The sequence below is a fragment of the Syzygium oleosum genome, unplaced genomic scaffold, assembly GCF_021117445.2.
Source record: "Syzygium oleosum isolate NSW1041296 unplaced genomic scaffold, Sole_v2.1 Sole_v2.13, whole genome shotgun sequence".
Classification (NCBI taxonomy): Eukaryota; Viridiplantae; Streptophyta; class Magnoliopsida; order Myrtales; family Myrtaceae; genus Syzygium; species Syzygium oleosum.
In genome coordinates this window covers 2,529,192-2,587,287 of record NW_026607497.1, presented here as the reverse complement: position 1 = coordinate 2,587,287, position 58,096 = coordinate 2,529,192, and the positions used below count along the sequence as shown (strand labels likewise).

General features: G+C 41.1%; 8 protein-coding genes and 1 long non-coding RNA gene across 11 annotated transcripts; 5 read left to right on the top strand and 4 right to left on the bottom strand.

Annotated features, from left to right (window-relative positions):
* Positions 1-608: 608 nt before the first annotated feature.
* Positions 609-7,305, top strand: LOC115687715 (COP1-interacting protein 7). Its single transcript, XM_030613354.2, has 9 exons — positions 609-1,157; positions 1,379-1,546; positions 1,858-1,982; positions 2,255-2,307; positions 2,397-2,455; positions 2,550-2,702; positions 3,160-3,392; positions 3,842-5,547; positions 5,853-7,305. Exons 1-9 carry the CDS (start codon positions 1,093-1,095, stop codon positions 6,879-6,881), a joined length of 3,591 nt encoding a protein of 1,196 aa, XP_030469214.1. The 5' UTR covers positions 609-1,092; the 3' UTR covers positions 6,882-7,305.
* Positions 3,402-6,155, bottom strand: LOC130139600 (uncharacterized). The gene is made up of 2 exons (XR_008817698.1): positions 6,023-6,155; positions 3,402-4,066 (listed from the first exon to the last, which is right to left on the bottom strand). It is a non-coding gene; the product is annotated as an uncharacterized LOC130139600 (long non-coding RNA).
* A 5,933-nt stretch (positions 7,306-13,238) lies between the features above and the next one.
* LOC115687716 (uncharacterized) lies at positions 13,239-18,444 on the top strand. Its single transcript, XM_030613357.2, has 8 exons — positions 13,239-13,590; positions 13,711-15,433; positions 15,762-15,852; positions 16,264-16,421; positions 16,531-16,582; positions 16,722-16,804; positions 16,878-16,971; positions 17,301-18,444. Exons 2-8 carry the CDS (start codon positions 13,826-13,828, stop codon positions 17,897-17,899), a joined length of 2,685 nt encoding a protein of 894 aa, XP_030469217.1. The 5' UTR covers positions 13,239-13,590; positions 13,711-13,825; the 3' UTR covers positions 17,900-18,444.
* A 1,110-nt stretch (positions 18,445-19,554) lies between these two features.
* On the top strand, positions 19,555-21,746 carry LOC115687680 (protochlorophyllide reductase, chloroplastic). Of its 2 annotated transcripts, none has more exons than XM_030613312.2 (5): positions 19,555-19,729; positions 19,860-19,958; positions 20,204-20,732; positions 20,925-21,283; positions 21,395-21,746. In XM_030613312.2, exons 1-5 carry the CDS (start codon positions 19,676-19,678, stop codon positions 21,548-21,550), a joined length of 1,197 nt encoding a protein of 398 aa, XP_030469172.1. In that variant the 5' UTR covers positions 19,555-19,675; the 3' UTR covers positions 21,551-21,746. The 2 variants fall into 2 exon arrangements, with proteins under 2 accessions (XP_030469172.1, XP_056173001.1); XM_056317026.1 differs by having other exon boundaries at positions 19,556-19,729; positions 19,860-19,967.
* Positions 21,747-23,399: 1,653 nt separating this feature from the next.
* Positions 23,400-26,315, top strand: LOC115687658 (ribosome biogenesis protein BRX1 homolog 1). Its single transcript, XM_056317027.1, has 8 exons — positions 23,400-23,739; positions 23,826-23,967; positions 24,052-24,130; positions 24,280-24,404; positions 24,685-24,786; positions 25,384-25,452; positions 25,595-25,693; positions 26,011-26,315. Exons 1-8 carry the CDS (start codon positions 23,504-23,506, stop codon positions 26,140-26,142), a joined length of 984 nt encoding a protein of 327 aa, XP_056173002.1. The 5' UTR covers positions 23,400-23,503; the 3' UTR covers positions 26,143-26,315.
* A 430-nt stretch (positions 26,316-26,745) lies between these two features.
* On the bottom strand, positions 26,746-28,421 carry LOC115687660 (stem-specific protein TSJT1). Its single transcript, XM_030613299.2, has 4 exons — positions 27,970-28,421; positions 27,635-27,875; positions 27,162-27,282; positions 26,746-27,069 (listed from the first exon to the last, which is right to left on the bottom strand). The coding sequence occupies exons 1-4, from the start codon at positions 28,179-28,181 to the stop codon at positions 26,879-26,881; spliced, it is 765 nt and encodes a 254-aa protein (XP_030469159.1). The 5' UTR covers positions 28,182-28,421; the 3' UTR covers positions 26,746-26,878.
* A 12,431-nt stretch (positions 28,422-40,852) lies between these two features.
* On the top strand, positions 40,853-42,918 carry LOC115687657 (CBS domain-containing protein CBSX5-like). The gene is made up of 2 exons (XM_030613297.2): positions 40,853-41,317; positions 41,794-42,918. The coding sequence occupies exons 1-2, from the start codon at positions 40,962-40,964 to the stop codon at positions 42,644-42,646; spliced, it is 1,209 nt and encodes a 402-aa protein (XP_030469157.2). The 5' UTR covers positions 40,853-40,961; the 3' UTR covers positions 42,647-42,918.
* A 2,067-nt stretch (positions 42,919-44,985) lies between these two features.
* LOC115687651 (uncharacterized) lies at positions 44,986-49,965 on the bottom strand. Of its 2 annotated transcripts, none has more exons than XM_030613285.2 (7): positions 49,601-49,965; positions 48,794-49,451; positions 47,901-48,113; positions 47,407-47,517; positions 46,275-46,643; positions 46,004-46,111; positions 44,986-45,559 (listed from the first exon to the last, which is right to left on the bottom strand). In XM_030613285.2, exons 2-7 carry the CDS (start codon positions 49,130-49,132, stop codon positions 45,218-45,220), a joined length of 1,482 nt encoding a protein of 493 aa, XP_030469145.1. In that variant the 5' UTR covers positions 49,133-49,451; positions 49,601-49,965; the 3' UTR covers positions 44,986-45,217. The 2 variants fall into 2 exon arrangements, with proteins under 2 accessions (XP_030469145.1, XP_030469147.1); XM_030613287.2 differs by having other exon boundaries at positions 47,901-48,110; positions 49,601-49,963.
* Positions 49,966-50,913: 948 nt separating this feature from the next.
* LOC115687650 (choline transporter protein 1) lies at positions 50,914-57,230 on the bottom strand. The gene is made up of 10 exons (XM_030613283.2): positions 56,885-57,230; positions 55,944-56,302; positions 55,676-55,821; positions 54,915-55,098; positions 54,394-54,467; positions 54,204-54,317; positions 53,081-53,437; positions 52,388-52,648; positions 52,057-52,284; positions 50,914-51,590 (listed from the first exon to the last, which is right to left on the bottom strand). Exons 1-10 carry the CDS (start codon positions 57,067-57,069, stop codon positions 51,396-51,398), a joined length of 2,103 nt encoding a protein of 700 aa, XP_030469143.1. The 5' UTR covers positions 57,070-57,230; the 3' UTR covers positions 50,914-51,395.
* Between the last annotated feature and the right edge of the window lie 866 nt (positions 57,231-58,096).

The window sequence follows — 58,096 nt, the reverse complement described above, 5'->3', positions numbered from 1 at the left end:
AGTGACTTCGACCATTTTTGCATAAGTTGGTTGGCAAGTCGCATAAGGGGATTATCCAACACACTTTAGGTAAGGACAGACAAGCGTTTTGGGCCTTAAATTATTGCTCCATCTGCTTTGAAACTTGGAAGAAAGTACAGAGCTTGAGATCAAGAACAATGATTGAAGCTTCTCAACAGAGGGTAGACCCCTCTCATTGTCTTATCCGAAAGCTATGTACTAACCAGAAATTAAGCGAAGATGCTCAAGGTTATGGTTAGTAATGACTTCATTGTTTTTCTGCTAGACAGTCGATAATTGCATCATTATTGATGCTATTTAGTAAGCTAAAATTGACCATTCTTTTTCCGTAATATACTTTTTGAACCAAAAAAGTTAAAAAGATTCACTTTTACTCTTATACTCAGGAAAGATTACATCCTTACCATGGGATAACTGCAAGAATGAAGTTGGATATATCAAATTAAGTAATATAACAAACTGCAGATAGCAATATACATAAGTCACCGTACTAACACCCTATAAGAGTTTGTTGCATCATCTGGTAATCGATCTAAGGTGCTGTGATAACAATAAATTTAGGAACTTTAGCGGTTACCCATGTAGAAATAAAGCTCCTGCCGATTGGAAGTTGGCAAATGCACCTTGTGATTCTTCTCCCACCCGCACACTCCATTACAAATTCACAGAGAGAGAGAGAGAGAGAGAGAGAGAGAGAGAGAGAGAGAGAGAGAGAGAGATTGTTTTACTTGGATCAGAAGTGACTTCTCAACCACACCAGAACACTCCCCCACACAACTCCTCATCACTGGGACACCCATCTCCTTCCAGCATTTCTTTCGTTTGAACAGTTCTCTCTTGTTTCTATACCTTAGATTCATCCCAACAGTTGTGAGAGACGTCGGCATATTTTTCAGGGGTCCCGCACTCCAAACGCATCAAATCCCCTCGCTTGCTTCTCATTCTTCCTTGTTCTCTCACACTTCGTCACCATTCCACTCTGCTTGTCGGAGTTCGCTGCAAAATTGTGCAGTCGAAGTGAAATGCTGTGATTCTTTGAGCTCTTTCAGGATAGTAAATAGTGCCTCTCTAATGTCTATGGACTCCAGAACTCATCTGGACTATGTCCTGTTTCAGCTCACTCCTACAAGAACCAGGTAATTTTGCCTACCCATTGGTCTGATGTTCATGGATGCTGAACCTTTAAACGAATTGAATCTTTTGCAGTTCAACGATGTCGAAAATGAGCAATCTTTGATGGTGGGCTTTTGTCTGCATTGCGATTGCATGCATGAGTTTCATCTGGGTAGTGAAATTATGGTCCCTTTTCGTATTTGATTGACTCTGTCGTGTGCTTTTATGTGTATACGAATGGAAGGTGTGATCTGGTGATTTATGCCGGTAAGGTGAATGAGAAGTTGGCATCGGGATTACTTGAACCATTCCTTTCGCATCTTAAATCCGCGAAAGATCAGATATCTAAAGGTGGCTACTCCATCACTCTAAGATCAGATGCTTCCTGGTTCACTAAAGCCACTCTGGAGAGGTAATCTAGCAAGTATCCACACTTTCGATGGCTTCAAGTAAACTGTGCCTGCATTGAATTGCATTTGATTTCCTTACTATTTGCAAAATCTAGAAGTTTTTTCTAAGAATGCTATACACTGTGGAATGTGTCTAGGAGATCAATCGAAAGGGCAAAAAAGGATTAATATGTGAATGCCGTTACACCTGATCGTTGATTATGGATTAGTTTACCTATTGATTAGATACTATATAGGAAAACATGCTCTGGTTGTAATCAATGTCTAATGTACTGCATTTTCTCTCTGTTTTTCTTTTCCTGGCTTCCTCCAGCTTTGTAAGGTTTGTTACCACCCCTGAAGTTCTAGAGAGATTTGTCACATTAGAGAGGGAGATTGCCCAGATACAAGAATCAATCCAATCCAATGAAGCTCAGAACATTGATATGGCAATGGAAGGTAGGGTCAGTATTACATGCTTGAGCGACTTGGCTGTGGGTAGGACTTTCCGAAGTTACATAGAAAATTTAGTTGACCTGCTTGGTGCTGACTGCGAGCTGGTTTTTCAGAAAAAAAAAGAGCAATTTAATTGCCTTGCATTGAACTTTTTTGTGGAAAGCACACAAAGTTTTCTTAATTAAACTTCGCCTTAATGAACTGTATATTGATTTTGGCATTTAATTTATTCTTAGACACTAATAAGCTGAAAGCTCTGTACTCTCTTTTGACAGGAAATGCATCAGTTTCTGAGGGAAATTTCACAAAGTCATCCATGTCCTATAAGGTATGTGAACGTTCATGCAAATAATGGGATATCGCGCAGTAACATCAGATTATGATGGTGGACATCTGTGTTGTGATGTTGCTTCTCAGTCCAAAGCTAAATATGATGGAGCTGATGATGCCGTCACTGCCTTGGAAGAAAATTCCAAGTAAACTACCTTGTCAATAGTATTTGATCAAAGTGTAGTCCAATTAGAGATGCATCTCCGAGCTCATTGCCTTTTTTACTCTGGATGGTGACAGGGTCCATCTTCAGCGAGTTCTGGAGACTCGAAAGGCAGTGCTTCGGAAGGAGCAAGCAATGGCTTATGCTCGTGCTCTGGTTGCTGGGTTTGAATTGGAGCATATAGATAATCTTATATATTTTGCCGATGCCTTTGGAGCTTTGCGTTTGAGGTATGGGTGAAAAGAGGAGTCTGTTATCTGCAAAAAGTAAATGAAGATGTCAATTTTACCCTAGTGATTCGATTGAAGAAGGCATTTTATCTGAGATATGGGGACATTAAAATCACTGCGGTGCAATGTGGTGCCAAATTATGAAAACTAGAGACTGCTTTTCTTTCAGTGCTTTTGTCGGAAGTTATATTGCTTGCAACAAGGTATGGCATCATTGAGATTAAGTCTGTTGAACTTGAATTTCACAAATAATTCTTCCTTTTTTCCAGAATTACATTAATAGAATAAAATGAGGAACACATGACTTCTTTATCAGTAAATTGATCACCTTATTGTTTCCATAAAAAAGGAGGTTACATATGTTGCAGCCTGTAATTGTTCAAACAGCACATTCCACTCTCATTCTCCAATTTGAGTATGTTCTGTCTTTGTGATGTTAATCTAGATTCCTTTTTAGGGAGGCATGCATAAATTTCATGCATTTATGCAAGGAAAAGAATGAAGATAGGCTTTGGATGGATGAGATAGCAGCAATGCAGGCACTATCCAGGCCAGATTTGCCTTACTTGGCAACTTCTGGAATCGTTCTTGCCGGCGAGGAGAACGGCCCTGGTAGCGTTCAGGATAATGGTCCATTTAGTGGGAAAACCAATGGCCACACAGAATTCAATGTTACAGAGTCGAGTGCAGGTAGACAAGTTAGGGAATATAAACATGATATTCGACTTCAGATGTTTCACTTGTCATGATACGTTTCACCTGCCATGTGATGCACAAGAAATTTGTCAAAAAAATTTAAGAGTCAGTGACATGCATGTTCTTTCACTGTCTGCTGTTGTGCTTTTGCTGCATAGAATATCTTGAAGAAAATGATTGCAACTTTTGAGCTTGTTCTGATGACAAACATGTTCTTTAGTGGTTCAACTTCTCCTCTTCTGGTCACCTTCTCCCTTTCATGCAACACACGGATGGAAGTGCACACACAAGGTTTAATACCTTAGTGCTTTCTTGGCAGATATCTCCAAAAAATCTAAGAACAGATCACTTGTCATAGTCTCGGTTTCATGGATTCTGCATTTCTCTTGATCTTTGTTTGGAAAAAAATTTTGCATCCTAATGCTGATTAATGTTTGGTGCAGATACTAGGTTGCCGACGACAGCACCAATGCCATTCCCGGATGGAATGGGGCAAGTTCCAATGCCATGGCACAATCACATTTCACAGTATATGCAAAATTTTCAAGGTCCTTTCTTCCCACAGATGCATCCGTTTCCCAGTTACCTCTACCCTGGAATGCAGGTTCCCCCTTCATATTACCAGGGAAATAAAAGCTGGCCTCCAAATGAAGACTCCAGTATTTTCTCTGGTAAAGATACAGATGACCGGGCCCGTAAGTCATCGTCAAGAAATAAAAAGAAACATTCACATGAAAATATATCTGAAGATGAATCCAGCGAAGCCAGTGACACTGGCAGTGAGAGAGAATTGGACGGACATCACAGTGGCAAAAAGTACTCTTCGACAGATCAGCTGCCAAGGAAAGGACACGGAAAGAAGTCTTCGAAGAAAGTCGTCATTCGCAACATTAACTACATTACTTCCGAGAGAGATGGTAGAAGGAGTGACATATCGGAAAGTAGTTCATCTAATGAGGATGAATTTGTTAGTGAGGAGTCCCTCAGGCAGCAGGTGGAAAAGGCCGTTGGATCATTACAAAGAAGAAACAGTTCAGCATCACGTCGTCACAAGAAACGAGATTCGATGCACCACCTCAACACGAATGAACTGAACGATGCAGATCATGGAAAGAATAAGAGTGAAGAGGCAAATAACTCTGAGGGAGAGAGAAGATACGAGAGCTGGGGTGCTTTTCAGAACATCTTGATGGAGAGCAGGGAAGCTGCTGTTTCAGGTTTGGAAACACAAGCAGCACAGATTCATGAGGAAGACCTAGCAAGTAAGAAATCTTTGAAGGGGACATCATTTACATATGAACTGGAATCAGGAAGCACAAGACGACAATTTGTTGCCGCCGATCCCTTTGTAATTACTGAGAAGAATCATGTAGCTGAGGGTACGACTCACTTTGAGGAATTTGAAGCTGGTGAGAGTGTCCGGACAGTTGTGAACAGAAGGGACAGCCCATATGAGGATTTACTATATGCTAAGAAGGCTGAAGAGTCAGGGAGTTATCTCAATCAATCACTACCGGAGTCATCTGCCCTGTCCTCTATCAAGAAAATTCACGAGGAAGGAGATTGGTTTATCGGCAATCAACAGAATGGGGCGATAAATCAGCAAGATAGCATTGACCTCAAGATGGTTGAAATTGAGTCTGCTTCATCATTTGGTGCAGAGTGTTTGCACACTGAGATAAAGAAGAGGGATGTCCTAATTGACGACTCTTTCATGATTGAAGGTCGACCAGTAGTCAATGATCAATCTGAGTCTAGGCTGATGATGGATATAAACATGGTTCCTGACACTATCAATGCTAAGAACAGCACACCTGAAATTTCACAGGAGAAATTTTGTGAACCAGATGACCTTTACATGGTTCTCAATCATGATCCTGTTGCAGAGCAGGCTGTAGCATTGTGGACACCAGAACTGGATTATGGAAGTCATAGCTCGTTGGCAGAGATCATCCAAAAGCACACCGAGAATGAGTTGAATGATTCCGGTGAAAATGAACCATCATCCAATTTTACAAAGAATAAAAATGCAGAAGCAAGGTCCAGGCTTATAAATGGTTCTCTCGCGAAGAATAGGCTTGATACAATTGCAAAGGGCCGGCCAACTCCTGGAAGCAGGACAGCTGCTTCAAAGAGCAAAGCTGTGAAGGTACTTGGATCACTATGAAATTTTACGAAGCATAAAAACTTCGTATATGAACGTTTTATTTAGTCGAAACGTATATGAATGTTTACTTTGTGCATAATGATGCTAGTTTGTTGAACTGTAGCTTTTCCTCTCTGATATAGGAGTGACTCTCACTTACGAGTGAGATCACTTAAAACATTTGCTTTGCCTATAGTATTGTTCGTCTTTCACAAAAATACAACCCATATATGGATATTAGCTGGGCGTCCATGCAGATCCAGTTGAATCCTGTTCCTATTTTAACGAGATTTTTTTTTCTGGACTAGGAAGAAGAAAGTAGGAAGAGAAAGGAGGAGTTACTTGCTCAGCGTCAGAAGAGAATTGCTGAGAGAAGTGCCAACCGTGGATCTACACCAGTTGCTTCTAAGAAGAGTTCGATCGAGACTAAAGCAACCACCACACCTACCCAGCCAAGTAAGATCCGAAGTCAATCTACCCGGTCCCAATCTCAGGAGACTCCAAAGTCAAACAAGCCAGTCCTCAGGAATTCCACCATAGAGCGTCTTGCGGCTGCGCGAGCAACTCAAGAGGTTCAACCTGTGAATTCAAAACCAAGTCAACCCATCAAAGCCTCCTCGAAGATAAATAAGTCAACTCCGGCTGCCTTGTCAAAGAAACCCGCTCCTCCTGAAACTAAGAAAGCAGGTCTAAAGAAACCTGAACATTTAAACAAAAAAAATACTGTGAAAAGTTCAAATGGACAACTTCTGCCCAATTCCGACACCCAACAGAAGAAGGAAACTGCAGAAGCCAGAACGGGGTCATTGGAGTTAGTGGAAGCCGAAACGGCTCAACCTGCTCCAGCGGATGATGATTTTAAGGACATTCAGGTCGAAAACAGCAGAGAAAAATCAGTTTCTCCTAAAGGCGCATCGGATGATAGAAGTGATAATGGGAATGTGGACAGCAATAACCTGTCGGTGCCTCCTGAGCCCGACTCTGCAAAACCAAATCATTTCAAAAGTGATCATGGGCTTTCTTATGTATCATCTCCAGTTCCTGGCGAAGACATAACTGTACCTGAAGTGACTCTCCACCCCTTTCATTCTCCATCTATCGCAAGATCATTGGACAGCTCTACTAACTATACTGGCTCTGAAGCTGATGATTCCACAGTGTCCGAAAAGGCTCCAGTTTCTCACACCCCTCGGGTACATTTCGCAACCCCTCCGCGTATTAATGAGTTCACCCCCGAACCGGTACACTCGAGGAAGAAATGGAGTAGTGATGAGCATTCTCCTAAAGCTGCCAAAGGGTTCAGAAAGCTTCTATTCTTCGGACGAAAAAAAGCTTGAACTCCCCAAAACCTTTTGTGCACGGTCAAGCTTACACATTTAGTACTGCAATTCAAGGTACATGACATGTCATATTGGATTGTAAATTCTTGTGTGATCATTATTAGTCGTTGCAGGGTGGTGATTTTGGGATTCAAAGTTAGATAATTCGCATGCATAATAAGGTTGTGGCTGTTGTCCAGTTGCTTCGGAGACGAGGATTGCACATTGTAATTTATACACGTACGATATCCTTACTCAGCGAGGGATGTGAGTGGCTTATTTGCGCGTGGTGATATACAGTGAGAAGTTGTTTTATTGTCTTGTTTGTAAGTTGTGTTCTGAAACGGGGATGAAAGAAAAGAAGAAAAAAGTATGTATTCATTCTTTTATGACTTGTAATAATTATGTGGTGAAATGCATTTTGGGTTCTCTTTCAAGTAAATTTCTCATTGCCAATGATGAGTCTCTCCTGAAAGGATGCTGTCAACTTTTTTTTTTTTTTTTTGATAACCGAGGTGTCCGCCGGTTGCCATACAACTCGACTATTCTTCTAGACTAAGACAAAGAACTCCACCGCCATGGCCCCACTTAAATCACAAGTGCTTAGCTGGGGAATCGAACCTGGGACCAGTGCGCCTAACCACACAATTCTAAGTACGCCCTAACCAACTGAGCTACTCGTGGGTGGGTGGATGGATGCCGTCAACTTTATGTCCTCCAATAACTGGAAAAACCACACTTTGATCTTGGGATGCTGTACACTAATCCTCGAAGATGCATGCGAACTGTTTTATCTATATGCATCGGGTACCCTTCACTCGGTGATGAATATGTTCGATGGATATCTGAATTGCTCTCGTAGTAATGCAGATTACTTCACTTTGAATCAAATGAAAAGCAAATTTTGCAACAAAAAAAAAAAAACTAATAACTACTAGTTTTATATCTTGGGCAATCTTTTCAAGAACGATCCCGATTTTTCATAAAATGATTTTTTTCCCTCGTAACTGGTAGTTTTTGAAAGAGTTGGTAAGTAAGGTGGTCCGGCAATCTACCGATGCCTTTCTGAAATTGCAAAGTCAATTTTGACAGCTTGCAAATATATTTTGAATGCGAATATTTCTGCATGAATAATTGTTAAAGAGGTTTTGACCAAAAAAAAAAAAATTTGTTAAAGAGGTCGATCATAATGTCTATAATAAATTTGTGGAACCGGGCTCAAATGTCTTAACCATCTTGCAATGGACCAACCAAAAGGGCTTTCCGAAAAGCCCTCTCTCTTTCTTCTGTACAATGTCTTCAAGTTCCAAATCCAGACTTCAAGCCAAAAAAACACAAGTTCCAAATTCAAGCAAAGTTTGATCTCACTAATTCAGCTCCTGCGTGAAAACTAGACTTTTTGACGTCTCCTGATATTAGTTCCCTGACATGAATATCTTTCGTACTTTCTCTAAGTTCTGGTTTTTTTACGGACCCTCGACCGATCGGTCCCCGTCGTGTCCACGTTAATGGATATGGTCGTTTCCCCAATTCATCATTGGCAAATAATCTACTAAAAAGAAAGGAAAAAAAAAAAAAGACAACCTGCTCGGGATTGTGATAGTGCTGCTGTTTCCTTCACTAGTCCACTTGCTTAATTAAAACGAACATGCTCAGCATTGTTCCTCGGTGATCCTCGTGGGATTGTTAATGGTTTGGCATTATTTAACTCGATGCACAGCATGTTTTCATAGGTCATAATTCATCCTCGACCTCGCTTTAGTACACGCCGAAACAGGCTGTTCGAGAATATATCCAGGTGGCCTGTCTTCGTTGATTAATCTTACTTAAAAATGCTCTTATGGGTTCGATCTTTGCACCGATAACGAGAGCTTTTATCCCAAATGGTGAAGCTGTAAACCACATAACAGCAGATCAAGACAAGCTTAGAGCAGGTAGAGGCAAGGGAGCTATTCGGCCATGATTACCAACTTCGACCGTGTTGTGTCCCTGCCTTTGCTGGTGGGATAGCTTGTGATTATCAGCACTTCAAAGGGAATATGAAAAAGCACCTTGTGCAGAATACATAAATCTCACCGACAGAGGAAACGTATTGGCATGAACATAACATCAGATTCGAGTATATCTTAGTTGGAACAACGTGCGTGTATCATGGCTTAGAAGGTTGATAATGGGTCTGTCTCTCACACGAGGCGTGCTGACCATGCAAACGTATATAGGAGAGTATAAAACCTGCACGAGCATGGATTTAAATACTGTGTATATACTATGAGGTGCACATGAACCAAGTTTAGGTTGATGTAAGGCCCTATTTATTTAAGACAAATAGGTTAATAATTCAAGAAAGTGGTCCATTATTTTGGAGACTAAAGATATGATGAGGATCATGAGTTGCATTTCCTGTTTTGGTTCATTGGATTCTCTCTCGTCTTCTTTTCAATTGACAGAGATGATGCTGGATTCTCGTGGCCATCTTCTTGTGATGATCAAGAGATTATTTTTGTTTCTTTGTTTTTCTTGTATTGGTTAATTTAAGCACGAACTTGCTCAGATGGTTTTTTAATTCCATTACAAGGTCAACCAAAGCTACATCCCATTGACGACGCATTCACATTGAGACGTTCAATAGGAGGGAGAATCTCCAAGCCCCTAAACTAAGTTTCACTTCTTTCTGACCCTTGTACTCAGTATTGCACAAAGAAAAAATGTATCCTAAATGATGATGTTATCATTGCTTCAGTTCATCACTAATACTCGACCTCAAACTTTAATCACCTAAGCAATAATTAAAGAGGGGGCCGCGCGGTCAGAATGACAAATTTGATCGAGGAAATGAAGTTCAATAAAGACAATTGAATAATGAATGCGAGGATGATCTGAATGCCTCAACTGAATTACCGTGTCACTCATCTAACCTACATGCAAAGACTATTCTTGCTTTCGATACTTGAATGATTATAGTCTAAAGGGAGATTTCTAGTCACAATCAAAAGAAACCATAACGGTCACCTATTGCTTAGCGTTACTCGACAAGATTTCCAGTACAAAAACAATCGCTAGCCCTTTTAGACAACACATAGTACGCCGAAGGTCACCACACTTTCTTTCATCTCGTTCCTGTGTTTCTTTGATCGACAAGTACCAAATCTTCATGTGCAAGTAGGGTCAAAACCCTCGTTTCTTTTGATGGGTAACACCTCCATCTCAAGATTTCAACAACGCGTAATGAACTGGAAAGCAAATCAAGATTAACAACAATAGAAAACCTTGGCATGTTTGACTAGAAAAGTGCTCGTAAATCAAGGCCATGACTGTCCCTCCTCGATATGAATTTATCATTTCCTAACTTAGCCTAAAGTCACCTAGGTCCCCAGCAAAATTCCAACTGGCATGCCTATCTATTTTCTTGGGATACCATCAAGTCATATCAAGTAGCAACCAATCTCCTTCATCAACCTAATGGTTTAACCATATTGTATAGTCCAATCCTCCACCAATTCCATGTCATCCTTTGAGTTCAACAGGGACTTGCAGTATCTTATGCAATCGTTTATCAAACATACTTATAAAAAAAATGATTGTTGTGTGGTCCGATTGTCCAAATGGTAGCAACCACGCACGGACGCCCATAAAAATTGGTGAAGAGTTTTCTTTGTCATTATGGGAGTTAGGGCTTAGGAGAGAGTAGAGTAGGCAATTCTTTTTGTTGCAATTGGCAATTCTGCAATGTGGACTTTTGACTTTCTTTTTTTTGCCCATTTATTCTTGGTGTTGACCCCTAAAACATTTAGCTCTAGAGCACCTAGATTCTTTTATCTTTTTCTATCATAAAGTTGCTAATTACGTCTCCCAACACATGTGACCCCCAAAGGATAGTCCACATTTGGGGTACTTCTCTTGCTCTACGGTTTCTAGGCGAAAAAAGGAAAAAGAAAAAAACCCAAAAAGAAAAAAATGGAAATAATCTGATTTTTACCTAAATGATGGGGATGCTCATTCAAGTTAATTAGTCAGTCCATTTAAGTATTAAATAAGAATCCGTCATATCATTCGGTAAACTCATTTACCAAATGAGTCTTGGTATCTTCAACATTACTCTTTTTCCTAATCCTTCTCGTTGCATTCCTTATTCATTATGGGAGAGTTCTAATGGAGCATTTGTACGTGTCCTTGAGGGATCAGTTCCCGTTGTAATCACGTGTATTATATCGTAATAATTAATTTCGATACTCATGCCTAATATTCAAAATTTTTTAAAAAGAAATGTTCAATCAACATCAGAGAATCACCCGTTTGGTTCTAATGGGGGCCAAGGTCATCCCTACCTTTCTCGAGAGTCGAACTCATTAATGATGAAATTCAAAGAACAATAGAGAAGCAGTTAAAGAAGAGTGGGAAGAGGCGAGGGACATGATGAGTGCGGTTCGGTGGAAATGGTCCCCAAAAATGCAGCTGAAAGGTATAAATTGGGGAGGTGGGGTTGTCACCTTTCACTTGGCAGAACTGGGCTGGATAACAAGGGGGAACAGTAATTGAGTTTGATGTATCTTTTGTACCTTGTTTTGGCATCAGTCTTCTTGGGCTTGCTTGCTTGTGACTAGTGACTCGGTAAAAGCCCGCTTCGATTCTTACCCGACTCCTTTTTTTTTTTGGTTGAAACTTACCCGATTCGTCACTCTCTTGATGATACATCTCTTAGGGCCTATTTGGCAAATAGTAAAATTTTTTATTCTTTTGTTCTCATAATCAGTTTGGAAGCAGAAATCCGTTTGTTAAATTTTTTGTGTCCGGGCATAATTTTGCAAAAAATTGTTCCCAAAATCAGTTTTAGAACATAATCAAGAAGCAAAAAAAAGTAGTTTCTTGATTCTGGAACAATTTTTCCGTTTCTAATTCTTCTTCATTTTCTTCTTTTTTTTTTTATTTGTTGTTGTTCTTTGGCCTACCACCCGCCACCCGCCGGCCACCGGCCGCCGGCAACCGGCAGCAGGCTAGGGCCGGCGAGGGCGGCCCGCGACTGCGACGGCGAGGCCTTGCCCAGCCAAGGTGAGGCCGACCTTGCCGTCGCCACCCAAGCGACGGACCTGGGTGGCGACGGCGAGGCCGGCCTCGCCTTGGTTGGGCGAGGTCGGCCTCGCCAGATCTGGGCGAGGTCGAGTCTCGCCGGCGCCACCCAGGTTCGTCGCCTGGCGGGGGCTGCGACGCCCTCACCGGCCCTAGCCTGTGGCCGGTCACCGGCGTCGGTGATCGACCTTTGCCAAGGAAGAGAAGAAATATTAAAAAATTCAAAAATATTATTAATAAAATGAAATTTTGTGTAGTTACCAAACGCATTTCTGTTCTTTTTCTATTCTAAGAATAGAAATTTTAGGCAGTTACCAAATGCCTTCAAATGCTTAGAAATTGTTTCCGGGTACAGAATAAAAAAGAATCATTTCTGAGCAGAATCTGTTCCCGGGCACAGAATGGTTGCCATGCGCAGCCTTAGGGACCGTTTATTTGAAGAAAAATTGTTTTTGGGAAATTATTTTCCGGCTATGCGGCATTTGGACGGCGGAAAACTAATCAATCTACGGAAAACGTTTTTTATGGACTAAAAACAACAAGTTTAGATTGGAAGAAAACGACTTCCTCTTCTAACAAGAAGGGATTTACTTTCCCTAAACCACCAAATAAATGAAAATTAATTATTTTTCTTCATAAAGATTTCCATGGAAGATATTTTCCTTTATCATGAAATTTTTCAGTAAGATAAACGCGCCCTTAATCACTCGCTATCTTTCTGGTTAATTTCCAATGCCAATAGCTTGTTTGAATTCATTATAATACTTAGTTACTTTTGTACTTTGATAATTTAGTTTCTAGTGTACCTTTTATGACTAGAGATACGTTAAGGTAATGGTGTATTTATACTCGCAACATTTCATGCTCCATTTAAATTACGTTTATGTATGACAATCCGCAGACAAACGTCAAGTATACTCACTCGGTAAGAGTGTGTTCATCACTTGCTCAATAACTCTGAGAAATGTAGGTTTTTCAGAAAGATGATACGATACATCGCTTGACTCGATTCGGTGTTGTTTGTGCTGTGGATATGGCCAGTGGCCATGCTTGGAGAAATGCAAGTTTTTGTAGAATGACGATCTGATACGTCGCTCGACTCGACTCGGTGTTGTTTGTGCTGTGGATATGGACAGTGGCCGTGCTTGGTGTATCCTACACCCAATGGCAGAGACTAAAATTGATCATCTCGAGAAATCCTAGGCAAATGTCCGTTCCTCTATTCCTTTCACACCATGAACCAACAAGAGTCATGGTTAATGGTCCATAGCACATGGCCGTGGGCGCTTTGAAGCAAACGTGAGACCTCCCATCATCTTCCCAATTAGCACAATACCACCAATTTCCCACGGATGGTCCCCCTCTCCCTCTCTCTCCAAATCTCAAAATAAGAAAGAAATTCACAATCCAAATCAATAAAGAAAACGAAGAGAAAATTCCACTCAAAATCTCCAATCCCCACCTCCCTCCCCCCCTTCCATTCTTCACACACACTTCACAAAAAAACTGACCAAAAAAAAAAAAAACATTGCCAAACCCAACAACAACATCAGTTTCGGTAGAAGTCCCTCCCCCCCGTCCCACCAGCAGGCTTCGTTCCCTCCAACGCGCACACACCCATCTCTGTTCCGCGCATCAATCATCATCTGGATCTGCATTCCCGGTATTGTCAACTTAAATTTCGTCCGATCTCATCTCTCGCTCCAAACCAGCCTTGCCCACTTGCGAAAAGGAAGAAAAAAACGAATCTTTACGTCTGAATTTCTCTTTTTGATCGTTGTAGCCACTACCCATTGGATCCCTTTGGATGACGGGGCGGTTTCGTTCTTGATTTCGTGTCCTTTTAAGGTGAAACGAGGCTGGCGATGGGAGGGAGCGATGTTTAGCGGTACGAAACGATGACGAGGACGGCCGACACGAGCGAGGGGGACGAGGAAGAGCATTTCTACGAGTCCCTCGATCGAATCAACTCCTCGGCATCTTGCTCTTGCTCCAACTCCGATGACGAGCCGGAGGACCCGGCATCCGATTCCAATTTCGCATCTTTGAAGTCGTTGCGGGTACCCAAATTCCCCAAGAGCGTGGCCAAGTACGACGTTTGGATCTCCGAACCGTCGTCTGTGCTCGAGCGTCGGTCGCGGCTTCTTCGGGAAATGGGTCTCGGCGCCGACCCGTCTCTTTCGCGGGCAGGAACCGAGAAAGACGCGGGTCAAGTCGACTTTGCGAGGTCAGTGTCGTCGTATTGCTTGAGGGGTCAAGAGAACGGCGGCAATTCCGTGTTCTGTCGGTCGAAGTCGGACGCTTCCTCGGACCGCAACGCAGCGGCGTCGGGTGATCAGTGTAATGTGAATCCTACGCACCACCGTGTTGGTTCTGATTCTTTTGTTACGGTCGATGATTTTAGTTCGTTTGTAAACATTGATCATAATGTTGTCCAACCACGCCCCGGCAAGGGAACTGGATCTCCAGTTGCCAGCGCCATTTCGCCAAACAAGCCACCAATAGCGAAATATTGTAGGAAGATGGATGAGCTTAAGAGCGATTCTGTGAGCTCTGTTGTTGGGTTGACCGGTAACTCAATGCTTGCTTTTAGGGGTGGTGTTGTGCCGTGTAATGGTAATGCTTGTGATGGAAGTGTTTGCACAATCAAGAACCTTGACAATGGGGAAGAATTCGTGGTGAATGAATTAAGAGAGGACGGCTCGTGGAATAAGCTAAAGGAAGTCGGGACTGGGCGGCAGTTGACCCTAGAGGAGTTCGAAATGACCGTCGGCCATTCCCCCATTGTTCAAGAACTGATGAGGAGACAGAATGTGGAAGAGGGCAACAAAGATATCTCAGATTCGAGCTCGAATGGGGGTAATGGTGTTAGGTCAAAGTTGAAGAAGAAAGGTAATTGGCTTAAAAGTATAAGGACTGTCGCAAGCACGGTGGCAGGGGGTCAGAAAGAGAGGCGAAGTAGTGATGAGAAGGATACTGCATCGGAGAAAGGTGGGCGGAGGTCCAGCTCAGCAACAGATGATAGCCAGGATGCTTCATTTCACGGGCCGGAGAGGGTTAGGGTTAGGCAGTATGGAAAATCTTGTAAAGAGCTCACGGCCCTTTACAAGAGCCAGGAGATACACGCTCATAACGGGTCGATTTGGAGTATAAAATTCAGTTTGGATGGGCGGTATCTTGCGAGTGCTGGTGAGGACCGTGTAATTCATATCTGGCAGGTATCGGAGTCAGAGAGGAAGGGGGAGTTGTTGGTTGAAAAACCAGAAGAGGGGAATTTCAGTCTTTTATTTACTGCTACTGGTTCGCCAGAACGAACCACACCGTCTCCTACTGTGGATAATTACCTGGAAAGGAAGAGAAGGGGGAGATCATCAGTAAGCCGGAAATCAGTAAACTTGGACCATGTGCTGGTTCCAGAGACTGTGTTTTCACTCGCGGAAAAACCTATTTGTTCATTTCAAGGACATTTGGATGACGTGCTTGACCTGTCGTGGTCGAAGTCCCAGGTCTGTCACTGATCCGTTTTGATGCTGGGTATGTTCTGTAGTAATCATCTTCTCAGATGTGATGTATATGATTTGAATATTGAATGCTTAGTTCTTGTTATTAATGTACTAACAGTCCAGTATTAGGAATATATAGTTATAGCCAAACCTTTTGCTGCTCGGACTGGTGACTTAGATGCTTGACGACTATACCATCAATAGTTTCTGACTGTTGCACGTAACGTTATCCGACACTGTGATGCACCATGCCTTATATTTTCTTTTAAACAGTAGTTCATGCTGAGAATAAGTTTGCATGTGATCTCATGAAAATCTGGTTTCTCCTCAGCACTTGCTCTCTTCGTCGATGGATAAGACAGTTCGGTTGTGGCACTTATCTAGCAAGTCTTGCTTGAAAGTCTTTTCGCATAGTGACTACGGTGAGTGCAGTTAAAGTGCTAGTTTTATTGGTTTAATTTCTCATGTTGTTTGTTTAACTATCATTGATCTTCTTCAGGATAGACTAGAACATCGATGAACTGCAAGGTGGACTTCGAAGTATTGTCGCATGATCTTATTGTTCATACGTTAGTTTGATAGATGATTACCTCTTTCATTGGAAAAGACCATTTACATCCTACATAGCCTCTTTTTGCCTGCGCATAATCTTGAATGTGGTTTGTTTGCGATAAGGACGACACTCCGATTTTTGTGTATGCAATTTTGACTTAGTATTAAGGGCAGGGCTAGTTCTCAAGACCTGTAAACATTTCTTATTTTCCTAATTTCCTCTGCAAAGTTGTCAGATTTAGCTCATCGTGTGAATTTTAACACTATGTAATTTCCTGCAGTAACTTGCATCCAGTTTAATCCTGTTGATGATAGATACTTCATTAGCGGATCCCTAGATGCTAAGGTTCGGATATGGAGCATTCCGGATCGCCAAGTCGTTGATTGGAACGATCTTCATGAGATGGTTACTGCGGCTTGCTACACACCAGATGGTCAGGTTAGCTTAAGAACCTCTCCATCAGGATTGCGGCAGCATAGGTGTGCCTAGTCCATGTGAATTGCACATTGCCTTCCACAGCTAAAGCTGGTTCTACCGTTTTTCGTAGGGTGCATTAATTGGCTCATACAAAGGAAGCTGCCATTTGTATGATACTTCTGGTACGAGTTGAATCCTTCCTGTCTTACTTGCAACAAGTTGCTTGTTCAACTACGCCTAATGAAATGGGTAGAGCTGTTTTTTCAATTAGTTTTGCATTTGCTGTGGTTTTACTGATTACAATGTGTATTTTCTTTTTAGATAACAAACTGCAACAAAGGGGTCATATCAATCTGCAGAATAAGAAGAAGAAGTCTCAATACAAGAAAATCACTGGTTTTCAGGTAAATGAGTGGCTGTATAATCAAGATATCTCTGCCATTGCCATATTAACATAGTTGCTTCTAATATTGACAGTTTGCACCGGGAAGTTCGTCTGAAGTGCTTATCACATCTGCAGATTCACGAATCCGGGTGGTAGATGGCGTTGATTTGGTTCATAAGTTCAAGGGTAGGCATATCACACTGTTCATTGTTCCTTAATTACCTACAAGGAGCCAAATTTTTTGTATCTCATGATCATATTGATGCAATAATGCTATCAATGGTATATTTTTTCTGGTTCCTACTGAACCAACTTAAACCCAGAGCTCTGGACGTTATATGTTATGTATTTCCTTAGCAGATAATCGTGTTCTCTGATCATATGTATCTGGGTCTGATGAGCTCTTATGCTTTCCGGACATGGTCTCCTTGATGTAAAATTGCTGGGTTTGATGCTTATCGGTCTGTTTCCTTCTCTCCATTGGCCTATTAATCTGTGTGTTGGTCCTGTGACAGGATTTCGTAATACCAACAGCCAAATTTCAGCCTTCCTCACAGCTAACGGAAAATACGTCGTCTCGGCCAGCGAGGATTCTTATGTGTATGTGTGGAAACATGAAGCTGACTCCAGACCCAGCAAAAGCAAGGGTATCACTGTCACACTGTCACACGAGCACTTCCATTGTCGAGATGTGTCGGTGGCTATACCTTGGCCCGGCATGGGTGATGCATGGGGATTGAGTCACACTTGGTCACTAGAACAAGATACGCCTCTAACTAATACTGCCGAGGCATCAACCGTCAATCATCCTCCTACACCCGTTGAGGAGATTCATGGTAACGAGGCCTCAAATTTGGCATCTGGATGCAGCAACAGTGCACTCCATGGAACCCTATCAAGTGCAACCAACAATTACTTCCTCCATCGGATGTCGGGCTCTTGTTCAGGGGAAAGACTTACTTTAGCCGCTAGGAGCCACAGCCCTCGTGTCAGCATGGATTTCTCCAATGGGATGAATGAAAGCATGTCGGCATGGGGCCTCGTGATTGTGACCGCTAGCCTTAGGGGTGAACTCAGGACATTTCAGAACTTCGGGTTCCCGCTCGGTATTTAAGGTATGAAAGGAATAAGAGGATGAGGAATTGAGGATGGTCTGAGAAATATGGATTTGATAAATTGCCGATGCATTTTGTTTTTCCCTTATCTGTTGGTGTGAATAGGGGGGATAGAGGGTGAGATTTGTAATATTTTTGCCAAGGTTATTTTTTCCCCTTGTGCTCATGCTCATCAGATACGGAATGCAGACTGCTAATATTCTGATTGGGCATTGAGGAATGAAATGTAGATTTGATCAGAAGTGGGGAAGGAAAGAAAAGCAAAAAAAATAAAAGATACACAGGAAAATAGAAACCACTGAGTTTCTGCATTCAAGAAATGTAGAGTCAGGAGCATCGAAGACGCATATTGAATTTGTCAATGAAAATTTCTTTTGTCGCATTTTGCCCAGACCTTGTGCAGAATTCGACTCAGTTGATCCATTCTTTTGTTCATGTAACATGATGCTTAGTCCTTATCCGATCTTCAGGGTGAGGTAATTTGTGAATGATTGAGTGCTGGATGTAATGATTGAGCAGATGTCATGGTTGCTGATTCTGGATCTTCTCCTATCGAACAGTGATGAGTTTTTGAACAAAGTTCTCGAGGAAGATGGAAATGAAAAGGCGTGTGCGTGCACTCTGTTTCTCATTGTCTTTTCATATGTATTCTGCAACATGAAAGAGCTGTGACAACAAGTATTGCTTTTCTTCTTTTGCCATGCTGCGATAACGTTTTGCATGATACTGTAGGAGCTAAAACTACTATGATATGAAGTCATACAGTTTGATTCAAGGTCGATAGCTAAAAGAAGTAAAATTTATTAATGTCCTTTTCCTTTCAAATGTGCAAGTAATTCATTTGCACTTGAGAGTCGAATCCGATTCAAAATCTTTCTTGCGGTACTAAGAGCTATTATTTTGGCCTTTCAAATTCAACTTCTTTCCTGAGGTAGTGATACCATTTGTCCCCATGGCCATCTAGCAGGAATTCCTAAAAGGTTATCTGCCCGGAAAACCATCCGCTTGAAATTTCATCATCTCTTCATCGATTGTCTCACTCTTCAAAAAGCAATGCCTGAATCATCTATCAGTTGAAATACTATTGAACTGCCGATTAAAGGCAAACAGACCATGGTTGCGAAAGAGTGATAAGAGGGTTTTATGATCCATTGAGAGATCGATCCATTATGGTAGCTGATCATGATTGAGTGCTTTTTATCGGGATTTCTATATCAAATGTTAAAATACACAAACACTTTGAAAAAGTTTCAATTATAACGGCTGACATCTACTGCAGTAATCTAATCCACTGGCAGGAGCTGCATCTGCACCTCCATTCCTCATCCCTTTCGACAACTTCATCGTTGAGCCCATGACTATGGAGAGTGGGAGAAATTTTAGGTGACTGACCAAAATATCCCTTTCTTAGGCCCACTAAGAGCACGAGATCTTTCCAAAAAGGGCATATAAAATGAAAAATATCAGAGGAAATCCAAACCTCAAATTCTCATTGGCTGCTTGAGCTGATGTGGCACTTACCTCCAAAATGTACTTATCTTATCTATTGTTGCCCTCCCCATCCAATGACAGAAAGACCTCACTCTTTTCTCTTTTCAGTTATCTGATCCTATGGATTCTATATATATATATATAGCCCTTCACTAATATCTCTTCCAGTGCGCTCTTCTTCCAGTGCTTTGTTCACTCTTTTTGTTGCACCTTTAGTTTACAAGAGAGGATTTTTACGCATCCATTTCAGATAAATTTTGGAACTTTCAATTTGCAAGAACCAAATGGCTCTTCAGGCTGCTGCATTGCTCCCATCCGTTTTCACCATTCCCAAAGAGGTTTGTCACTGTCAACTCATTGCTCTCTGTACTTTCCTACACTTGTCCCTGATAAAAATGAGCTGGACTAAGGACTACGAATTATGGGCATCTGAAAAGTTTAGAGAATTTTTCAAATTTTTTTTGGCAGGGCAAATCTAGTGCATCCTTCAAAGATTCGAGCTTGTTTGGGGTTTCATTCTCTGAGCATGTCAAAGCTGACTTCAGCTCCTCTGCGTTGAGGTGCAAGGTAATTTGGGTATCCTACATTGGTTCCTTTCACTACCCTGAAAATGAGCTACATGCAATGAACGATGGTAGATCATTACATTATCGCTCTACGACTTGGAAAAGAAGGAGACATAATCTCAAGGATCTGAATTTTAGGAAATCATTATCCTCTAGCATACAAGCTGCTTACTGATGTGTCAAGCTGAAAATTTAGTAGCATTGGATGTGAAACTTGTGTTAACAGTATCAGAGTATTTAATGCAGAGGGAATACAACCAAAGAAATGGAGCTGTCAGAGCCCAAACAATAGCTTCAGCTCCCTCGGTGACCCGGGCCGCCCCTGAGGGCAAGAAAACCTTGAGAAAGGGCAGTGTTATAGTCACTGGTGCCTCGTCAGGATTGGGTCTGGCCACTGCCAAGGCTCTTGCTGAGACTGGAAAATGGCACGTGATCATGGCCTGCAGGGACTTCCTCAAGGCCGAAAGAGCGGCCAAATCAGCCGGGATCGCCAAAGAGAACTACACGATCATGCACTTGGACCTTGCCTCACTTGACAGCGTGAGGCAATTCGTCGACAATTTCAGGAGATCGGAACGGCCGCTCGATGTTCTTGTTTGCAATGCTGCTGTTTATCTGCCAACTGCTAAGGAACCCACTTTCACAGCTGAAGGATTCGAGCTCAGCGTTGGGACTAACCACCTCGGGCATTTCCTCCTTTCAAGGCTGTTGCTTGAGGACCTGAACAAATCTGATTACCCATTGAGGCGACTCATCATAGTCGGCTCAATCACGGGTACTGATTATAACCTTATTGATTGGACTTGCTACATGCAATGATGTGCTTTAGATATCAAATGCGTTTTCTCGTAGTACTTTGCAAAGGATAGGCATTCATTGTCAATGTACATGATCATGAGTTCACTCAATCAATACATGGTTGAATTCTTGACTTAATGTTGCTAATGAAGTTGATTCTTACAATCAGGGAACACAAACACCTTGGCTGGGAATGTACCTCCGAAGGCCAGCCTTGGTGACTTGAGAGGACTGGCAGGAGGGCTGAATGGGCTGAACAGCTCGGCCATGGTTGACGGTGGAGATTTCGATGGCGCCAAGGCCTACAAGGACAGCAAGGTGTGCAACATGCTTACAATGCAGGAGTTCCACAGGCGCTACCATGAGGAAACTGGAATCACGTTCGCGTCCCTATACCCAGGATGCATCGCCACGACCGGCTTGTTCAGGGAACACATCCCGCTCTTCAGGTTGCTCTTCCCGCCTTTCCAGAAGTACATCACCAAGGGCTTTGTCTCCGAAGATGAAGCCGGAAAAAGGCTTGCTCAGGTAGAAAAAATAAAGACAGAACTAGATCTTCTTCAGGGATCTTCTTTAGGTTGTTATGAGGCAATTAAGTTTGCGATTGGATGCTAAGTTTATTTGCTTTCTGTGACTCAGGTTGTGAGTGAACCGAGCTTGACAAAGTCTGGGGTGTACTGGAGCTGGAACAAGGATTCAGCATCGTTCGAGAACCAGCTGTCCCAGGAAGCTAGCGATGTCGAAAAGGCGCGTAAAGTTTGGGAAGTCAGCGAGAAACTCGTCGGTTTGGCCTAAATGAGCTCTTTGGATTGTACCCAAACGGATCCTTGGAGAAAGAGGATGTTCATCAGGAAGAGAGTAGAGTTGATTCCTTTTAACCAAGTGCGGAGCTTAGAACTGGAGCATGAGCGATTGTAAACAATTCATCGTTTGCAGGTGCAGGTGACTTGTAAGTTGGGATTGGCAATAAAACAGCTCATGTCTTCTCGCATAGTTTAATTCCAAGTAGCAGCAAAATAACGAGGCAATGAATGAACTTTGGAGTACTTGAGACAGTGTCCTTATGTTACATTGGCTCACATTTGTCATACACATGCATCAATGGCATGCGAAATTGTGCCAAAATTCTTCCCTTACAGCAAAGTGCAGAAGAATTGCAGATCGACTATGAAGCACGGGGCTTAGCCGATAAGATGCAAAACTGAGGTGAAAATTAGTGAGGGATGGATCAAAATCCACTCGCACGCCGCGACATTCGGAAGCTAAAAGAAACCTTTCTCATATCTAGGACCCCTGAGAGAATTCGCAATGCTCGGGTTCATTCTCCTTCCTATTTTTTTGCGTATAATTAACTAATGTTCTTGCAAAATCTCGGGCGCGCGCTCTTAACACGACATCACCAAGAAAGAAAGCGCCTTACTTAAAAGTCCGTCATACCTGTCACCGGAGCTAACAACTACGAAACAGGTCGTGTTCTTGACAGCAACCATAGGAACTAGGAAGTACAGTAACCATTTCTGTGTGTTGATCGGGTACTGTTAAATACTAATCGCGTCGTTCAAATTACATGAACATAAGCTTGACGTATGGTGCCACATCCTCATTTTGTGCTTGCATAATAATCCGCTTAATATTAAATCAAATCATAAACTATAGTGTAAACTATACTAATATACCTAAAACACGTAATAAATATAAATACTAAATTAAATATATATTCTATATATAGAAAATAGATATTCTAGAATAGAAAGAAATTCAAATATATACCACCCGCCTGGGTGGCGCTGCTGGAAAGGGCACTCTTCCTCTCGCAAAAAGTTTTCCCCCAGGGTTTACCTCCCGGCTGTCGGCCGTGCGGGGGTTCCCTGGGTTACCAAAAAAATAAAAATAAAAATTCAAATATATAAATAAAAAAACAAAACTCGTTATTTTTGTGCTGTTATTTTGAATTTTCTTTTTTTTATTAGAATTTAAATATTATTTAAAGTATTGTTTTAACTTTTCTTAATTTAAGAAGTTTGTTATTCATGTGGCCTCATCATTAGTTTTTTTTTTCTTTCGAAAAGACTTTTTTTTCCTATGGGCCTTTGGCAACCCAATCCGTGGCTATTAGGTTTGAAGTAACACGCTAGAGTTTCTGTTCGGACAGCTTCACGTTTTGTAGGGTCTTGTATTACTTGTCCCCGTGTTCGTCACTCGTTTTGTAGGGTCTTGTATTACTTGTCCCCGTGTCCGTCACTATTTTATGCGAATCTAGTCGAGTGATCGGTCTATCGGTATATTCTTTTTCTTTTTTTATCTGTCCTATCTCCTAACTCTCCTCACTTTCTGACTTTTGATCTGCCTTTTGTAAAGCGAGGGAGTCGGACCCCACATCTATGATACTGGCGTCCCCACCCCCTCCCCCGATCCCTTTACCAGCAGGGCCGCATGCCTACCGGCGTATATTCGTCTTTTGATTTGGTTTAGTTTTGTCCAATTGAATAAACCATGTCCTTGAGGTACGTATCGTGTGATTCGGACACTGGACTGGGCCGGATCGTTTGGCATCAGGCCCATTAACTGCAAGGCCCAAGATTTCGACACAAATCGGCCCTCACCTTCTGCGCTCTTTCCCTCCTTCTTCGCCTTCTTCTTCTTCCTTTGGTCCTCCTCGTCTAGGGTTTTGCGAGGGGGTTTTTTCTGATCAGTCCCTTCGCTTTGTCCTGCGATTAGGCTACGTTCAATCGAAGCGTTCGAGGATCAATGGGGAAGAAGCGGAAGCAAAGAGAAGCTGAGAACAACGGCCCAGAGGAGGCGGCGGCGGCGGCGGCGAAAGAAGATGCCGCGTCGGAGGAGAGGCCTAAGCGGACGCTGCTCGGCTGGAAGGAGAAGCCGCAGGAGAACGTGGATGCCGCCGCCGCCGCCGCCGCCGTCGCTGCTCCGGGTTTCAGGAACAAGGAGAAGGTCCTCGTCACTTGCTCCCGTCGCATCAATTTCAGGTTCGAATCGCTTCTGGGTTCTTTGTTGTTTTTTTGGGAATGGGTTTGGTTTGTTCCGGTATTGAGCTTTTTCCGTCGATGGGCAGGTATCGGCACTTGATGTTGAATGTGGTGTCGCTTCTGCCGCATTGCAAGAAGGACAACAAGGTCGAGTCCAAGGAAACTAAAGGCGCCACTCTCAACGAGCTCGTTGAGCTCAGGAATTGCTCCTCTTGCCTGTTTTTCGAGGTAGAATCGCATCCCAGTTTCGATGACGAGTGCGGATTCGGAAAAGTCGACGACTTGATGCATTCTCTGTTTCTTCCACTTCAGTGCAGGAAACATTTGGACCTCTATCTGTGGATGGCAAAGTGCCCGAATGGTCCATCTGTGAAGTTTTTAGTAAATGCTGGTAATTTCTCTTTGGAGAATCTCCTCGGTGGAGCTGTTGTATTAGTGTCGCGATGCGGATTTGACTTGTTTGTGATCCGTGTGGCATTTTTCGGTTGGGGACTCCGATGAACAAAGATTGATCTAATCTCTCTTGTTCTGATATTTTAGTGCACACTATGGAAGAACTGAAGCTTACTGGAAACCATTTGAGAGGTTCGCGGCCCCTTTTAACTTTCTCGGCCAATTTCGATAAGGATGCCCATTGGATGCTTCTGAAGGAGATGCTCATTCAGGTATATACACAGGCCTCTCTAGCATATTCAGATGATATCCTGTGTAACACTCATTATTATCTCTGTCCATTTTGTGTGGTTACCATTATAGCTTCCTTGTGATCATCTACTTGTTTTTAAATTTTTTGTTTTTGTTTTGGTTCTTTCAAAGTCTCTAAGCTCTTGAAGCTGAGTATATATGTATCTGCTTGTCAGCAGTGCCAGATGATGCTTTTGCATAAACTTTGTGGAGATTGTACAATTTAGCAGCTGATGTTTTTAACTGAATTTTCTTGGCCAGATTTTTGGAACTCCAAAGGGACATCAGAAATCTAAGCCATATCACGATCATGTCTTTGCCTTCTCAATTGTCGATGATCATATATGGTTCCGAAACTACCAGGTTGGTTCAAATCCCACTCAATTGTTGGACCATTCTTTTGCATTCTTAGACATCTTGCTGTCAGACCACAAAAATGGATATTTGCCTATGAAGTAGAATGCATAACTTCTTAATTTGGAGCTCTTAAGCTCAAAAAAACTTGGAAGGAATATTTTACCTGGTCTAAGGCATTTCGAATTAGAATTTGACTCTTTATGTGGATGTCTAGTCTTTTCTGGTTATAGATCATACATGTATAGTATGTATTCATTCAGGTAGAGGAATTAAGTCTTCTGGAGATTTCTATATGCAGTCTCAGAATGCATGTTATGACTGTATATTCCTTGGTTGTGATATTATTGGGACAGAGTGCAACAATTGCTAAAGTTTATGTGAACATGATGCAACACTGGCAATTGAAGTTTGAGCTGTTAATTCAGCTTGGGATTATATTCTTCAGAAAATTCATTATGAATTATATTCTGTTTCCTTTATATTGACATTTTGTCTTTCATAAACCAGATAGCCGTTCCACACTTGGGATTATATTCATCAGAAAATCGATTATGAATTATATTCTGTTTCCTTTATATTGACATTTTGTCTTTCATAAATCAGATAGCTGTTCCACACAACGAATCGGATAAGGTGGCTCGAGGGAGCTTGGACAAAATGACTCTTGTCGAGGTAGGCTGCCATAAAAATGACATGAATGGTGTATGCTTCGATATGTGCATGAGCATGATTAGATTTTCTGATATGGTTCACATGACTGTAAAATATTGTGGAAAATTGGAGTCTCAAGTCGCTCACCTTTTTACTCCATTAGGTTGGCCCAAGATTTTGTTTGAATCCGATCAAGATATTCGGTGGTAGCTTTGGAGGCCCTACGCTGTACGAAAATCCATTTTATGTATCGCCAAACCAGGTAAAGCATTTGGAGTAGCCTTTAATTGCAAATAAGGATAGGCAGTGACATGACATGCAAAATGCATATGGTTTACAATACGGACATGTTTTTGGACATTTACTGGATGGATTGAAACTGCTGATTTGCCTCCGGGTGGTACTTGTATGAAGCAGCCCTTGGTTTTGTTTAATATTTCTTCTTCTTTTCGCCAAAGGATTCTTCCTGTCATTGTGTCTTTTTCCCTTTTACATTTTTAAATGTGTAAAAGCATGCATTAGTACCATGGCCTTTCCATCTTGACACGTTAATAATGTTTTGTGCTCCTTTTATTTCAGATTCGAGCGTTGCAGAAAAAGCAGAAGACAGGCAAGTATGCGAAGAAGGTCAAGGCGAAAACAAGAAGAAGGATGCATGAATTATCAAATCCACTGGAGCCTGATGAATTTGCTGAAATGTGGAAAGAGTAAACTATACGCTCCTTGCGCTTTGAAGCCAAGGGAAAACGAGAGAACCTATTACCTTGTAGTCATCATGAAGTTACGGAATCTTATCTATCTTGATTTTGTATGAATTCTATATCGTGATAATTTGGCAGTTCAGTTTTGGGAAAGCTATATCAAGTAGAGTTTATTCTTTTCAACGCGAGTTGCATTGTAACTGTAGCAAATCGATTCAAAGCGTTAACATGTGGAATGAGGGGAGTTTCGTGCCTTATTGTCGATTCTTGGTGGATTTGGTGATTTACTGGGAGTATAAATTGTTCCATTTCTTGGCCAGAGGTAGAAAAATTTCCTTGCATCTGTATCTGTTGTTCCGTTTGTTCATGGTATGCCAAAGATGAAAGCCGATGCGGAATGTATTTAGCAGCAATTGCGACGCACCGATGCTTTGTCGCTGGTTCGGTTTAAATAAATTCTGAAGAATCAAGTCTCTCTCTCTCCCTCTTCCCTTAGCTTTTCATTCATCTGAACAAAATTTCTTCTTACTTCTTCCATAGGCTGGTATCCAATATCATGATCAAGAAAATTTAAGAACAGAGAACGAGTAAAAGTTCAGCTTTCTTGGAGGCATTTTGAAAAGATGAGCTCTCATTTATCATCACTAACATACAGAGAGTGCACCGGCTTAGGAAGAACAAGGACAAGGAAAGGACAAGGATTTTGTAACTAGCGATCGATGAGCGAGGGTGAGATCTTGAGTCAATTAATGTGAATCCCACTCCATCCAGTTCGATTCGCTACCTCGGCGAGGAATGCTGTTGACCCTCGTGAACTTATCAACATTAAAGTTGGCCCCACACATCACGCCCTCACTGTCCACCCTCGGCATCGCCTTCATCTTGTTCATCGGATGCTCGAAGCTCATCAATCCTCCTTCGCTGTGGAACATGCACCCTGCAAATGAAACCCATTGCGGATTCATCACCTCTCATTTATCACGAAGTAAATTAAACAAACGATGCCAACCATTGTGTGCCTTCACATACCTTTGGGGAAGGGAGCATAAGACTTGGCACACCCTGCCTTTATGACTTCCTTGTCATCACATATCACAACAGAGCCATCACCTGCAATCCCCCAGTACAGCTTCTCTCCTCCATCAGAACCCTAAAACCGACCATCCACATAAACCCAACAATTTAAAGAACAAGAACTCCATAGTATTTACTTCGTCAATCTGTATTTCCAAAATTCAGAAAGTATTACTGCTCTGTAGTTCAATTAACTCATATTTCACATGAACTCATGATCTTATGCAGCCAAAATAAAGGTTGAAGTTGAACTACTATAGCTATACCTTAAGAAAACAAAGGTCAGTACATCATGCTATTGTACAGGGTAGAGTTGGACACAGACCCTAACCCTTTTGCACAGTGAGTGATTGGCCATAACCAACTAAACCCAGATGATAACTTCTGATTTATCAGGATAGAAAGAGAGGAGAGAAGTTTCATGATACCAGTGCAGTGAAGACGGTCCCAATCTTGCTGTCATAGACAACGAAGGCAAAGCTACCATCGAGATCCTTCACCACCTGATCAGCCGGGTATGGACCCCTGTCCCTGAGCGTCCTGTATGCCTCTATCACAAACTGGGCCTCGTTGCTTCCCTTGGCCAGCCCGTACTGCTTGTTCAGCTGATTCAGGTTGTTCAGGCTCCCCATGAACAGGCAGTATATATCATCAAATCCACAAAACAACCTAGCAACAAATGAACTCAAAACAAAGTAAGAACTTGGGTTCATAAATCAAACTACAGAAGACCACTCAGATCAAGCACAGTCCCAGAGCCAACCTCTGGCGGAGGGAAAAGGGGTTGTCAGGCCTGACATAGGCAAGAGCAGCAGCGTCCCCAAAGGTCATAGAGAAGGTGTTGTTCGGATGGTGCGAGACGAACTCTCTGAGGGTCTCATCTGGGAGCTTGGGCTTCCTAGAGCCACTGTGAGAGGCGGGGCTGTTCAGCTCCTCCGGTGGGTGTGCAAATGCCTTGTGAAATATTGCCAACATTGTTATCCTACTTTCTTGTTGTCTTCTCGAAGACTCGCACAAAGATGATACCTGATCAAAGTGACTAACTTCTTTTTTTTATCGGTCGGACAAAGTAAACTGACATGAGAGGTGGGTTCTGTGCTAGGACTGAAAATAGAGAGTTGGTAAAGCAAGAATCATTGGAATTTATAGCGTCATTTTCGGGTCCAGAAGGAGGGGCGAGAGACGAGCCTATTCTGGTATTATTATGATATTGTGGGCTACGGAACTTTAGCAGTGTGACGGATAAGGCTTCCCGAACGCCAATGGGTTCTTATCTTTAATATTTGTTTATTCATTTCTGTAGTTTTTTTCTTTCTTCTCATTTTGCAGTATTTGAGTTGGAATTGAGACCTGTCAGCCGAAATTTCTTGTCCTCATATTCCCCTTTTCTTTTTTGCCATTTCTTCTCAGTCAGTTTCCCCCTTTTTCCGCCTCTTCGGTCACCATTCACCACATTACAAAATGGGATTATTTTTGGGGAGTTGCGAGGAGATGACGAAAAAGACAAATCAAAACGCACTTTTATCTTGCAGACATATATAATTCATGAGATAATTCAAAGTCACTTTGAAGTTCCCTTGTTGGCAGGTTCATCTGAGTTTTCCTAATGCAGTGAAGTGATAAAGATAAAGCTGTGCCGAGGGAAAGATATGGTTAGGTGGGGGTGCAGGGAATCTTGCTGGTTCATCTTTATCCAAAAGTGGTGTGAGCAAGGTGTGACAATTACACCGAAGAAGAGTCAAGCCGGCGATCTTGCCATCTGTTTCTGGTTCATGAGTCGAGAGTTTCTGTGGGTGCATGTGGGCTTACCATGGAAAAAAAGCTGCATTTCATTTTCATCATGTTCGGGCCTACTTGTTGGCTTGTGGTGGCCATTGGTCCCCGCTTATCATGATTCCTAGTGAATGACGTCAAGGGAAGCTATTGCTTAAGGGGAAGTATAGTCAAATCCAGTCTCCATCAATCCCCAGCTTTTACTATAAATTATTAAGAGATGGTGATGAGTGCTTGTGCAGCCCCAATCATTTCTTTTTTTTTTTTTTTGGTCTAGACAGCCCTAATCATTTCGAAAGCTGGAACTTTTTTCTCTGTCCATTGATATTTGCTAACTGAAAATCTTGAACAAGAGTATAGCTAAATATAAGTTGGGGATACCAACGTGTGAGTTGTTTAGAAAAGCCCACGTCAGAGTTATCGGTATGATGTAGAGTTATTGTATATTTTCGTTGACTCATAACTCATTAATTTAAGTTTTTGAGTAAATATTAATATAACTAAATATATTGACGAGTTTGGATTTGCTCCCTTCCTTTGTGATACCTCAGATGAAGGCTTCTACTGTGCATTCCCAATAATTTATAACAGAGTCGATGGTTGATTGGTGCCCCACTTCCATTGTGGATTGGTGCTTAGTGAAATATCTTAAAAAAGGAATCTAACCTATGCGGTTTGAGGGCAGAATGGTTCGGTGTAGCGGAAGAGACCTAGAGTTGAAGTGAGTGACGTGGTATAATAATGCGAGCTCAATGATAGCCATCGTGGTTTGGTTTAGTGAAAGGTATCAAGGATGAAGGTAAGCATTGGAGAGTCAAGTCTAGACATGTTATGATACCTGAATCAAGGGAAGCAGATTTAACACTGTGTTTAAACGTGATGGGGAGATTGCTGAGATACACATATAAATTTGTTAGAATAGTCCGATATTGGCAAATTGGTTCGATGGTAACATTCATGGTCTGGTTTGGAGAAAAGCTAAGAATGAAGATGGGTGTTGGAAATTTAAGTCTCGACATGTTGATACATAATAATACCTAAATTAAGGGGGGAGGATTTAACATTTAGACTAAAGGTGCGTTTGTTTGAAGGAAAGTATTTTCCGGGTTATTTTCCGAATTTTCACCCATTTGATTCGTCGAAAATGATAAATCAACGGAAAATACTTTCCGGTCAAGGAAAATATCATGTATAATATAAGGAAAGTGAATTCCTTAATCTGAGGAGGTGAAAACACTTTCCGAAATTGCTTACATTAACTTTTTTAATATTTTATTCTTTTCTTTTCTTTGTTCTTTTTTCTTTTTTTGCTTTTCTTTTCTTTTTCTTTTTTTCTTTCATTTTTTTTTCTTTTTTCTTCCCTGCGCCGGTCACATGAAATCATTTTCTAATGAAGTCCAAATATCATAAAACAATTTCAATCATATATCACCAAACAAAAGAAAACTAATCAATTTTCCTGAAAAATACTTTTCGATATCATTGAGCTTTCCGCGAAACAAACTCACTCTAATGTAAGAGGGAGATTGTTGATATGCACGTGTGAATTGTGTTAGAAAAGTATTGCGTCAAAGAATTGGTGGGTGGAGAGTAGTTAATATATCATGGTTGGCTCATAACTAATTAATGTAAACTTTTGAATGAAAATAGGTTCAACTAAATATATTGATATATTCGAACAACCCCTCGACAATCTCCTTGAATGAAAGTATCGAGTTTTTGCCGTGCGCTCCCAACATAAGCAACCATGTGTAGCAATGTTGTCTCGATGGATCTGATCCTAAGCTCAAACGTTAGGGGTAGATTGGATGGATCTAAATCGATAGATTGTCGAGGTACACGTTTAAATTGAGTTAGAAAAACTCTGCATCAGAGTATTTGTGTGGTGTAGAGCAATTAATTTATATCCTAACTAGCTCATAATTCATTGGTTTAGGCTTTTTGAGTGAAGGTGTGAATATTGATAGGCTCGGACTCTCACTTGGTGATCTCCTCGGATGAAGGTATTGAGCTTTTACCACGCGCTCCCAACACAAGCAGCTAATAGCTATGCGTTACACTATCGTGGTTATCGTGAAAAAGACTTAATCGACCGTTGTTTTCGATCACTCGAGCACTCAACACTCGCGATAATCCATCGCCATCGCGACCGTAGTATTGGCCAAATGATTTTTCGCGAAGATAAGTGGGGCGGCCTTCGGTTTCCTTTCAATTATTTTGGTGAGACAAAGTGAATATTTGGTAGGGCATGTCAAATATTGATTGAAATATGAATGTATTCATTAGCTTCAACTCATTAATGGACGGACCACTTAGTCCCCCGATCGAAACCCAACGTGACATATAGGCCGCGGACGGTGTAATGAAGCTTTTGACTTCGTGCCGCACAAGAGACGAGACGGAGCCCCGTCTCGGCTCGGCCCACTAGATGTTTATAGTGGAGTTTCATGGTTGAATGATCCTCGTTGTTCTCGAAAAAAGAATTAGATCAGGCCCATAATATTGTTGGGCTGCAGAGCAACCTGTATAATGATGGTAGTCTTGGGCCTACCTCTAAAAGCACCCGTATAATGATGGTGAGAAATTGGTTTTTACCTAAGTTGGTGCGTCAATACCACTCATACATCTCTCTCTCTCTCTCTCTCTCTCTCTCTCTCTCTCTCTCTCTCTCTCTCTCTCTCTCTCTCTCTCTCTCTCTCTCTCTCTCTCTCCATGTCGTTCGCCAAATATTCGCCAGCGGAAATATTACCAGACAAATCTTAAATCTACTGTATGAATGTCAATTAAGTTAAAAAACTTTTATTTTAGCCAATTTAGTCATAAACATTTTGACAATTTGCCAACACAGTCATTCCAGCCAATTTTGGTTGGCAATTGCTAATGTCGATAATTTTTTGCATTTTTTTAAAAAAAATTAAAAAAATTTATAATTTTTTCATTTTCTTTCAGTTTTTTCCTTCTTTCTCCAATTGTCGGCCCGGCCACACGCGAGGTCCAACCTCACCAGCCTCAAGCAACGCTCGTTGACCTCGCTGGATCTGGCGAGGGTGAACCTTTCTCGCCTGTGGCTGGTTTCCAACCATTGCAACCCGTTGAAGAAAGGAAACAAAGAAAGAAAGAAAAGAAAAAATTCACAAAAAAATTTAAAAAATTGTTCATGTCAGCAACAATCGTGCACGTAGAACTACAGGCATCCATGATAGTGATTGCCGGGCAAAATTGATCGGAAGAGTTATATTGACAAATTGTCAAAAGGTTTAAAACTGAATTGGTATCCGTACAATATGTTTAGGGCTTTTTTTGGTATTTGTCTCATTCGCCAACGAGCGAATACGAATCTCACGACTGAATTGGCTTGCCATGTCAGCGGAAGGGGCCGAATTTGTTCAAATCCAAGATTGTAATGTCTAATTTGATCAAAAGCAAAGTTCAAATACCAAATTGAATGTTGACTAACCATTCAGAATTCAATTTTGACATTGTCCCTCTCCCTAGAGGCTTTTAAGATTCTCGTGTTACGCATACTTTGATGCTTTTCTTCTTTCCTCTCGAAAGAGAGAGGTGATCCATCAAAGGCGCGCAAGTTGAGGCACGCCGAAAGAGAAGATAAGCGACATGTCGTTGAATGCCTCTTATACGAATGTCGTATAGCGCAATCAGTGACACTGCCTATCATAATGCTTCCAAGGTCCCATCACGTTCTTGTACCTATCCCTCACATGCGAAACGCAACGGAGGCTCTCGCAGCTTATACTTACACTAACTTCATCTGGTGCCCACTGCCTTGTTTCCTTCCCTACTTTACCCTCTCTCTACTTTGAATTCACCTATTAATTGATCGTCGAAGTCGTGGATTGCTGATGAATAACGGATTCTAGACCTCTTCGTAGCAAGTGATTTCATATTCGAGCCACTCGTTGGAATTTCTTTCTCCGTGACTTACACGATTCATGAAATAAGTGCATGCTATGATAGGATTGATTACATACTTGAGGTGGGGTTTTGTTTTCTCACCGTAAAAGAACATATGTACGAAAATCCATTGCATGCGACGGACCAATTGATATGCATCATTGCCTGGTGTGGTATAGTAGTTTCAAGATCATTGTTCAGACAAAAAAGGGGTGTTCGTGGAGGTACAACTGATCGGCAAATGGGAAAGCTTGTAAATTACACGATTGATGGCAGATATTGCTCGTCTCTTACTCCTACTCCATGAGCAGACGGACATCTTTCATGGAGAGGGAGACGACAAACTTTGTTTGGTCGAAAACACGAAAGAAAAACCTTCCTACATGTGGGCCGTATAAAGCCAAGCTAGGACCCAAAAAGCAAATAATGTTTATGAGGAATCTTGTTGGTCTTATATTTGTCTAGCTGCCGATGATAAGCAACACCGATCTTTGCTCCATTATCGTTCTTCCTGTACCAATTTGTCTACAGGACAAGGAAACAGTACAACGACGGATAAAACAAAGAGAAAAAAAAGAAGAAAAAGGCGGTGCAACGATCGTCGTATATGACCGGACATCGGCCTGGAGTCATTCTTAAAACTGCAAAAGAGTAATTGGAGTTGCCGTTTCGTTAGGCATGAGATGTGGGTTGGTGGTCAGTCCAACATTAACAGAGCAAGCGAATGCATCAATAATACAACATTGATAGCCTCCTAATCGTCAAAGTGTACCCTAAGTTTAATAACTTTTGCGACTTGTTTTGTAATCTCTTTAGGGTTGGCACAGTTAGTAAGGGAATCGGAGGGTTTTTAGCTTGGCACTTGGAGTCACCCATTCGTATCTCGCTACCCACCAAACACCTCAAGTCTTGCCGAGTTGGGGTCATTTGCATAAAACAAATGCCCGGACTTGACCCATTTTGTTTTTTTGGTCGATTGACTTAACGGGTTTACGAGGCCATAAAATAGTGGTCCTTTTCCACGACATAGCCGTCCACTACCATAACACGGTGGATGTAGGGTCCTTGCACATGCATGCCCACCACGGACGATAAGCTGCCGCTCCTTTCATCACTTTCCAATGTATATAAAAGGATAAGTGCATTCAAAATCCTAAAATTTATCACGAAAGTGTAATTGAGTCCTAAAACTTTCAAAAAGTGCAAACAAGTCTTAAAACTTGCCACGAAAGTGCACTTGAGTCCTAAAACTTTAAAAAAGTACAAACAAATCCCAAAATTTGTCAAATTGATTCAATCAAGTCCTTCCATTGATTGTACTTTTTGAAAGTTTTAGGACTTGTTTGTACTTTTGTGACAAGTTTTAGGACTTGTTTGCACTTTCGTGACAAGTTTTAGGACTTGTTTGCACTTTTTGAAAGTTTTAGGACTCAAGTGTACTTTCATGACAAGTTTTAGGACTTGTTTGTATTTTTTTAAAGTTTTATGATTCAATTGCACTTTCGTGACAAGTTTTAGGATTTCTAGTGTACTTATCCCTATATAAAAAGGTCTACGCTGATGGTGGAAAATCCTGTTAATTTGAGCATCGGATTTCGATTGTATTTGGTTTGAGCGGAGTAGTTCGTGTGCTCGCTGATCGGAAAGAAACTAATAGTGGAGACTAAACAAGTAGTTCCTTCGATGGCCGGGAATAAGACCGATATCGAGAGATAGCGTACCTGCTAAATCTTTACCTTAGATCCTTCGTGATAATTCATTATGCAAAAAGGGAGTCTAGGCCACATAGCAATTAAAATTCTTTTCGTGGTCATTTGTATCTTTTCACCGTATAAGCATAACAAATCATAATTAATAAATCAGGGTTTTTGCCTTTCACGAGACATCTTGCAAGTCTCGAATCTTTTTTCCTCGTTCAGAATCGGAAGAACGAAAAAGCTTGTAGTTTGTTTCACGGCGTCTTGTACATCAATGTCGAGACGACGTTCGTGCGCTACGCTCATAACTGAACATCATTGTCACTGAAAACTACGGCGTCGCTATAAGGTCAGCTTTAGTTGTCCATACCCATCGTTGCTAAAAACTATGGTCCCCACAAATTGACCCTTTTTTCCCTTTGATTGGCAGACTTAATTAGCCTAGTTGTCCAATCTATTACTATCTTGAGACATTGATTGACGCAAAAAAAAAGGGGTTAATTAGCATAAGTGGGTGGTGACGAGCGTCTTAGGTAATATAACAAGTGTGACCGTCGACTCATTTCATCCCTCAATGACATTTCACCTCCCGTTCAATGGCCGCGGCCAACATGCACACAATGGCAGCACTTGCCACTCATTGGGTTCTTCTCATAAGGAGATGATAACCCATGTTTAATCTCGGGTTAAGGAAGAGGTCGACATATATATAGTTGTGGATGTAACCCCAATGTTGCAAACACTTGCTATTTCCTTTTTCAGTGCTAAAAATGTATGTTATATACATATAATCTTTGACTTATTTTTCTAAATGTTTAAATTTTTTGGGAATACGGTATCAGAGCACAAGTCACGAGCTTAAATCCCGTCGCTCCTTTTCATCTTTTTCCCGCCTAGTAATTCATCTTATTTTCCTTGTTTTCTTGTCTCCGTTTGTCTGTTTAATATGGTCTAGTCGCAGGCCGTTTGGATGATACTAAATAAAACACAAATTATAGAGAGAATGTCGGAATGGAGTCTTAAGTAATTTATGCACACATTTCACACACTTCAAACATTGGGTTGTTTTTTAACAGTTTAAGCTTTAAATACAATTGATTTATTTAACATAGAGAATTCTCATTTAATTTGAAAGAGAAAATATCTGTGAACAGGGTTGGACAATAAACTGCAGGTCGTTTCATCATTTTCCAACATAAATGGAAAGCTCCATGCATAGATGGTGGTGGCGAATCTGGTTGATTTTGATGGCATCGGATTTAGATTGCATTTGATCTGAGCAGAATCGTTTTGGTGTTGCTCACTGAGTTGGGAAATAAATGTCAGCGTTTGGAAATTGACAGACAATTCCTTGGAATGGCCGAGAGTAGAGGTGTTTTCGGTTCGGCGGTTTGGTTTTTCTGAAAATCCGAACCAAACCATTTGGGTCTGCATCAATTTCGAATCGAACTGCGACCCGAACCAAAGACCCGGTTTAACTCGGTTTTTTGATTTTCTTTTTTGTAATGTTAAAAAGTGGTTTAGTGAAAATGGTGAGAGATTGTGTAAATTATAATTTTAGAAATATGAGCGATTTTCAATTTGGTTCGGTTAGCCGAAACTATCCGAATTAGAATAAAAAACAGTTATTTTCTCATTACACGAACCGAAACCCGAACCGGTTCGGTTTTCCGATTCAGTTCTGACACCCCTAGACGAGAGTAAGGCCGATATTGTGAGATAGCATACTTGTTTAATATTTACCTTAGGTCACTCATGATAACTTACTTATTATGCAAAAAGGGAGTCTGCAATTGAAATTCTTTTCATGGGTCGTTGTTATCCTTTCACCATGTCACCATATAAACAGAACAAATCCCAATTAATAAATTAGAACTTTTGCCTTTCATGAGACCTCCCGCAAGTCTCGAATCTGTTTTCTTCATTCTAGAATCGGAAGAGCGAAAAAAAGCACGTCGTTTGCCTCACGGCTCGTTGTCCATTAATGTCGAGACGGCGGTCATGCGCTACCCCCATAACTCAACATCGTCGTCCCTAAAATACTATTGGTGTCGCTATAAACTCGGCTTTGATCCTCCATATCCACCTCCATTTTTCTAGTCAATGAACTTCTTCTTTTGTCCCCTCCTGCTTGTACATCGAAACAACAGACAAGACAACTCTGTCCCATTCAAGAAATTCAAGAGACACCTTCATTGAAACTCAAGTTGGAGTGAATTACATTTATGTTCATGTCGCACCATCATGTCCTGAGAGCGAACTGTGAATTCTTGGGCCAGTAATCACCCGCACCAGATGCGATAAAAGAAAACCTCCATTTCCCTCTTAGAAGGTCCCCACGAATTAGCCCTTTTTTTCCGGTCGTTAGCGGACCATATTAGCCTAATTGTTCCATCAGTTACTATCACGAGACTTTCATATGGGCCAGCACATCCTTATGAGAAGAGCCAATTAGTGGCAAGAACTGCTATTAGCTGCGGATGTAATCACAATATTGTAAACACTTATTATGCTTTGTTTGTTTGAAGGAAGATTGGTTTTAGAAAATTGTTTTTCGACTTTTCTGGTATTTGGATGATGGAAAACTAATCGATCTATGGATAATGTTTTCCATGGACCGAAAACAATAAGTTTAGATTGGAAGAAAATGATTTCCCCTTCTAGCAAGAAGGAAATCATTTTCCTGGACCAACAAACAAATGAAAATTAACTGTTTTCTTTGAAAATGATTTCTATGGAGAATATTTTCCTTTGTCATGAAGTTTTTAGTTAAACAAACATACCCTTAATGTTTCTTTTCAATGGTAAAAGATATGTCACACCTGCGTTGTCGATTTATTTTCTAAAAGTTAAGGTTTTTGGGATCTACAGTTTGCTTGACACGATATGAGAGCGCGGGCATGCCAACGCGAATTGCCGGCCTTCTTAATTATGTCCATGTTCGGTGTTGCTAGTAAGACCGACTTGGATGCATGGAGTTTTAAGTAATATTTGTGTGTCTATATGTATAGAGGGAGAGAACTTTTCCTAATCTTTTGGGTCATTTCTTAAGTATTCAAGCTTTAAAGATAATTGATTATCTAACAAAGAGAACTCTCATTTAATTTGAGCAAGTGATGATAAAGTAAGTTTGAGACCCATGGTATGGACTATGGAGTTTATATATAGAGTATTGGCCAGCACGATGAAATAAGCTATGTTTATTCGGAAAAAATAAATAATTAAAAAAATATATTTTTAATGATAATCGTTTGTATTATTTAAAATATGAATTAATGAAAATTTTTTCATGGCAATAAAGTTGATCATTATTTCCTAGGGGTGAGCATGATTCTAGGTTCTATCTTGAAATCTGAGAACCTGATCGGTGGGAATAGTTTCAAAAATTGGGGAACATGTTTCGACCGGTAGGTTCCAGGTTCTAGATAGGCAAAACCCAGAACCAGCAACCTGAAACCTAAACAAGGATTTTGTGTTTTTTCTTGATCTATGTCTTGGTGTTTCATGAAGTTAGATGATAGGTGTATAATCTGAAACTACTAATTTGAACTTTCATTTTATGATTTGTTAATGTTTCATAATTTTCATGTTTCTAAATATAAGTTGTGGTCAGTGGATCATAACAGCAAGTGGTGGTAATTAAAGGTAATGATTCACTGCAATTTTTCAATTAATGATACAGGTAGAACTTATGTAGAACTTGAAACCGACCTTGAAATTTGTGATAGGGTAGGTTCCAAGTTCCAAAAAATGAGGAATTTATTCTCATGGATAGGTTCCACCAAGTGGAATCTGTATGGAGCATGGAACCGCTCACTCCTAGTATCGATTCACTCAATAACTTCTCAGTTAATTATATTTATTTGAATCGTAATACTAGGAAAACTAGTCTTTTGTATTTTTTTAGGTGAATGACAAGTTGTTCAGTATTGTTGCGTTCATTTCCGTTTTATTTAACTAAAAATAAAATAAATAAAAAAGAACATGTTGGACCCTAGAACCTGTGACAAGGTAGGTTTTAAGTTCTAAGTTTTGACGGGTAAGTTTCAGGTTCTAAAAAATGAAAAACCTATACCTAAGGATAAATTTTAAGTTCTAGATGAAATCTATAACGAACTTGAAATCACTCACCCCTATTATTTCCTCCGAGGCTTTTAATGGACCCAAACACCAGAAAAGCGACCCTCAGCCCCACATATGTTCCTTTCATCATTAATTGATGTCAAGTTGCAATTTTATAGCTAGTCCAAACTTGACACGTGGCCAATTAAATTACTCACTCATTATCTTTGCTCACAGGATAATCTTTTAAGCAAGCATTTGGCACCCTATAGTCAATGACAACCCACCTCTTGGCTCTTGGTACTTCGTCAAATAAAGCAATTGTGCCTTTTAAGAATACGACAATAATCGCGTATATGGCCCCATCAAAAAAATTGATGACATAAAAAAATAATTAACTTTTGATTATTATCAACAAGTGACAAATTGAATCGATAAAAACAATTTAGTCAGAACAGTTGACAATTTGGAGGAATCAACAACTCTCCAATAAAATTATGGGTACTAAAGATTAGTTATCGATGGAAACCTTCACCAAGATAAAGGTCTTGACGCCAGCATGTGACTGCCGAGTAGAATATTTTTAGATATGTAATTTCTTGTAACCGTAGATAGAATTAAGATGTTAATTGTTCTTTCAAATTCAATGACCGTTACATAGAGGGTCGTATATACCCCAATGTATTCATTATAAAAGATTTTGAATCAATCAAAAAAATCAACGTTCTTCTTCAATTAATCTTTTTTTCTTTTTACTTTCCTGCAATTTACATTTGGCAACGATTGTTCTCAGTGTTCGTACTTTAAATTGCTCGTCATTTATTCTCATGTCCAAAATTAACAAAAGACCATTCATAATTTTTGTCGATTTACTTATTAATCCATCAACATTCTTGAAAGATATTTCATCATTTTTTGTGAAAACAGTAATAGAGTTTTATTAAATTGAGGAAAATGGCACAAATGGTCCATAAATTTTGTTTTAATGTGCAATATAATCCTTAAACTTTTAATTTATTTAATTTGGTCCTTGAATTTTTAAACATATCGAACATTTACCAACAATTGCATTGAATAGATTAAAAGTCTAGGGGCGAAATTGCATATCGGACCAAAGTTTAGGGACCGCATTGCACAAATTAAAAGTTGTTGAAGGATGACATTGCATATTAGATTAAAGTTTAAAAACCATTTGTGTTATTATCCCTATTAATTTATTAGTTTGATAGAATAAGCTACTCAAACTAGGTTTGGTTTTATGAGATTACTCCTATGTTCTTCGGCAAAAATGATTCTTAGGCGTCGTTTATATATTCAACAAAAATATCAAATATTAAGTCGACTTAGCAAAAATTTCTTAATATCTCTAGTATTATTTAATCTAGAAGAAAAGTCACAAATTTTTAAACTATACCCATTGTGACACATTTACCCTGAACTTTTTTTTTGTGGCATAAAAAATCCTAAATTATGCCAACTATGACACATTTGCCATAATCTTTTTCTTACTTATGTGACATATTTATTTTCTGTCAAAGTTCCGTTGGATGATTAATCCAGCCAAAACAAACGAAGTTTTTATTTCACTTAAGTCAGAAGTTTTTATTTTACCTAAGTCACATGGACGCCATGTCAACACTATTTATTTTCTGCCATCCATATAGACAGAGTTTTAGTGCTACTCAATTTAGTCCATAGAATATATGAAAAATGTTCAATGTTGTCCCTGGATTTAAATTAATGAGAGAATAACATTGAACATTTACGTATAGTTCCGGAAATAAATTGAGCATGTGCCAAAAGTTAATGGATAACATTGAACAAGTTAAAAGTTCAAAGACCATATTTTATATTGGAGTGATGTTCATAAATCACTTTGAACAAATTATAAATTCAGAGACTATATTGCACATTAGGCAAGGACCATGTGGCAAAAAGTTAATGGATAACATTGAACAAGTTAAAATGTTCAATGACCATATTTTATATTGAAATGACGTTCAGGGACCACCTTGAATAAATTATAAATTCAGATATTACATTGTACATTTGGCTGAACAACACTCTGTCGGGTCCCACAGTTCATATTTTTCGTACCTCTGGACCGTACCTTCCACATGCTCCCACCGCTCTCCCCCGGTGTCATCCGTCCTCGTCTTCTTCCTCCTCCTCCTCCTATATGTGCAACACAGCGCAGGCATTCCCACTCACCATCATCCCCCAACACAGACCACCACCACATCACCACTACATCCGCCATTACTGCACCCTTCCATACCTTCCTCACCTCCCCCACCCCACCTCCCTTTGCATGGCCGTTGGACTGCTGTCCCACACCGTGTCCGATCTCTGCCTCGGGAAGCCCGCGCTGAGGTCGCTCCCCGCCTCCGCCACCGTCGGCGACGCCCTCTCCGCCCTCAGGGGCTCCGGCGAGACCTGCCTCAGCGTCTGGAGCTGCGACCACTCCTCGGCCGATGCTGCTGCGGCGGCCAACCCCGAGGCCGAGTTCGGGTGCAGGTGCGTCGGGAAGGTCTGCATGGTGGACGTGATCTGCTACCTCTGCCAGGACGGCCGCCTCTCCTCGCCTTCCTCTGCTCTGAAGGCCCCTCTCGCCGCGATCTTGCCTAACATTCCGGGTCTCGTCATTCATGTCGACCCTTCTTCCAGGTATCTTGTGCCTCTCTTCTTCTTGGCTTCTGTCTCAGGAATTTTCCCCTGCTTTTACGTTTTGGGTGAGCTTAGTCGGTCCTTCAATGGACTCTTCCGTTACCTTAATTGACTTCGAGAGCAAATTTCATGGACGTTTACGTGCAATTCTTGTGAAAATTGCGAGTGAAATTGTATATGGCCATTCAGATTTTCGGAGACACTGTGTTTGTACCATTTATGGTGAATTCAGGTCAGTGTCACAAGAAATCTTTCGAAATTCGTATTTCTCAAAGCACGAGGGCCTGTTCTTTCCGTCTCTATCGCTTGTCACGAGCTTGCGTCTCCGGGTGATGATTCGGTGATGGCAGCTCAGAATGCACTTCACTCTGGAATTCAAACAGAGTGCTCTGTTTTTGATCTTGTGGGAACCTTTGCATTTGTCTGATTAATGTTTCGGAGATGACCCGTTCTGTGCTTCTTCTTCATGTTTTCAGCTTGTTAGAAGCGGTTGATCTCATCCTGCAAGGAGCACAAAATCTAGTGGTGCCAATCGTAACCAGATTCACCACCAAAACCAGACGGAAACAGCACCAGAAACCCTCGCCGACGCCGACTCTGCACGATGGCCGCGAGTTCTGCTGGCTCACACAGGAAGACGTCGTCCGCTTCCTCCTCAACTCCATCGGAGTCTTCTCTCCGATCCCCGCCCTGTCGATCGACGATCTTGGCATAGTCAGTGCTGACATTCTGGTCGCGGACTACGATTCCCCTGCCTCCTCTGCCGTCGGAGCAATTGCCCGCTCCCTCGCCAACCAGACCTCGGTTGCCGTCATCGATGGGGACGGAGTCCTGATCGGCGAGATATCCTCTTTCGCGCTTGCCTCCTGCGACGAGACCGCCGCGGCCGCCATCGCCACACTCTCCTGCGGCGACCTACTGGCGTACATTGACTGCGGATGCCCGCCAGAGGAGCTTGTGAGGACGGTGAAGGCGAGGCTAGAGGAGCGAGGTCTCCAAGCTACGATCAACGAGTTCGCGATTTCTCCAGGCAACTCGAACCCCTCGTTGTCGTCGGACGAGGAGTGCGCGGTGACTCCGACAAGCGTGCTGCTACGGAAGCTGGGGAGGTGCAACAGCCGGTTATTCAGCTACTCGTCACGGCTGGTGAGGAGGTCGGAGGCGATCGTCTGCAACCCGAAGAGCTCGCTGGTGGCGGTGATGATTCAGGCGATCGCGCACCGGGTGAACTACGTGTGGGTGATTGAGGACGACTGTAGCTTGATCGGGATCGTCACCTTCTACCACATGCTTGAAGTGCTGAGGGAGCATTTGGAGAACTTGGCTTGAAGAAGCCTGTGGAAACAAAATAAAAAAGGTTCTTTTTTTGTTTGTTCTTCCTCTGTGCTTGAGCTTATCTATTATTGTTCTTGAGAGATATTATAAGATATTTGGAAAGTGCAAGTGGGTTTTTTGAGCTTTTCGTGTCTTTTTAATCATTTTGGGAGGAAGGGCTGAGAAGTTAGGTCTTGGATTGTATAATTTTTGTTAGGACTGTTTGCTTTTCCTGTTGTAATGGACCCAACTTTTGTTCTTCATCAATGTTTTTGGACTTTACATAATTTGCTGGAGTGTTGTCGATTTGGACATCTTTCTCTTTGTCCATGATCTTATGATCCTGTTTGAGATCTTGCCATGTGTAGGCAATTGAGGTGCTAAGGTCAATTTGTATTTTGAGAAGAAACAAAGATATAGCAAGTACATCACGGGTCTATGGCGCAATGAGTCACCCTCATGTGGCCTCACGTGCCTGGGGATGCTCGAGCATCTTGGTTGTCCTTTGTGGGTTGAAGTCAAGACAGCTTATAGATGGACCCTGGTCTTCGTTGAGTGGTCCAATCGTGCTGTTGGATTTCTATCACAGGGGTGTCCTACTTTGACCAAGATCGAGCTGAATTCCCCTGCCACTAGGTATTCGTGATTGGCATGAGTAGCTTTCGCTCAATAGGTTAGCAGGCGTTGTGATCCTGAAGGTTCGGACATTGAGAAGATGCGATTGCACCCCAAGAGAATGTGTTTGGGTCGTGCTTCAGTGAGATTTTCAGGGGCTCAAGAACAGATATGAACGTGTCCCTGCCTTTCTGTGGCATGGCCTAAGGCAAGAACGCTTTACCTCGGTCATGGAATCTCTTTCAAGCATTTGCAAGATACCTTTCTGTATTATGAGCTCAGAATGCCTATTTGCAGAAACTATTGGCAAAACCGAACTGACTTGAACTTCACTGGGGAAAGACTACTCTGCTTCCAGAAGAGAGTTTAAGTACTCTGAGTTTGAGTGGAGTTACAACGTTGATCTCGGATGGAGTACAAAGTCTGCGATCCCCACAATTTGGCCTCGTGAATCCGAGCTAAATAAACTTTCGCACTGCACGGTCCAAAGCTGTATTATGAGTAAAGCTTCGGAATATTGAATTGATTGGGGGCTTTCATGATAAACCGATATAATGAGCCTACAAGTCAGTCTGACTCGAGTTATCTGATTGAATGCTTACAGAAAATGACAACTCCACCTAATCTCCATTTCTGCGTATAAACATCTGCAACTTTCTGGGCGATCTCACAGTTATTTGTTGGAGGGAGCTGGCAGCAAATAGGATAATGCAAGTTATTGTTTAATGTCCACATGAGTGACTGGTTGTTTCTTTAAGTTTGGCCTACAAGTGAGTGACTCGATTTATCTGATTGAATGCTTATAGAAAATGACAGCTCCACCTAATCCAATTCTGCATATAAAAATCTGCAACTTTCTGGGAGATGCTCACAGTTATTTGTCGAAGGGAGCTCGCGGCATATAGGAGAATGCAAGTGATCGTTTGATGTCCACATGAGTGACTAATTGTTTCTTTAAGTTTGGCCTACAAGTGAATGACTCGATTTATCTGATTGAATGCTTATAGAAAATGACAACTCCACCTACTTCATTTCTGCATATAAAAATCTGCAACTTTCTGGGATTTCACGGTTATTTGTTGAAGGGTGCTGGCATCACAAAGGAGAATGCAAGTAATTGTTTGATGTCCACGAGTGACTAATTGCTTCTTGCACGTTTGGCCACCGAAGGACCCTCTGTCCTTTGTTTCCATGACTATATAAGTACAAAAGAGCGCACGTTTTAGGTGAATCTTCCATGATCTTCGCCGACACGAAATAACAAATGATTGGAGGACTTATGATCAATGAGTCATGTGCATTCCCCGTTAATCTTCCAGGAAAAGAGATACTCCTGTATCAAAGGTCTCTTCAGAACGGATTTCTCAAGCTGTTATATCCGTTGTTATGTCAAAATTAGAGTCGATTTGCACAGTTAGTATCCAAAACTAGGAAAATTATTAGGTACTCTGAACCTATGTTTAGTCCACTCCACAGGAATCGTCAGATCATGTAAATCCCAACATGGGACTCTAAAACCGACATTCATTCACCCGACCTCACAATTTGTCCAATGATGAATGAGGGGGTTCGTGAAAATCAAAGTGCCAGAACTTACAGCAGTTGTGGCTCTGCTTAAAATCATCAAGAAATTCCTTTCCTAGGAGGATCACCTAAAATATAGTGAAGACGATTACCATTTGCTCTTACTCTCATTTTTACTCAGAGACCGGAATTTATAAGCATGAATGAAGTGGCAATTGAAGCAAAAGGTGGCAGCAGACTATATAAATGGAAGAGTGGTTTAGAAGCATAATGAGGTGAAAGCAACTACAAGTGAGTATTTCCGTACAGCACCTTTTTTAGGAGACAAGATTGGCCCCATAAGTTCCACACTGGAGCTTTATGCAATCCCAGTAAGGACATCAAACATATAATCTAACATACTTAAATACAAAAAAATCATTAGCTTCAACAATTGGAGCCAGAGTCTTACACTACTCCAGAGCTGCATCCCATTTCATCCACTGTTTGTTGGACAAATATCTCGGTCGGTTCCAGGCAGTCTCTCAGCATGTCGTGCCCGAGTTGTGCCCTCTCATTGTCTCCGAACCCAAACAACCGCCCTTTGCCAGTTATCACCACAGTGTGGTACAGACCGGTACTAATTTGGGAAATGTGGTGTGTCCTCAGGCTATCAAGGATTCTCGGCCTCATGACTTTATCGGATGCTCCTCTGTCTGGAAACCCTAGGCTGCCAAATCCCATCCATCCAAAACCATACACGTAACCGTGTTCCTCCAAGACGAAGGTTTTCCTCTTTCTTGCGCAGACCTGCAAGTGAATAACCCAGCATTCAAGACTGACTACAGTTCCTGTTCCCTTTCTACACCGCCTTCCTCTTTCGGAATAGGAATAAGAAAAGAACGGAAAAGGCAAAATAAATCCTAAAGAACCATTATACTATGATTATAAAGAAGGAAAAAAATATGAATCAGCTAATAGCCAAAAATAAATAAAATAGTCCCCACTTATCCCTGAATAAACAAGGTTTGATATCCTGCCCCAGATTTGATCACTTAAAGAATATAAAGAATCGAAAAGCACTTTAAGTTTCTCTTAACTTAGTGCAGACTGTTATATATATATAGTTGCTGCATGCCACTTTTTGTATAGTTTTGGGCAACTGTTTTAACAAAAAGGCTGTCAAATCTTGCCAACTTAGGAAGCCCTTCTCAATTTGGAATGCTAAAACTTAAAAGATATATTGCCACTGACCTGTACTGCAAGATGGCCCTTTAGGCTCTCTACAAGTTCTGGGGTAGTTTTATCAATCTCATCTCCATGGCCTAGAGCACCACAATAACCTTTGCCCCAAGTGTAAACCTGATACATCCATTCAATTTCAACACCATATTAATGCCTTTGGCATGAAAAAAGAAAAAGGTAAAACTAGAAAAAATGTATATAGAAAGGCACATCCTTTTTGTCTGTCTTTTTATTTGCTAGGAATCAAAAGACATATTTCCAATTCAGCGTAAGAACTTACAAGTCCATTAGAATCCAGCGCCACAGCATGCTCGTCACCTGCAGAAACATGCACCACATGGACGTCCCTCCTTCTAAATGATTGAATTTGACGGGGGTTGGACTCATTATGCTGCTCTCCATGTCCAAGACAGAAGTTGGAACCCGAACCAAAAGAGTAGAGCGCCCCATTTTCTGATACAGTGAACACATAACTTGGACCAGCAGCAATTTGTACCACAGGGCCTACGGCTTCAAATTGTTCAATCATCTTCGGCGTCGGCCTCTCCAGAGTGTCACCATGACCAAGTTGTCCACAAGTGTTGCTGCCACATGTATAGACATGACCATCTCTTGTGAGGAAAACAGTAAAATTAAGCCCTGCAGCAACCTGAAAGAAGTTTTAGCTTTTCTCATTTTGCTTCAGTGGGAGAATATGTACTCAAGGATAAGCAATATCAATTATTGACATGCCGAATATGAATATCTTTAACCATCTAGCAAGAACAAATGACACGCTTACCAACAATGAATTATCATGACAGAATAGTCAAAGTGAATAATAAAGAACTAGGATATAATCAGCAGTCCAACATACTCGAGCATTTACAGGACTTGAGTAATCAATGACCATGCATAATTTGAGTATAAAAGTTACAAAAGAAATGGAAAAACCAAAACAAAATGGTTTAGATGAGTAAAGATGCGTGATATGACGAATATCTGCTGTTTCTCACTTAAATGGGATAAAAAGTACTCAAAGAACTCTCAACTAATTTTATCATGTTCCAAGCAAAAATCAAGGAGAGAATAGACATGATATGCACAGGTCTTTGAGGATAGTCGTAGGACATCTAGAAATTAAGAATTAACAGCTAGCAAAATAGAAGATCCAACAATAGAATAATTGATCTGCATCCTAAATTCTTTGTTCAAAACTATCTTCCTGGGCTTTATTAGGGACTCAGATAAACTTCATAGTCAAGGGAGACACCCATGCATCAGCAAGTAAACGCATTGCAAGAGAAAAGCAATTGTGAACACATGGACAGGTTGCATTTTCTCTCCTGGATAAAAAAGGGAAGCATGGCATTTACCTAGACTCGCAAAACCTTTAATATCCAAAATACAGAAAATTTGGTTTGATGGATCACCTGTTTGCAGGGAACTCCTTTCAATGCTTCGACAAGCCGAGGTCTAAATATTGGACGTGCTGTATCTCTATGTCCACAGCAGTAGGACGAATTATCTCCACAAGTGAAAACCTATATCGATAGAAGCTTTTCTTTAAAATTATAGGGGTACCATGAAAAGGACAAAGAGGAATATCTAGGTAGCATACGTCATATCTATGTACATACAAACTGAAGAGCTAGCATCATGGCAAACCCCACAGTAAGACACCAACTACTAAGGTAGAATATTCATAACTGGAGCTCTTCATGAGAACATTGTCAAGCCCAACGAGTCGATGCAAAGGTCTGGCTTTATACATATATTAGGGATAGCAACAGAGGAAATCCGAGATGACAAAAGCATAGATCATTGATGATTTTATTCTTTTCTCCCATCGATTTCCCTCTACTTTCCTGAAAGGGAAAAGGACATGCTAACTTATCTAGCCAAAGAAGGATGAAAAGCTACAAACCTCTCCAGACCGTGTGACAAAAGCAGCATGATTATGGGAGGCTGAGACTTGTAATACATGCGTCGCATATGGAAAACTTATAGGTGTAAATGCTACACATTGTGTTGTTTCAGCACCATGACCGAGAACACCACTTAGACTAGATCCACAAGAATAAACGGATGAATCATGGAGAAGTAATGTATGATATCTCCCGGTGGTAACCTGCATCTGCTGATAAAATAAAAAATGATGAGCATGAATGAAAATGAATGGATTGCTAACAGATTAAATATACTTTGGTGGAAAGGGGCAGAGGGACACTACAGGATTCCTCATCTTTCTTCCCCCCAAAATGACATAATTTATCTTGCATTGAGTTCCTACCAAAACCATTCTTATGATGGTTTATACAATTATGATTGAGTCATTCCACATTTGGCAGGTAAAAATCTCACCAAGTAGACAAATAACACAAATGATGAGACTCACTGACACGATTGTTTCAAGCACTGGAAGTTTTCTATGTTCTATAAAATTCAATATTAAAGGGAAAGAGAGAAAAAACATATTGGTTGCTCATGAAACATATACGGAGGCTAACGACAAGGAAAATTTCTATTGGAGTCTTACTAAACTAAATGCCTGGAGTATCGAAATTCAGAAATTTTTAAGCTTCAGATAATTGAACAACGTATTCTATAAGTAAAACCAAATCCAGAGACAAGCTAATTAATCTCTACTTTCACTATCTAATAACTTCATTCTCCAGCAAAAGCATCAAAAAAGTACATTACCCAATAAATTTTTTATCACAATTACCCAGCAATCAAATTGATGGATGCCAACTATCCCTTAAACCCCCTCAAAACACAATTAATTTCCTTAAAAATTGAAGCACTACAGAAACATACCTTGCCAGAGGATGTTTCAACCATGTCGGATGATTGCTCCACAGATTGCAGGAACCTCAAAAGCCGCTTCCAATTGCCACCGCATCGATCAAAGATTTCCTTTTTCGATTTCAGGCTCATCGAGGAATATATAGGATGAGAATCACAGAGTTGATACACGGCAAGCTCCACGAGCGATCGAAATTTGCTCGGGTGCAGGCCATGACTACCCCCAAAAGTTTTAGAGGTCAATTCTAAGAAAACAAGATCAACTGAACTGAGCCGGCCGCAGCTCAGAATCTCAAGAATCAAATGTGAGGGCAAATCCTCAATTGAGACTGACCTAAGTCTATCACCCATTTCAACCCCACAAAAACCAGCTAGATGGGTAAATTCAAATTGACCTCCGAATTAATAAATGGCAGACGAACGTGGAAGCAAGAACAGAGAGAGCTAGTATCGCGGAAAGCGTCAAATTTTCAGGCGAAATCTAAGGCAATTGAAGCAGCATATGAAGAAGACATCCGAGGGAAGGAAAAGGTAGGAAATTGAGCAGAGCAGAGGGGGTCTGGACCAGAAATTAACAGGTGGTCGGAACGACGGTTGTGAATACAACATCAGAAGAGAGAGAAATCAGGCCCCAAACTACCGACTCGAAGAAGGAATTGCGGATCTTCACCTGCAAAGAGAGACAGAAATTCGAGGACAAATCAATCAAAATCCAACACCCAATTGCAACTGCAACGAGCTCATCGACCCCATTAGAACAGAACAGCAAAGCGAATTGGGTGGGAAAGAAAGGGAGGCAGCTAAAGGCGGAATCTTTACCCTTGGAAAGGCGAGACGACTGGTGGGGACTCTTTTCTCCGGCGACGATCCCACCCCCTACTACTCCTCCACCGAAAAGAACCGAAGAAGGGATTGTGCGTGCTGCGGGTATGGGTCACATTTAGTTTTTGCTTTTGGTGCTTGGAAAGCGAGGTGGGGAGAATCGAAAAGCAAAGCGCTCGATGACAAGTCCTCCACTATGCGAGGAAAAGGGTTAAAAATTGCTCCTTTCTTTATAGACCGGCAAATTCCCTCGCTGTCACCACTCTCTCTCTCTCAAAAGCTTCATGATCGAGCACTGTCAATGGCGAATTTCTCTCTTGACTTTTCTGACAGAGCTAGAGAGAGAGAGAGAGAGAGAGAGAGAGAGAGAGAGAGAGAGAGATGGGGCGTAGGAGAAGGAATTGGCGTCATTTCCACATTTCTTTTTTCCTCTCGTTCAATGAGAACTCGCGAACTTGCGGGATTCGGGCTGATGCTCCTGTCTGATTTCGGCGATCATTCGCGCCTCGATGGAAGCGCCTCGGAGCTGCCACGTCGGCAACGACAGCATCATCATCTTCGCGCCACTTCGGTCGGGGGAACGTTGCCACGTCGGACGGAGGGGGTATATTGCCCACGCGAGGTTTTGGTGTGTTTCTTTACGCACCGTCAGATCGTGCAACTGTGGTCACCTACACGCACTGATTATGATGCGATTTTCAACCCTTAATCCTGTTTTAATCTCTTAAAAGTTTTGTTAATGTAAATTAACCCTTAAAGTGGCTTGAAATTTCCCATCAACATACCCAAAAAAATTTCATTTTTCGAAAATTTGAGATGGCTTCAAATGATGCTATTTATACAACTCTTAAAGCTCAAAAATGGAGAAAATTTGAACGGTACGGAACCAAGCGAGTAGCATTATCCTCCTTCCTCCTTGCGAGTGGCGCTCTCTCTCTCTGGCTTAGCTTGCTTTCTGTTCCCTTGTTTTCTCTTCAGCCTGACTGAGTTCATTAATGACTAAATCTTAAGCAACAAGAGAACGTGAAAGCTCGGGCATGGTCAATGTCTTAACCACCAGTTAAACTTGCATCCTAATATAAACAAGAAGGTATCATGACCAGATCAGATCAAACCCCCTGTCAGAAAGAGTGTTCCCAATCGTGGGTAGGTAGTGAAAAATGAAAAGCCAATACTAGGAAGCAACTTCTGATCTGTTTGACACTCCGGAATCTGCCTATTTACTTATGGGTTTACTTGCTTTTTTGCCAGGCAATCCATATGAAACTTGATAGATAAGGAAGAAGCCAATGACTTGCTCGGAGTCCTGATTTTCACTCACAGTACTCAAATTTTCATATTTTTCTGAGCTTACACAGTCCTGATATCAAGCAGCTTCCATAGGCTTAGAAACAAGCTTACAAGCTGAGAGAGGGAGAGAGAGAGAGAATATAACATTCACTATTCCTACTCCTTGCTATTAGGGAAGACAGATCAAAATGTATGACTGAACGAGAAGAGATCTAGGTGCAACTCTCCCTCTTTTTTCTGGAGATGCCTCGAAAGTCTGCACTATCTTCCCCTTGTAGGTCGCTATAAGCTGTTGACCATAAAAAAGACATCTTCGCTTCGTATTTACGCGCTTGATGCTGTCACTAGGTATAGCAGTGTTAAAAACAGCAGATTGAAATGGCAACCTAAACCCGTAAACTAGAAATACAGATGAGAACCGAAGATTGGACTGGATATCATAGAAAAGGACTCGAATTTCTGTTGGTAAGTAGGAGGAACATAATATATGAAGCAAGATCCATCAGTTGGGTCCTTGAGTAAGTCTTTGCATCTCACTTTGGTCATTAAGAGTTTCCATGAGAAGCGGAGGAGCATATTGGGCTGTTCCTTGGTGCTCTTCCGAATCCTGGCAAAAGGAAAGTATGATTGTGTCGATTGACATCTCGACCACAGCAAAGAAGAGGCTAGCCACCACATAACCAAGACCCCAGCAAACCTGCAATGCAACAAGCAGAGACCGATGTAATCATCATCTTTCACGGCAGGAAACTAATACGGACGAAATTTTAGCAAATACAGCGAAATAGTTCATCCCTACTAACCTCTGATCAACTCAACCTCTTGTAAGCATATAAAGTAAATTTCAGAGGTGAAAGCACACAAGTCTTATAAATTGCTACTCATAAAGTCATACATTTCTTACTAAACTCGAGATATGCAACTAAATCCCAGGCTCAGTTGCAGAAAGAACAACAGTCTCAATCTAGGCTGACAAAACTTAGCTGATGAGTTGAGTTATTGAGTGAATGCCAGTGGCAATTATCAGTAAATGCAAAATAAATAAATAAATAAAGATTTTGTATAGAAAGGAGCAGGTTTCAAATCGTCCATAATCTAAATGATTTTGTGCAGTACCAGAAGAAATATTCATGTACCAATTGATAGCATGGTGATACACGTACCAATACTGGCAACAGTGGAGAAGAAACTTTATCATGACCAGATCTGTACTTGTGTGAATCCAACATGAGGAAAGCAAAGAGGGCACTTGACAGGCTGACGCACAATTTCCCCAGAGAGAGAATAACATCTCCTATCACATTAACTCTCCCTATCCGAAGAATGTTGCTGAAGATCAATTCCGTTGCTATTGCTGATGCCCTACAGAAGCTTTTGCCCGTGATCGCTATCTGCAAACGCTCCAAATGGCTATCAAAGTGAACTACGCATAATAAAGAGTCATGGCTCAAATGGTTTTTTCCTTCTAAAGAAAAAAGGCTTAAAAAAACTTACCATTATATAAGCATTGCGATTTACAGATTTCAGCATCCACTCAATGCACCTCAGCAAAAACTGAGAGGAATGGAATGTGGCCTTCCCAAAAAATCCATCAGGTGTTGATGTAACCACTTTCAATTTGCGACGAACTGACTCGAGTATAAAGCGGATTGATTCCACAAATGATACAACAAGGGAACCCAGAGCAATGGACCCAAGGCTATAGCGGATCAGCCGCTTCATAGAGGAGAACACCGGAAGAAATGGAACTTCAGGCTGCATTTGTGAAGTTACTAAAGAGATTAAAGAAATATATACAAGAATATAACTAAATGTAGACAGATAGAAGTAGATAATCAATTGTGAGGTACACAATCAATCAGTGTGACAACATATCGAAGTTCAAAGTGTATAATTGGTCAAAAGAGATGCCAGCCGAAATAATCAGGGTTTTTGCTGAAACAGTTGGAACTTCGGAAAAACAAATTTTTCAACAGATAAAGTAAGTGATTCAAGAAGCAATTGCTAAAATTTGAACCTGCCTAAAATGTACCTACAACAAGATGGTAAGAAAACCTTGACATGCACTCTAATCAGCATAGAACTAAATATATCTCAATTCAAGAACAGATTTGCCAATCTCAAACTTCATGTTCTTGAAAGCACTTCAATCAGTATCGATATGTTTTTTCACTATATAATTCTTACCGATGTTTCTCCGCGAGCCCAGTAATATGAAGCTACAGAACCCGCAATTACAGTTGCCGAGCATGCTATGATGAATTGAGTAGCCCAATAACATCCGGATAGGTGGAAAAAGATAGCAACTGCAATGTGAGGGGTGTAATGAACGCTATAACCACAGCATTGATCACAATTCACTTTTTTCAATGCAAGATTATAAGAACAGCAGTTGGAGTTGCAATTATTCTGAACGACTTGACCAGAACTGAACAGATGAAGAGCAGCTGAAAGCCAGAACATATAAAAGATTGCAAGGATAGCATATGGCATGACTGGAAAAATTATCAGCGCCTGCACTTCTCCGATGACCTTCGCAGCAACCTGCACAGGCATCAAGTACAAGGAAGCAAATTTAGCTGGGTCAAAGTCTGCTATCAGTTAAATTAAGAACCGAGAAAAGACCATGATCAACAAGTCAGTATACGTCAGGCTGTCCATGACATAAGGTAAAACTTTTCAAAAGAAATTCTATTGTTCATATAAGAACATCCAGGGCCTTTCCTTGCCAACAGTGAACAATTAGTTACAAGGCATTTAGGTGCTCACATAGTTAAGAGAACGAATTATTGAGTTGAAACTCTTGATGCAGATCAGCTCAATTTATCGCGCTCAGAAAAGTCGTCCCAACATACTCGTCAGATGTAAGCCCAATTTCACTTGAAATGTTTAAGAAATGCATGACTGTAGTTGGCAAAGATTGCACTTTACTTTGTCTCTTCCTTTGATTAGTTTCAAAAGATCAGTTCAACATTTGGTTCTTTATGTCATTTATTTATTCATTTGATTCAAGATCTAAGACAAAAGACAAAGGACCACTGTCGGATTTCTTTATAAATTGAATTGTTGTGGCAGATAATCTATTTCTTTTAATGATTTCGAATATCTCATGTAAATGTCCATAAAGAGCAGCAAGCAACCTTGAAGCATCTCTCTCTCTCTCTCTCTCTCTCTCTCTCTCTCTCTCTCTCTCTCTCTGTGATATGTGTAGCTATGGAGTGGAGGATCATTCAGTAAATATAACAGAAGAGCTATGAGCTAGGAAAAACTTGACAACTTGCTGAACTTTGTAAGCAGCCGCAGTACTTGCCTTGAGGACTGATGTTGCCATAAGGATGCGGCGTATAATGGCAATTGAGGCAAGGATGGAAACAACCATTATAAAGGTCATAAAAACAGCAACAGCACGAATATGATTTAGCTCCTGGAATGAAATAATTGTTAAAGAAAGAAACAAAAGGAGCTTTCAAAAACCAAACGTAAATTAAAAAGACACCCACCCTCCCATATACACGAGTGTATGCATCATGCTCGCCAATGATTGGGGAAATTGCATCATTCCCGATCCATCCAGCTAAGAGTCACAGAAGAAAAGTTTAGAGATTCAAATACTTCTGCATACACATTGCGCAATGCACTGAAGCAGAGAAAATTGTAAATAGAAGAGGCAGAGAGGGACAAATTTTAGTAGACCAGTTTACAATGTGGACACATCAATGAACTTCAAACAATTTTGACTGAGGCCTGAAGTTACTACAGGATCATCCTCATAAGCAAGACAAACAGAGAGACTACTTACCAGATATGCTGAGTCTCAGAAACTAGATAACTCTTCGTAATAAACCTTCCAGAAACTGAAAACAATTCGCATGAGGAATGGAGTCCTAGCTCCTTTATGCTATATGCTACTTTAGCATTTATGACAATGCCTGATGCACTTCCCAAATAATACAATTCATTTATCCCTAATGCGACAGAATTAGTTTAACCCAAGGAGAAGAGGGCGACTGTTATGACTCACCTTTCAAGTAGTAAAACATTGTGACTGATATGATGAGAACATTGAAGAGGGCAACTGTTATCCATGGCATAGCGGCAACAAAATGGCGAATAAGAAGAAGCCAAACAACTGACAAAAAGAGCGGCAGGAATCCGCCACAAACAATCAGGACAGGCCACGATTTTCCAATATCAGCCATGTATCTCTACAAGTGAGGAATTTCAAATGTAAAATCCATAAGCATAAATACATATTCAGAAATCTTTTCACGAAAACAGAACACAATGTGTGATAGAGAGGTTATTGCAGCTAATACAAAATCTCTAACCGGACATTGTAGAAAAATGTCAATGTACATTCTCTTATCTATGCATATAATTGGCAGGATTAACCCTATCTAAGCAACACGGCAAGTAATTCCAGCCGGCAAAAAGTTTATACTTTGTTAAAAATCTGTGCGGAACTTCTATCCAGAAAAGAGAAGGTAACATCATGTTTACCCAGTTTTGGTCAAAGACACGGAATGCTATTCAGGTGCTTTATTTCCAAAATCACAAAATCCTAACACTTTAAACATCAGCTAAGGTGTACATGCAGTCCTTAACCTTTATGATCGCAATTGGCATGGGTAACCATGACTACAGAAAGTTATGGATGTTTATTACATTAAATGAAAGAAGGCTGCTGATAAGTGTAGTTGTAAAACCAGAGTAATTCACAAGCATCTACTGACATTTTCTTTTGGACAAAAAACAAAAAGTGAAGAGTCAAAGGTTCAAAACCTTTAAGACAGACGATCGAGCATTGATGGATCGGTGAATGGATTTGTCTATTACTATGTCCTCATTAATCTTGACTCCTCCCATTTGCTGCCAATGCCGCAAAGACATATTTGATGCACGAGCTATGAATTGGCAGCTCCAATATACTAAACAAGAACATATGCTTGTGTCACAGTAAGATACATCTAATGCAACATAATTTGTATAAAATGGAAGGAAATAGTATTTGACCAGTGCCATACAACGTGCATCAACTTATGTCCCTCACCATTCACGCTCGGAAATATGACTGGGTAACAAGGTCCTTGAAGCTGAAGAGAGGTGTTCCTCATTTCTGGTGTGAGGAACTCAAAATAATCGTAATTCCTATCTATCCAGTCTTCCATTGAAAGACGAATTTCTCCCTCTGGGTAATCGCAGACCCAGTTCAACGAATCGTCTGATGGAGTAGGGCAATCCAGCAAGCATATACTTCGAGCATTAGCCAGGTTGAATTGGCTGTCCTTCAAACCACTCTGATACACTTGGTTAGGATTCAACCAGTACCTAAGTTCTAACTCTCTTAGGCCAGGATTCGCGTGCTTGTCACCACATACGTTGCCTTTGTAATCCAAACCAAATGTAAGCCTGTATAGTTCAAATGAAGCCAGTTATGACAAAGGAAAAACTGGACCAGAATGCAAGTCAGGTTGAAAAGTAAACATTCAAGCCAGAGTTCAGTAAGTCCAACATAAACTCTGGTTAATTCTGGATTATGTAAAATCATCGACAGCAATATGATTCGACTCACTTAATGGCCTTTTCCCTCGTCTCAAACAACTATGGAAGGAAATATACGCAGAGAAAGCACCACACATTCTCCAAACAGTAGACTTTTCCTCCGGTTAACATTGTTGCGGTGAATAGCAGAATCAAGAAAGAGGCGCAACAATAACCCACCATAACTATCGTCCAACTAAGAAGAAAGAGAGAGAGGAACCAACATGTCTTAACGAATATAGACCACAACACGCGCTGTTATGACAATTTGCTCCCAACAGCTCAGACAAACTACGAACACCAAGAAAGATCGTTCATTTCCATCTAAAATACTAGAAATTCTAAATCTTGCCACAAAAGACAGCAAAAATTCCAAATCTTTGACGAAAGCACGTCACTTTTTCAGCAGCCAACGAAGGAAAACGAAGTACCCAGGAGCGGATTACACACCTCAATGGGTTTCCTTGGTTGAAACCGAAGCTGGAATTAACAATCATAGCCACCCAGAACGCGATAAAGAACACGAGGAACGCAATGTCCCTGCATTTCCGGTTGTGCTTTATGATGCCACCCATCTGGGTGCTCCCGTCGCTCGACGTGTACCTCCCTATGACAGGACCCAGAGGACCCCTCATCTGCACACTGGGGAGAGGGAGGGAGAGAGCTGGGGTTTAGGAGAGAAGGGGCAGTGAGCCAGAGAGTAGAGTGGAAGCAAAAGGAGGAGAGTGTGAAAGGCTAACGAGCGAGAGAATCTCTTCTCTTTTTTCTTTTGACGAGACCAGTTCTGTTTTGGGTTTTCAGACAAAGATTTGTGGCATTTCGTGTTTTAAGTTTTAATGTAATTTCGAAATCCATGTCTGGAATCATGGATGGCGATGGAGCTGAAACGGCTCCGCTTCTTCAGCTTGGCCGATGAGTCTTTGAAACGGAAGTTGCATGAAACGGGGTAGCTTAGACTTTCATAAATTCTTGTTTGGAGTGACAAAGTTTTTCTTAGCATTTTACCCTTTTTTTTTAAGATCTTTGAGACGCGTTGAGTTTAGACTTTCCTTTTTAATGTTAAGCAATCGAAAGTTTCACGAAAAACTTCATAATTTTACGTGGTACAATCCAATATTTACAAATTGGTACAGTTAATTTATCTTTTTAGTTTATTCATTTTTCACATCTCAACTTCATATAATCAACCCACCCATGAGTAGCTCAGTTGATTAGGGCGTACTTGGGATTGTGTGGTTAGGCGCACTGGTCCCAGGTTTGATTCCCCAGCTGAGCATTTGTGATTTAAGTGGGGGCCATGGCGGTGGGTTCTTTGTCTTAGTCTCCCCGAGGAATAGTCGAGTGCGCGCAAGTTTGTGCCGACACCTCGGTTACCAAAAAGAAAAAAAAACTTCATATAGTCAACATACAACAACAAACACCGATCTAAATCCTACTATGCAAATCACCTACTGAAGCACAAGAATAATATTTCAAAGAGAATCTATAGATTTTACTTTATCATTAAAATTTAATCATTTCAAATACTCATCTTAAGATTGATCTGGTGATAAGAGTGTTCACGTGCTTTCGGCTCAAGATTCGATGATTGGGAGTTTGATTCCTGCCCTAGGTAGTTCGGATTTGAGTGTGAGGCCAGGTGGATTGATGTACTAATTTCCT

Coding starts and splice junctions, on each gene's coding strand:
- LOC115687715 (XM_030613354.2), top strand. CDS start 1,093: ATGTCTATGGACTCCAGAACTCATCTGGACTATGTCCTGTTTCAGCTC. Junction 1,158..1,378: donor CTCACTCCTACAAGAACCAG/GTAATTTTGCCT, acceptor TACGAATGGAAG/GTGTGATCTGGTGATTTATG. Junction 2,703..3,159: donor TTTGGAGCTTTGCGTTTGAG/GTATGGGTGAAA, acceptor ATTCCTTTTTAG/GGAGGCATGCATAAATTTCA.
- LOC115687660 (XM_030613299.2), bottom strand. CDS start 28,181: ATGTTGGCAATATTTCACAAGGCATTTGCACACCCACCGGAGGAGCTG. Junction 27,283..27,634: donor GGACCGTCTTCACTGCACTG/GTATCATGAAAC, acceptor GGTCGGTTTTAG/GGTTCTGATGGAGGAGAGAA. Junction 27,070..27,161: donor TTATGCTCCCTTCCCCAAAG/GTATGTGAAGGC, acceptor TTTCATTTGCAG/GGTGCATGTTCCACAGCGAA.
- LOC115687680 (XM_056317026.1), top strand. CDS start 19,676: ATGGCTCTTCAGGCTGCTGCATTGCTCCCATCCGTTTTCACCATTCCC. Junction 19,730..19,859: donor TTTTCACCATTCCCAAAGAG/GTTTGTCACTGT, acceptor TTTTTTTGGCAG/GGCAAATCTAGTGCATCCTT. Junction 21,284..21,394: donor CCGGAAAAAGGCTTGCTCAG/GTAGAAAAAATA, acceptor TCTGTGACTCAG/GTTGTGAGTGAACCGAGCTT.
- LOC115687650 (XM_030613283.2), bottom strand. CDS start 57,069: ATGAGGGGTCCTCTGGGTCCTGTCATAGGGAGGTACACGTCGAGCGAC. Junction 56,303..56,884: donor AACCAAGGAAACCCATTGAG/GTGTGTAATCCG, acceptor TGAACTATACAG/GCTTACATTTGGTTTGGATT. Junction 54,468..54,914: donor AATGTTTTACTACTTGAAAG/GTGAGTCATAAC, acceptor TGTGACTCTTAG/CTGGATGGATCGGGAATGAT.
- LOC115687716 (XM_030613357.2), top strand. CDS start 13,826: ATGACGAGGACGGCCGACACGAGCGAGGGGGACGAGGAAGAGCATTTC. Junction 15,853..16,263: donor CTTTTCGCATAGTGACTACG/GTGAGTGCAGTT, acceptor AATTTCCTGCAG/TAACTTGCATCCAGTTTAAT. Junction 16,583..16,721: donor CCATTTGTATGATACTTCTG/GTACGAGTTGAA, acceptor TTTTCTTTTTAG/ATAACAAACTGCAACAAAGG.
- LOC115687657 (XM_030613297.2), top strand. CDS start 40,962: ATGGCCGTTGGACTGCTGTCCCACACCGTGTCCGATCTCTGCCTCGGG. Junction 41,318..41,793: donor CATGTCGACCCTTCTTCCAG/GTATCTTGTGCC, acceptor TCATGTTTTCAG/CTTGTTAGAAGCGGTTGATC.
- LOC115687658 (XM_056317027.1), top strand. CDS start 23,504: ATGGGGAAGAAGCGGAAGCAAAGAGAAGCTGAGAACAACGGCCCAGAG. Junction 23,740..23,825: donor TCCCGTCGCATCAATTTCAG/GTTCGAATCGCT, acceptor GTCGATGGGCAG/GTATCGGCACTTGATGTTGA. Junction 24,787..25,383: donor TATGGTTCCGAAACTACCAG/GTTGGTTCAAAT, acceptor TTCATAAATCAG/ATAGCTGTTCCACACAACGA.
- LOC115687651 (XM_030613285.2), bottom strand. CDS start 49,132: ATGGGTGATAGACTTAGGTCAGTCTCAATTGAGGATTTGCCCTCACAT. Junction 48,114..48,793: donor TTGAAACATCCTCTGGCAAG/GTATGTTTCTGT, acceptor TTATTTTATCAG/CAGATGCAGGTTACCACCGG. Junction 46,644..47,406: donor AAGGAGTTCCCTGCAAACAG/GTGATCCATCAA, acceptor AACTTCTTTCAG/GTTGCTGCAGGGCTTAATTT.